Below are 72,089 nucleotides of genomic sequence, written 5' to 3' on the forward strand. Positions count from 1 at the left end.
TCCTTTAGAGCGTGTAAGCAGTGTGAACTGATGCTGCTTTCAGTGCTGGACTGCAGGGTGTGTGTGAGATTTACACAGGCAGTTTACAGAGCAGCCAGTAACAGAAGAGCTGTTTATAGTAACGAGCAGGGTGCAGCAGTACCAGCACACTATTCACACACATCCACAGGTAAGTGATGGGGATAATCTCTCTACTGTACAGCTAGCTTATAGAGAAGAACAGTACTGTATATTGGATAAGAAGATTTCAGAAACTATGTCCAGAAAGTTGGCAAATACAATGTCACAGTTACTAAATATGTATTTGTGATGCAGTGCGAGTATAAAAGTAAATGTTTATCTTTCTAGTAGCTTACTTTCTGTTAATGTTCTTGGTTTTATATTAAGGGTCCTTGTTAGTTTAATTCAACTTTTCTTTTCCTACAGATCATTTTACTATGGATTCCAGGCCTGTGTGGACCGATGGAACAGATGAACCTGCAATGGTTGTGTTAGCATCTAACAACTTGTCCAAAATGGCCAGAAAAGCCAATCACCTTACAGAAGAAGTAACAAAGATAAGACAGAGAGTGGACAGGGTGAGCCGCAATGTGTGTGTTGTGTGTGTTCGTTCATCAGTGCTGGCACTCATATTACTCAATAATTGCGCCACAGTCTACACAATTCCTATGTAGTAAGTCTACCACCAGATGCTGGGGTCGCTGCAGTGATTTCCAAAAAATGTTACAATGTTCAAATATATCTGCTGCGCTCACCAGACTCTGTACCTGCAATTTTTAGTCCACAGTCCACAAAACTATATTATATCTTACAAAAAGTCCTCAAAGTTCCATTCAGGAAATTTCATCCAGCTTTAGGGTCACTGCTAGAGGTTCACTGAGAAAATGCAGTTGATTTCACCACTCCGGGTTCAGACCACCTCAATAAATGGTGGATCTTTAGGCAGTGCTCATATCCATATGTACCTAATAGAGGTTCTGTAAGAAAGCAATTCTCGACATAGGGTAATACTGTTCATATAAAAGTATATACTCCTCATTAGTGTCACTGTGTAAAACGTGCTCTCATTCCATGCCGTGAAGGTCCCACTCCCTGCACAACAATATGCTCACCAGATGGAGCCCACCTCTACAGACATGTGGAAACTGCGCTCAGTAATGCCTTGCGAACAAAGTTTTCTCACTCTTGTTCATAAAATCTTAACCTCCCCTGAGGTCTTTTATTCCAGTAAGTCTCAAATAAAACAGATAAAAGAAAACATAGCGTAAAACTGTAAATGTTTGCCTCTGGGCGCACATAGAGCTGCACTTACGCGTCCAGGGCAAATTCAAGCATATCACAAGTCGCTTCCACCAATGCCCATCTGCTGAAGTATTGAAGGATCTCCCGTCCCGCTCTACTCCTTCCTCCAGCCAGGTACTTTGGTGTGAATCGCGCTTGTAATGGTGAACGGCCGGTCCACTCGCTTCCGGGTGCGTGCGTGACGTCAAGACGTTAAGCTCCTTATACAACATTACATAAGTACTATTAAAAGTGTACTCTGCTTTAATGTACTTTATGTCCAATATTGCTGCAGAGATCGTTTAGACAAGAAGTCCAGCTGATGCCCTCCTGCAACTGCCAATACCATTCTCGACCCTCACCCAATCCCCATTGCAGTGATTGGTTCACAGAAGAGTCAGTAATTGGTCCTTTGCCTTATCTGGGCTTTCCTTCTCAATGTCATTTACATGGGGACATGCTTGTAGTTGTTATGGGAATATGGTATGATATAGGAAGGACATAGATTGAACACTTTTTTTGAAAGAGGAAGTTGACTGCACATATTATAGGGGGCATAAGGAGACATGGCTGCACTTATCTGGGGATGGGGCACATGATGGTTGTACTTTAAGGTTATAAGAAATAAATTAAGGCTGTTTGGCCATAGAGGCGGCTAGCTTGCTGTGTTCACTAAACAGATACTCCTATACTCATGTTTGCCTGAAGATGCTGGTGAGACCTGCAAAACGTGTTGCAATAGAATTGGTCTTTTGTTATAATAAAGCTGCTTTGTGAAAGAGACCATTGTGTCTTCTGTTGGGAGGCAAGTCTGCTGCTACCCTCCCTTTTTTCAACTATTTTTAATTAATTTGATACCACTGACACCTCTGTTTTACCTACTACTACATTATGGTCATTTGGTTATAGTTAGGATATGACAATGCTTGAAGCCACTATATAGCATAGCTAACTTTCAATCACCAAAAAGATCACTTCTGATTTTCCTGTACTGAAAAAAAATCGAACATCAAAACCATCAGCTTCTGGTTCCTGTCCTCACAAATGTTATCCTTTTTACAGTAGACAACATATTTTTAAGATCCACTTTGTATGCATGTTGACTGAAGACGATTCTCAGTAGGGCATTTTGCAGACTAAAGATTATCCCATGGGAATTGTTACTAGTGGAACTGGAAATGAGCCAGCAAATACAAAGTAACATCTGAATGGTTTTGTGATTATGAATGCAAGGCATATAAACAAAGCTCTGGCAATACATAGTAACGGGAGGCATTCAAGACAAATAAGCAAACATACCAAGGAAAAATCAGGAATAAACATGCTACATATTGTCTGTAAAGATTTATACTAGTGGAAAGGTCACAAAATCCTTCACTCTAAATATAGCCGTAATGCTACTGGCAATCATATGTCTCTTTAGTGTACTTTTACTTCACAATAAAAATATGCTACAGAGATTACTGATATATGTATAACTACAGCATGCTTAAAGGGATACTGTAGGGGGGTCAGGGGAAAATGAGTTGAACTTACCCGGGGCTTCTAATGGTCCCCCACAGACATCCTGTACCCGCGCCGCCACTCACCAATGCTCCAGCCCCGCCTCTGGTCCACCTCTGGAATTTCAGACTTTAAAGTCTGAAAACCACTGCACTTGTGTTGCCGTGTCCTCGCTCCCGCTGATGTCACCAGGAGTGTATTGCACAAGCCCAGTATGGTCTGTGCCTGCGCCGTGCGCTCCTGGTGACATCAGCGGGAGCGAGGACACGGCAACGCAGGCGCAGTGGTTTTCAGACTTTAAAGTCTGAAATTCCAGAGGTGGACCAGAGGCGGGGCCGGAGCATCGGTGACTGGCTGCGCGGGCACAGGACTTCTGTGGGGGACCATTAGAAGCCCGGGTAAGTTCAACTCATTTTCCCCTGACCCCCCTACAGTATTCCTTTAAAGGCAGATTGCAGAGACTGCTACAATTCTGGCTGGATTCACAGCGGTCAGTTGCACGTGTTATGATGAGTGTGAACTGCAATACACTTTAATGCAAGACATACAGTTTAATACAAAGCCTGCATGCAGTGAGTTAGAATAACGCCATCCGTTACAAGGCAGTACTGTGAACAGGCCCTATAGGATTGTATGGGAGTGAGTTGACATGCAGGATTATTCTGCAATGCAACTGACCACTGTGAACTAGCCCTTATAAGCAGTTGGTAGCTAGCTGCAGAGCTATCACTCCAGGTAGCCACAAAACACATCTCTGGCCCTGAATCAATAAACCTTTCATCACCAGCTCTGTACAGTAGCCCGGAGCACCTTATGCATGACTTTTGACTCAAGGTTTGCCATGAGTACACTTTAAGTTGTTCCAGACAATTTTCGCTTTGGGGGGGGGGGGGGGGGAGGAGAGTTTCTGCTTCCCGTAGGATGTAACCTTTTTGAGCCCTGGAAGTTTTACCCTGAGAGTGATAGAAAGAAGAAAGGAACACAGTCCAGTTATACGCATGCTTGGCACTGTACATACACATGTCTGTCTCATCATGTGACATGTCAGTCCAGAAACCCATGGTTAATCAGATGATTATCCATGGAGACAGCAGTAAGTTGTGTTAAGAAGAGGGTGGAGGTATGCATTAAGCACAGGGCAGGAGGTGAGGTTAGAGAAGATAAAATGTACTTGAGGGGGAGACAAGCATAATTTAACTTACCTGAGGCTTCTTTCAGCGCATTTTGGTTTGTTAGCCATCTCGGTGTCCTCCCTCCAATCTGCTGTGCTGTCAGCCCTGTTAGAGTCCACGACCCGGCTGAGTCACAGGCTACATGCACATGCACTGTCCTGGTCTTGCGCCTAGTCGATTGTGCTCCTGAGGCCGGGAAAGTTCTTTGCATGTGCAGTTCATAAAGACTTGTTATAGGAATGATGGACCAGAAATGCAAAGGTGGTATATGAGGAAAAATACTAAACGGGGTCCAGGGGATGCTTGATGTACTGTAAACTATCCTTATATCAACAGGTATAATTTATTATCCAGACAGACCCCTACTTACAAATGACTCAATACAATTTAGAAACAACATGATAAAATGAACAACATTTTATCCATCCAAAGTTGTCTTTGTGAACAGAATGTACTGGACCGTTTTTGTTACAATACATTACATTTTTTTGTTGTTACATGTTACAGTATTGTATAAACTGTTGTAAGTAGTTGTTTACACTATACAATATGTCAATATCCAGAGTTGTCTGAAAGAAAATCATTTATCTTCATTATGTATCAGGCTGTGTTTCCACAAGGTTATTACATTTCACAGGCACTTTTCCGTATGCAAAATTCGTGATTGACAATTACTACATGGGAAACGGATCCATGGTGCAAAAAATCTGCAGTAAGCTGGGAGGTTTTTGAGATCAGAAAAGACTATAAAAACTGCATTCAATAGAAACTATTCCATTGAAATTGCATTGCTTTCAGTTCTAATGTAATTTTTCACAATGGAAATTTGCACTCAGTGGGAATGTACCCTAATAACTCGACTTACAAATTCACCTTACAAACTACCTCCTGGAACTGAACCTGTTTGTAAGTAGTCTGTAATCAATATCCTCATTGGAATCTCCCTACATATTGAAAGGAGAAATGTAATCTTAGTTTGATTTCAACTTCCCTGACCACTTTACCATAAAAATATTAATGTTTCTCTAAAAAAAACATGACTACTCTACCAAAAGCCTTGGTTGGGGTTACGGGCTTTAACCTGGCTGCAACTGGTTTGGTGGCCATGTTCTTTTGACAGTCCTCGCATCTCTGTTATGTGTAACGCATACATTTTCAATTAACCTTTACCGGGACACCCTACACCAGGTGTAGGGAAACTATGGCTTGAGTCGGGAGCCAGATGTGGCTCTTTTGATGGCTACATCTGGCTCATATACAAATCAGTAGGGGTTTATTCACTAAGCTACACTGCTCTAGCAGCGCAGCTTAGTGTGGCAGCGCAAGTAAAATTTTCAAAGTAGGCACGCTACTGCTGTAGCATGCACGACTAACTTACTGGCACTACCCCAAAATGAACAGCTGCTCCAATTGTCTCACTCTGGACTCTGTCAGGTCCAGTGACTTTGTAGGAAAAGATGGGATCTCATCCTAAAAATTAAATCAACCCCCCGTCAGCTAATTTTACAACCTGTCAGTTGGTATTTACCTTGTCTGGCTCCCGGGGAAATTGCAGATGTTACTGAAACCCAAGAGAAGCTGAAGACGTGTCTGACACTTCCGCTACCCGGTGGATCAACTGTATATACATCACCATGGCAACAGGAACGTGAGCCCTACTGTCCCAGTTTGAAACACATTGTATGGCTCTCATGGAGTTACATTTTAAAATATGTGGCGTTTCTGGCTCTCTCAGTCAAAAAGGTTCCTGACCCCTGATCTACACTGATTACATTCATTACAGTGGTTGATAGATTGTCATACAGTATATGATATAATCATATTCTGAAAGATCTAGAAAGTATGTAACAAGCCTTTGAGTTTTTTCATTTTCTTACATGTTGTATATGTGTTTTTTATTAATTACATTCATAATATTTGTTTGAAAAATGAACTTTTCCTCCAGATGATACAAACTTTTGAAAGGACACAGGGAGTGCTGGGTATTGGACAAGGTCCTGACATGGAAATATTGGAAGATGTGGTAAGTAGGATCTGGTTATCATGATAAATCTGTCATAGTCTTCTTAACTTTGTGTTAAAGGGTTTCATAGTAAGATCTATATAATGCTTCTGACCCCCAGCCTCTAAATTAACATAAACTTCATTGAATAAAAAATATAACTATCACTGTTGCTGAATTATAGCGAAAAGTACAAGCCTTGAGTCTATAATCTTATTTTAGTATTATTTAGGAAAGAAAACGGCAAACCAAGAATTGTTGTACTCACCATTTGATGCCCATTTTCTGGGGTACCTGTGTGTATGTGCAGAGGCTTTCTGGGTTATTCCCTCCCCCCCTCCCCCCCCCCCCCCCGTCCAGCACAAATGCTGTGTGAGCTGAGGGTAGTTGCAGCCTACTATTCAGCAGAAGCGGGGGTCTCAATTAGTTGCCGTGGCCTAGCCGCGGGTGAAGGTTAGAGTGGAGCAAAGTTTTTTCAGCTTGACCGGCTGATAGGGTGTGATGTCACACTGTCCCCTGAGATGAGAGCCGGATCAAGAATTTGTGCTGTGGAGGAGGATTGGGGATCGCGTCATGGGTTTCTCACGTACTTTGCAGTAGCACTGTGATAGTTAGAGACTCTTGCCCATTGGTTGCTGCAGGAACCTCCCTCCAATAAGAATAAGCCTGATTCCTATTGTAGGGTGGTTTCTGCAGCAACCAATGGATGAGAGTCTCTAACTATCACAGCGCTACTGTGGAGAATGCGACTACGCTGTGTAAACCTATGACATAGTATGACACAATCCCCGATCCTCCTCCTCAGGACACTTCCACGGGCCACAAAAGTTGGCTTCGTGGGCCGCAAATGGCCCGCGGGCCTTAGGTTGGGCACAGCTGGCTTACTGCATCGGATCTGTTTCAGCGTGACAAGTGTGATCGGCTCCTATTTGTAAAATAGAAGCCGTTCACTGAGGAGCGGAGAACAGACCAAAAATGTCAGTTCCTTCACTCAAGTGGGAACACAGCCTTATCCAAGCAGCTTCTTGAGTTCAAGTGAAATAAGAGAAGCCCTGCAGTAGTTTGGTATGGTTAGATCAGTCATACCACTTCATCCTTTCCAATATAAATGCTGCAAGTTTCTCTTACCTCTAAAATAATGAGCTTATTGGACTGCAGGTTAATAAAGCGTATTGGACTGCAGGTTGCCTTCTGGTATATTTGTAAAAAGTCCAGCCTAATTTGACTGATCTCCCCCAGATATATATACTGTCTGTACTTGTGGCAGGTTAGGGACTCGCTAGGTCTTGAATAATCTGGGATACCAATGGTAATCTTGCAACCTGCACATTTAAACACAATTTGGCAACAACAGCATCAAGTTTCTGTCCTCACAGGTTCAGTATAAGTAATCCCTTTACTGGGACTCCTGCCATGTGGCGACATTAACTAACAATGCAGCACAATAACTGTATTCATTGCAATATAACTTGGTTATCTGAACTCTGTGCCTTTGTTAATTTGTATCCCAGATTGTTTGACAGATGATAATGCTTTTTTATTAAAGTATTAAGCAGCCAGTGAAAACTGGGACCCACAGCAGTGACATGGTCTGCCATGGCTTGATCTACTATCTTGCTGTTTATCTGTGTGTTACATATTTATGCATTATCAGATGTTCAACATCCTGTCCAACTGTTTGAGTTCAGACTTACTAATGATCCGCTTACATTACCCAAGTCTTTTTCCCTTTCCCCTCCTTGCTCCATTGAAAAAAATCAGCTGAGTGTACATGTACATACAAAGATCTTACTTGGGAATTACTGTTGTAAAGTTCCTGCTTGGCTAGGTTATTTATTGATTTGCAATAGGCTGTAATAGATACAACCAAGCTTTTCACTATCATCTTCATATAGGATGAGCTGGAGAATGTCCTACATGACAATGCTCAAAAGAGGAGATACCAGCAGAAGCTCACTGTCTTCATTGTGGGGTATGAGGAGACCTGTGGACAAAGGAAGCATCTCCTTACACAACTACAGGAGGTCTGTGTGAGATATTATTATCATTATTATTTATTTACTAGTGACCTTAGCCCTTTTAAAAACAGGCTAGGTCTGTCACCACTCCGCCGTGCGCGCACACTCGCCCGCCCCTTCTGGCCCCGTACTCCCTCAGCTCTCCTCAGTGTCACTGTTTCCCTCCCTGCACATGCGCAGTGCAAAAACGCACTGACACAGGGACATAGCGGACGCAGAGACAAAGGGATATTATATAAAGAGATGTAGCACTGATCTCTTCCACATTGTTTTAAACATCAGCAGCAACTGTCCCTCTAAGGAAGCTACAATCTAATCTCTACCATAGTCATAGTCTTAAAGCGGATCCGAGATAAAAAACTAACTATAACAAGTAACTTGTCTATATATGTTACCTAAAGTTTAGATAGTTTACACAGCATATCTATCTGCAAACGTCTTTAACAGAATATGATTATTTTTTCCTGTGCACTTGTTACTGTCTGAAAATGCCAAGGCACTGTGAAAAATGTGGGCGAGACTTGTTTAGTTTATAGGGAATTAGAGTATTAAAACAAAACAAAGAAAGTATTTGGCTTGAGGAATGCCCTATAAACAATAGAAAATGAACACAATTATGCAATTATTAAATGTTTATCTCGGATCCACTTTAAGGCCCGTACACACAACAGGTGAAAATCGGTTGAGGTGGCCAATAATGACTGCCTCTGCCAAGAATCCAGCATGTGTACAGCAGCCCAGATGCAACCTAATTTCTCAGCCAGCGATCCATCGTGGCGGCTCACCTCTGCCAAGTGACGGGCTATAGCATTGTTGTCCCCCACTTACCTGATGGCCGTGCAATGTCACTCCCATGCTGCTACACACACACACACACCCACACACCACACACCGCACATGCACACACATACCGCATAGAGCAGAACATGTTGTTCGCTTTCAAGCACAGCTCCGACCCTGCAATGTCGCCTTGTGAGCTCAGCTCCCGATCCCTGCGACATTCTCTGAGACATTAACATACACTTGCATGAAATGTAAACAGAGAAAAGAAAAAAATAAAGATGTCATAGCATTTTGTAGGCAACAGACTAAAGGGAAGCCCTTTATCTACCGAGATCTAAGCTGTGTTGCTTGTCATCATTACAGCTCTGGCCAAACACTACACTACTAGTAAGATTCATTGAACACTGCCCTCTGACATTACTTGTATCCAGTTTTTCAGTTTATACTCCAACATAAATGAAGAAGGAGACCAGAGGACAGAGAATCCTCCCATGGATTTGGATGTGATAGCTCATCAGGTATTACAGTGATTATCCTGCAGCATCTTTCCTTTAGTAAAATATAACTATCTCCCCTCCATGTATCCATAACAGGTATTATACTTTATCACTTCTGCCAGAGATGTATGATGCTCAGCCTAGCTGGTGGCTTTGTATCACTCACACAAACGTCTCTTCCAGGGCCTCTGACTTGGAAGTACAGGTGCGAGGTCATTACACCAGGTGCCAGGGCTATGCACAAAATAGCTGCATGCATACTTGGGAGGAACCTATAGAGGCGCACTTGGAAATGAAAAGCGGTACCCAGTCACCAGCTATTCCCACCACCCTAAATAGCTGGCCGGCAGTGGGAGAAGTTAACTACCTTTTCTGGATGCAGTATGGTGGGGGAGGGGCTTGGTTCCTTGCGATATTTCTTGAAGGAGATTATCTCACTTTAAAATTCTCAAAATACCAGAACAAAGAATATCTGAAATATGAATTCAGTCCACTCTGCTAACTGTAAATATAGACTACAATGCAATCTTTTAGTGCAAAAAATATTGAAAACTTTGACTCATATTGCAGAAAAAATACCTTAAAAATGGTTCTTCAAATTGAAAAAGTCAGTCTTTAAGCAAACAACCGCAAGACAAAAGCTTGTATCAGAAACTGACAAATATTGTAGTTTGGCTTGACTTGATGAAAGGTTATAACCTTTACAGGCATACGTTTAGAGGCAACGACACGTTTGTTTCAGCCTTTTTAGTATAAACGCCCTTCATCAGGCCGAGTTACAGAGTTCTAGGGAACAAGCAATAAAGGGTACATTAAAATCACCAATTGAATCAAACATAATAAAAACTTCCAAGCCGAAATAGAAAAAAGGTGGAAGAGCCATCAAGAGTGATAAGATTGTGGTATGTACAAAACCAGGTTCAATAATTTTTAGAACCTACATACCATTGGAATGAACATGTGTCGTTGTCTCTAAACGTATGCCTGCAAAGGTTACAACCATTCATCAAGTCAAGCCAAATCACAATATTTGTCAGTTCCTGATACCAGCTTTTGTCTTGCGGTTGTTTGTATAAAGATTGACTTTTTCAATTTGAAAAACAGTTTTTAAGGTATTTTTTTCTGCAATGTGTCAATAAAGTTTTCAATATTTTTTGTACTACAAGATTGCATTATAGTCTTTTAATATTAGTCCTTATCTAGAGCAATATATGTCTAAGTGGGTGAGGTGGATTGCCCAATAAAAGGACTGTGTTTTGGTCCTTCACTGTTTAAAGGACCCTACCCGATTATATATCGATATATAGTTCAGAATATAGTTCAGAATGTGACATGAGCCATGTATTTACAGGTGACTGGTGCAGTGAGGTCTGCGGAAGCAGCAATGTCTCGCCTTGCTGAAATTCATACAGGAATCATGAGCTGGGTCAGTCAGACAGTGTCTGCAGGAGCCCAGGGTAGAAGGTAAGAACAAGGGATAAACTGTACAACAGCAAACAATAAGGACTCTTTTCCACTAGCAATTGCTAGCGTTCACGCTAAATGCTAGCGATTGCGATTCAGCAAAGTACAAAATTTCCAGGCGATTGCGATCCCGAATTTGCTATGCAATGCACTGCATAGCAAAATCGTGCCAAAAAGCGCTCCGCAGCGCGATCGCGCTTGAGTAAAAAAACGAATCGCAGGGGTGGAAATTACCTACCGCGATTCCTACTTTAAAAAGCATACTGTAGCGATTTTAAAATCACTAGCGTTTTGGGATTTTGCAATTCAGCATTGCAATCGCCGCTAGTGGAAAAGGGCCCTTTATCCACAGCAACAACTCTGGGAATCACTTAGGCTATGGTCACAGTGGCTGTTGCATTGCATTCCCTGTAACAGCAGGAATGCACTGAACGCTATCCACACATTGCGCTACATACAGGAAAGCATACTGTCAATGAAAAGTATGCTTCACTGTCACTGTAACGCACTGCATGCAGTGCATTGGGATGACGCATGTCGGTACACCGCAGACATCGGCCACACTGTGAACATTGCATAACACACAATACCAGACAATATTTTTTAAAAATCCAGTTCATGTTAGCTGGGATAGTTACACTCTGCAGGGTTCTGCTTATTTCCCATGCTTAGTAACTTCATCCCATTGTCTTCCCTAGACTGAGCTGGCAAAGGTGGCTTAGGATAGATAATTAGCTTCAGAAATGTTCACTGCAAGCAGTATTTATTCATTGCATTATAGATACATTTCATATATTGAAAGGAGTCTTAACATATGTTATTTATTACTGAAAATTGTAGAAATACTTTGTGTAATACGTGTTTAACAACTATTGTGACAAATATGAAATACTAGAAAGGGACATTTATAGTGATTGTACTGTTGGCACATGGCTCATTGTAATAGTGATAATTACATGTTCATTAAAGCATTAAAATGGATCTAAAATGTTTTTTATAAGTGTGTCTCTCATTATATCAATGATTTTACAGCTCTACCTCTTTGTCTGTGTTTTACAGGAAGACTACAGATGACAGGTATGTTTAGTTACAGAAAAAAGTATGAAATCTATAAAACCATTGCTTAAAAAAAATGAATATATATATATATATATATATATATATTTATTTATTTATTTTTAATTCAAATTTTGCTACAGTAAACGCTGATGTATTAGACCCTTGGTTATTATAGATAAACTCTGTCCCCGGCCAGTTTAGCTCAGGTGCTGACCATGTGCCTGTATAAATATGCAAAGTATGACCCATCCTGAGTAAACTTCTGATACAGTCAAACACTTGGCCAGGTCCTTTAAAGTTTACGGTACTATTAGGGAAATATATATATATATATATATATATATATATATATATATATATATATATATATAATTCTTAACAATAACTATGTTCTGTACATGTATAATGTGTGGCAGAGCTTCAAGCTTTCTTTGTGTAGCCTACACATTACACATATAGTCTACTTTTCAGAGGGGCCTAACCTGGTGCCTTAATTAATTACTGATTCATTTATTACAGTAATAATCACTTTAAACTGAGAGTGTAATAGAAAATTATTGATATGGTGATATGTCACTTGATTTAGAGGCCATATTGCAATTTTCTGGTACTTCAGTATTCAACCAAATACCAATTAATTCAAAGTACGTAACCATGACAACAATAAAGATAACTAACATCTCTGAAATGTGTTGGAGGAGCATTTTTTTTGGTAATTAAGCCACTGAAAATGCAAAAACATGTTTAATAGTAATACAGTATCATAGGTCATCATGACAACAATAATGTACTGTGTATTTGTTGAAATAGAACACAAAACTTGAATAACTAATACATGTTTACATTTAAACAATAAAAACTATGTTAACAGGCAATTTCAATTACAGGGGTCGGAAAAGGGTGGAGAAAGCATTGGAACAAGCCAGGCAAGATATAGCACAACTCACGACTCAGTTACTGCAGGCTCAGGAAGGTGAGACCCAGAGCAGGGACAAGGTCCTCCAGCACCCAAGGCTGAGACACCAAAGTGCGCCCCCCATCCCTCCCACCCCAGCCGTCACACACTGATTGCTATTAGACTAAGAGGGCCACAGGGCCCACAACCTCCCCAACACCTTAATATCTAGTCATCTGGCTTGCAGTCACTGCTATGTATCCCCTTTTCTTATTTCTTTCTGCTTCAAACACAATTAGGAATGACAGCTGAATGAATTGTGCGCCCCCTCCTACACTGCGCCCTGAGGCTGGAGCCTCTCCAGCCTATGCCTCAGCCCAGCCCTGGTGAGACCCTTCACACTGGCTTTCACCTAGGCTCTTTTATTTAGATTGCATCAGTTGAAATTGAATTCACTTTCTTTCTTTTCAACTTTTTGCTTATTTAACATTGTGCATTTTTAACATCAGCAGGAAAAAAAAAAGGAAAAAAACAAAGTCCCATAGTAAATCTAAGAGTAAAAAAGAACAATCACCTAATTTTCATGCAGGGGTTCATTATTGGTTGTCTTGTATAACATGCTGCTGTATATTGGTTAGCCAATATGGCCAAGTCCTTAGGGCTCTTTCACATTAGACAACGCGTGCAGGAGGAGCCGTTCTCCTGCATGCGTTGAATAGCCTGCGGCGTGTCGTCGGGATGTTGAGGTGCGACGCATTCGGCAGAGGTAGCTATTAATTCAGCAGACGGTAAAGCGCCGGTTCCCAACGATAAAAAGCTCCCGGGAGCGTCGTACCGCAACGCATCGAAATGCAGCGTTGGGTGTGAGAGGTAAAATGAAAGTCTATGGACTTTCATTTTACCTTGGTTAACGCAAAGTTTCGACTTTGCATCAAAAACACAGGAAATGGGCTCTAGTGTGAAAGAGTCCTTAGCCTTCCCCTCCTAAAATATATCTGAGATGAGCTGAAAACCCCTCTTACCACAAATCCCATCCCAAACCAGCACAGCCACGGGGGTGTTCCTGATTATGAACAAATGGAATTCACTTTCTAATGTCACATGCAGTGAATGCCAAATTACAATATTGCCAAGTAAGGCATTTCATGCTACTATTTTTAGTAAGTAATATAGCTTTCCGGGGCTCCTTACCATATAAGATCTGTATCTTTATTATAATTCAGTGAATACATACTGTATGCAGTCTGCAATGACAATTCCTGAAGCTTATTACCTATCCTTTCTAAGTTACCTTTATCACTTCTGTCTTTTCTTACAGAGGAGACAATTGGGATAAATCACTGTAGCATGGAGAACAGTATAGAACCCCGCAGTGCATAACTGTCCCAGAAAACCTAAACTGGGTTTTTACAAAATTGTCTGGTATTAGGGGTCAAATGTCTGCATCCCCAACAGGGTTATATCAGATTATAGCAAGGATTTCTGAAAAGTTAGTGAATTACAGTTTGTGCTGTTGCACCTGCATGTATTCACTAACAACAAGGATAATGGAGGAGATGAGGGGTGCCTAAACCAGTAGGAGATGTGCATAGGTCAGATCCAGTAGCAATCAATGCAGTCCATGTAGGAAGACACTGACACTTTATTCCGTAAATACAGATGGTGCCAGTCTCCAGCTACACACACTGGCAACAAGAACATAACATAACAGATAGGACAGCCTGAGTTTATTGAAAACAAAAACAAAAAATCTTTTTGCGGTGGGTTCTGCAAATGGCTGCAATGACACAACCACTAGTTTACCAACCTTCTAAAAGCCCCACTATAATCAGATATAACCCAGACAAAAGTAGCAAAAGTTTGCCACTTAATAATTCTTCCTTCTCTAGGGGGCATAAGCCCCATACACACGCTCAACAGCGGTCTTTTACTCTTTCACAACTTTTCTTGTGCAACAAGTTGAAACACCTAAATAAACTCGATGGACGTATGTCTTTGTCAACCAAAATAACTATGTAACTATATTTAGCTATTGTTCAAAGAGCTGATAAAACTGATAAGAAGTCAAACCAACAGTTTGAACAATTGAACAATAGCAAAATACTTTTTTTAGGTATTTCAACTTGTTGCACAACAAAAGTTGTGAAAGAGTAAAAGACCGCGGTTTAGCATGTGTATGGGGCCTTAGCCTGTGACCCAAAATGCTTCTTTGGCAAAAATCTTGTGTGTACAAGTAATTGTCATTCACTAGGTCGTTAGTGATCTGTAGTGTAGTGTCAGTATTCAAAACGAAATGCCTCATTCATCATAGTCGACGAAGAATGCCAAAAAGTGTGTGGATGTTCCTAACACTGAGAAAAGTCCTTTCTTTATATTTTATTATTTTATTTTATAATATCTTTAAAGATTTGACCCTGAAAGACCAAGAGATGAGGGTATTGCAGAAACAGAGTGAAAGACGAATGCTTGAAATTCAGCAAGTTAAAAGTCAATTAGAGATTACAAAGGTAGGTAAAATGTACTGAGCAAATAAACATTCTTTTCTCAGATATTGGAATTGGTCTGCAGTAAACCGTTTTTCACAGAATGTATTAAGAAATTTGAAAACTGAAACTATAATTTGAATGAAGTTGTACTGATAATCTGAGCTGATTAGTTGATTGATGTATAATAGATGTTGTTGACAAGCACTGTAGGCCTGATTCTTTATTGTTCTTTTAGTGCCTGCATTTACCTGTATTTAGTTTCTAATGAAATCGTGTTATTATCCAATCTGAAATGATACGATCAGCCAGATAAGCCATTTTATTCTAGTGACATGAGTTATTTATGTAAAATGAGTACTGCAGGTGTATTGAGGATGTCAGAAAGGCACTTTTCTCCATCGACACTGGCACTGGTACCACGTGACCAGATCAGATTCAATCAGAGAGTGATCTATCAGATGGTCGAATCTGCTGGCCATCTGCCAGTGTATGGGCACCTTAAGCTGGTCTACTCATACACTTTTCTTAGATGAACATCCTAGATTAACATGTTTCAATACTAATTACTTTTCAGATAGGTATTTTTTTTGTTGCTTCATACTAATGAGATATTAAAGGGGTGAAAATTTTGGATTAACCATTGTTGCAATTGCCATGATTTTTTTTTACGGTAAAGCAATGCTTACTTTATGCACATCTTAAAGAGACACTGAAGCAAAAAAGAAAATGATAATATAATGAATTGGTTGCGTAGTATGGATAATTACCAGAACATTAGTAGCAAAGAAAATATTCTCATATTTTTATTTTCAGTTATATAGTTTTTTTTATAACATTGCATCATTCTCTAATATTTGCAGTTTACACACTACTCAGTATTGTAAATTATTTTACAGAGCAGGTTAGTGAACTTTTGAACTGTTCTCTGCAGGAAAAAAAAACAATGCAGTGCCAGACACTTGAGATAACAAGCTTCAGAAGACAGAGAGCTCTGCGACTTTGCAAGTCATGGAGCTCAATGGCTTTTTTGCATAGATAACAACTGAAGTTTCTTAACTCTTCCTGTACTGGAAACAATATTAGACTTACGGTATGTCTCTGCTCTTAATGTGTTATTTCTTAGCTGTACTACACATACAAATCATTGTATCATCATTTTTTTCACTTCAGTGTCTCTTTAAGTTACCACTTGAGCCCCTTATAATACAATCCTGGTGTAATTTGGGAAACTCCTGTATTTGCATTGTACAGCCCTTTTCTGCTCTATAACGACAGAGAAAAATGTAGTCCAAGTCACAGAAAGCTGCAATACTTTCCCCTTTCTTGCATGTAATGTCTGTCAGACTGTGATTCTTGTCACTAGGTCAGCCTGCAGACCCTGCAGGATGAGACAGCAGTTCAGAGATCTCTCTTTGAGGCTGAGTTGAGGAAACAAGCAGGGCAACTAGAAGAGCTTGAGAACCAGGAATCTATTAAAAGAGAACTGCTGACAGAGGCCAGTACACAGGTAAATGCCATTATGTAAATAAAGTATATTTTTTACAGCTCGAATAACTGCATACGTTTGTTTTTCTGGATATGAGTTTTAAGTTTAACCTCCTAATGATGGCGTCACTCCAATGGGCGTGAACGCAGTGGCTCCCCCAGGACTGCCTCCCCCAGGACTGCCGGAGATCACGCTCGCACAGGCCCGAATTTACATCACATGACCCTATAGGCACAGCCACAGATGTCCTGGCAGTCTAGACTTTTCCCTCCATGATGAACCTTCAAACACCCGCTGAATCGCACCACACTGCAAGTGTGCTGGCTGGACCAAATGTCACTTCTCCCTTGCTTCCTTTGCCCATCATAGGTAGCTACAGGTGCCCCTTTGTATTAGGTAGCCAGAGGTACCCTCAGAATTAAGTAGCTAGAGGTGTCCCCATGTATTACGTAGCCAGAGGCACCCCCTACTGAAGGGAGATCTGGTCAGTGGAATGCCGAGAGCTGGATGAGTAGTCTCTCATTTACACTCCGCTCAGGACTATGCATAGGTGAGCAAGAGGGAGGCACTTGGGGAGAGAAGGGAGCTGCCTTTGCATCATCAGGCGCCTGTAGGCACATGCCTACAGTGCCTTATGGTAAATCCGGTGCTGCGTGCGCATCTCCGTTGGCCGCTGGGCGACCGTCTAGTTACATGGTACAGTGCTGCGATCTATGGCAGAGCAGTACTGGGGACAGCCGTGTGACACGGCTGTCCCCCTGGCAGGCTTAGGAGTGATCCACTGGCATAGGCTGAAGCCTATGACAGTCGATCGCTGTCATTGGCTAGCGCAGGGAGGATGGGAGGGGTTAATATAAAATAAATTAAAAATTGTAACATTTATTTAAAAAAAACCATAAAAAAATAAATAAATAAAAACAAAAATCCCAGCAGGGATCAGAGCCCACCAACAGAGAGCTATGTTGGTGGGCAGAAAAGGGGGGGGGGGGAATCACTTGTGTACTGAGTTGTATGGCCCTGCAGTTGCAGTGGCCTAATTCATGAAAAATAGCCTGGTCACTAGGGGGGTGTAAGCCTATGGTCCTCAAGTGGTTAATTTCAGATTTCCTAACACTGGAAAATGTAATAAAAACCTAGAATAACTGGTTTGTGTGTTAATATTAATGTTGTTACAAAATTAAAAATGTAAAAGTTTGTAAATTAATTTATGTGACGTGATTATAAGGGCCCCAAATCTGTAATCTTGCTCTTCTGCGGAGACTAATGTGACTTCTCAGGTGTGGGTTCTCTTTAACAGACAGATATACTACCTCCTTCACCATTCAGGAGTCTGTCTTGCAGAACCTTGATCCCCTCTGCACTTGGTACCAACCAACCATACAATCTTAGTAAGGGGGCTTTTAGGACCATTGTAGTCCCTTACACACTCCAATGAGTTCTGGGTCACCATGAGCTTGCTGGTTAGTCTGTACCTCTCGGTGTTACAAGCCCTACTCCATAGAGCCAAATTTATCCATGCCATGCACTGATGAGGATCAAACAATCCGAAACAGTCTGTATGCATGTTGGATTATTATGGCTCTGTACAAATTAACAAGCTGACACATCATTGCATTCCAGCGGTTCTGGAGGTGTGTTTAGCTTCTAAGGGTACAATGGTTAATTTGCATATATTCAGCAGTGATGCTCTGGGGGACATCTCAAGCTCACTCCAACCTGAATTATCGCAAATTCTTTCTGTTTTAAGAAAGCAAACTTTTGTTAATCTAATAGAAGGGAGGCTGAGCAGCAAGGTGGTCACACCGAAAGGAAGGAACCTGTGATAGAGGGAGTACAACTGGCAACTCAGCCATGCCCCATTTAGAAGGCAATGTAGGAAGGAGAGAGCCTGTGCCTCATCCCTTCTTTATGAATTACAATGGGAGGAAGGGGGAGCAGCAGTTTGGCCTTGTCCTCTCATTGAAGCTAATACTGGGCCACTCGAGAGGTTTTGGGTAGTGAGTGGCCAGCACAAGCACAAATGACGTGGCCAGTGCCCACATTGCTGAAAAGCAAACCTACGCAATGATTTAAGACCATGGGCTTGATTCATTAAACCGCATTAAATCTACCGCGCCCACACCGCGCAGGTTAATATCAGCGCGCGTCAGCGTAGCATGTGCTCTTAACTTACCTGCAATGCTCCTAACTGCCGTGTGATGTGCCCGTAGCTCGTGACTGCTATGAGACTGGCCTTTATTTTATGTATAGCAAAAGAAAGTTGCCTATCAAGTTAAACGTCATTTCTTATCTTGGTTATTGCCTGCTAGCCCACATGTCTGATGTAGTTATCTATGTCAAGCAACAAGTCAACAACATTTGTTTTAAACACACATTTTTTGATTATTCAAAGTGTAGAGGAAGCTGAATCCCATGCACGGTAAGAAACAAAACAGAACTTGCTTAAACAAGGCAAATCAGGAAGGGTGACGATATTTTCTCACTGTTGCATAGATATTACTTGAATTGATTTGTTGACTGCTTTTACTTAGTGGGAAATGTTACTTTCTGGCTGTGAAGATGATGAAGCCGTTGCAGTTACCACTGAAAATGAGGACATAAACGAGGCTATGGACACATCTGAGCAAATTATCCTTACTGTAAGTGAAAAGTTCTTCACAATCTTTTCAGTGTGATAAACAATAACAGCCACAAATAAACAATGAAGAGGAGGTTATAATCAAGTGCCTAACAGGTGTTAATGAGAAGGTTGAAGCTCATTATAAAGATTCTTACAGGGTAAATGAAAAATAAAATTTGTATTTCTTCTAATAGGGCGATCTCATCCAATATTATAGCTGAACCGTTATAAAGGGAACCTAAACTGAGAAGAATATGGATTTTTCCTTTTATAATAATACCAATTGCCTGACTCTCCTGCTGATCCGGTGTCTCTAATAGTTTTAGCCACAGCCCCCCAACAAGCATGCAGATCAGGTGCTCTGATTGAAGTCAGACTGGATCAGCTGCATGCTTGTTTCAGGTGAGTGATTCAGCCACTACTGCAGCCCAAGAGATCAGCAGGGCTGCCAAGCAACTGGTATTGTTTAAAAGGAAACACCCATATCCCTCTCAGTTAAGGTTCCCTTTAAGTTTCTTCAAGGCCCACTTCCACCATGGCCTCTATTCATAAAACTTTCCCGCATGCTTACTGCTGAAACAGCTGACTTTACCAACCATTTAGCAAAGTGTTCATTCATAAAAGCTGTTTCGGCATGAAAATCTGACATTCCTGAGCAGTGCGGGAAATTACCGCCTTGTGCGGAGATTATCACAACACATGTCACTGAAGGTTAATTCACAAAGATTAGAGCAGGCGGAATACTGTCGGAGAACAACTGCTGTTTAGATAAGGCGATAAGCTAGCGGTAACAGCCAAGATAACAGCTAGGTGAATGAGAAAGACCTCCCAGGCAGCTGCAGCAGTGAGAGCAGAGCAGACAAGGCATTCCGGAATACCAAGGCTGTGTTTTTTTAACCCCTTGGGTACCTGTTTCCAGATATATGTCACATCAGACAGCCTGCATGTGTAACATTTATTGAAGTTATTCTAAGCTGCAGCAAGTAAATAGATTGTTTAGGAAGACTAATAGACAGATTCAGTGCAGATTCAGGAGAAGGAGAGGCAGAAAATGCACATGTAAAGGGATGTTGGGGCTGCCTCCTTTATACTAACTCTGTCTCTGCAGGAGAAAATGTATCAACTCAGCCCTGCAAATGTAACAACTCAGCAGCACCGCCAGTTTAGTGCGGGAATTCCCCGACCTTTTGTCGCAAGTGTAAACTTTTTTATGAATTAGCATACAAAAGTCTAAAATACCGATGCAGTGTTTTCCCTCCAAGATTTTTTTTTACCGCAAATGTTTTATGAATAGAGTCCCATGTGTTTGCAAGTGACAAAGACGTGCTGTGTTTGTGTCCACTGTTCTCCCTCATTAGTGAGCAGTTTTCTGTTTACAAGTATGTCAGCCTCCATATCCCTCCTTTATGTGTGCTTTAAATGCTATAGTACTGACATTGAGTGCAGGGGCCTGACTATAAAGCATGGGGCTCCCCAGCAAAAATGTGATGGGGCTCCTCAATGTTCATACCCTTTCCCACCCCTGGTGACCCTCACTGTCTGGGGACCTACATTGCACGGGTCATAAAACAAGTGTGTCCAGCAAAATCCTCCCACTCATAACAAGTCTAGCCATAAAAACACCTGATCTGAAGGATGGACAGCTTTATTGGAGGAAGTGAAGAAATAGTTGGGGCCCATTACAGCTCTGGGCCCTCTCTGCTGTTCCCCTGTAGTTACACCTCTGAGTGAACGCATGTGATTAGCGCAAATGATGTAAGCAGCAGTGTGTATTCAAATCGCACCGGTTGGAATGCAACAACAAGCCTTCTGTGTGAAAAGGAAAGTGCTCACGATACAAAATATTTTTCCCCAAACCTTGCTATAAAATCTGTGCCCCCAAAAACGTAGTCCAGATCACGTTGACTGTGATTTGATGGTGTTGACAGTAGCATCACAAACCAAAACCGATCCAATGCGAAAAAAATGGTGAAGTTGATCACTTAATAGCTATAGTATATTGTGTATCTTTTACTTTTGAAGGCCTCACAAAATGCTACTCAGTTTGGGAAGGTTATTTATTAATAATATCATAATACAATAACAGGACTTTTCTCCCTTAGAACTCAAAGCATATAGATATGACTCAGATCAATTCATAGTTGCATGGTGGACTGTGTAACAGAGAAAATAGTCAAGTGTTCATAAATTCCTGGATTACTGATACCTGTCACCCTGATTGATCAGCTGTCAAGTTATTAACCATTAGCTTCATAAACAGCTCACATTGTGGGCATCGTTGCAGAACCCTGATGTAACGATTGCGGAATAATCTCTGTGATCAGCGCACAAGGCGTGCACTGACACGGCGGAAATCCTCCACAAGCGTATGAATGGGGGAACCCAGCTTTGGTGCAAGCACCAGTAGAGGGCAATTCCCACCGGCAGATGGCGCTGTGGAGTGCAGACGAGTACAACCGCTGCACGGCCACAGATGCCAGATGGGGATTGTACAGATCAAGACAATGCGGGGCTGAACAGCCCTTAAAGAGAAAGAGCACAGGTACAGGATGAATGTGTGTTCACCAATCTAGTCGCGACCCAGCGACGGTGAACACACATCAGCAGAAACAAAGTAGGAACGCAATCGCGAGAGAGGCGATTGCCAGAGGTGACACAAGGCTTAAGCAAGGCAGGGGACGAGAGAAGCAAAGGCACAGCAAATCATACAATGAGAATGATAAAGAAAATAACAAACGCTAACTAAACGCGAACACCGCACTCATTCGCAGCAGCGAACGCGTTTACTGCGCGGTCTCCACGTGTTACGCACAACAGAGACAAGCACGCCTAACTAACCAAAGACAGACAAACACGAAACAGAACGTGAACTCTTGCTTAACGGTTACCTCACCGAGCCTACAGCAAGCGCCCGTATCAGACAAGACAGACAAACAAGAAACAGGAACTAGGCAGACAGGATCCACCGCTCTTCCGCCAGAGCAAGTGTGATCCAAGCAGGAACACAGATCAGAAAGATCCACAGCCGCTAACGCTAGCGGCTAGTGCGATCTAAACTCAGGAACAAGAAAACAGATCAGAAGGACCCACAGCGCTAGCGCTAGAGGCTAGTGCGATCCAGGAAGACAGAACAGAAGGATCCACAGCACTAGCGCAAGGCGAGTGCGATCCAGGAAGACAGAACAGAAGGATCCACAGCACTAGCGCAAGGTGAGTGCGACCCAGGCAAGACAGATCAGATGAGATAGCTGGTAGCAACCGCTGCTCCAGCTATGCTCCAAGAACAAAGATCAGAAGGATCCACAGCCGCTACCGCTAGAGGCTTGTGCGATCCAAACACGACAGATAGATGAGGTAGCCGGTAGCAACCGCTGCTCCAGCTTATACTCCAAGAACAAAGATCAGAACGATTTCCTGTCGACCACCGCTGGGACAGGACAATCGCAACAGACAAACAAAACAGATATGCAATCCTAACTGCACTAGGGAACCTGCCTAGTGCAGTCCCAAGAATTACTCTAAGATAACTTTAACAAGAAGTAGCATGGCTGACACTCTAGGAGTGTTTAATACAAACCCTGGAGGAATGACCAGCAAAGGACTCTGGGAAACATAGCTTCTTATACTGCCAGCCCTCAAAGGAGACAGCTGGGCAATTTGCATGTATGCAAATCCCTCAGCAAAGCAACTCTGAAAGTTGCAAGATGAAGCCAGGTCTCCTTTCCAGAGACCTGCATTCCTCAGACATAAGGAATGGTCAAACAGCTGTCTGCCTGTGCAGCCAGCTGAGCGGATCCTTACACCTGAAAAGCCAACCTGAACATTCAGACTCTTCATCCTCCCATCACACACAGTTGAACTTTTAGTTTTGTAATATACTGGATAGCGCATTTGCCTTTGATGAAGGGTTTAAGCCTTTCACCAGGGTTTCGAATCCTGGCTCAAGCTGGTACATAACACAGTAAGGAGTCTTTGTGCAAGGTTCCCTAAAGATCCTGGTTGCCTGTAGAGCATGCCCTAAGTGGCTGCAGCCCTAAAACAATATAAATGTTATGTGTCTTGTCTACTGTACATTATTTGGTGGGGTAGGCTGGAATCTGCTGCTCTGCTGTGATAGGATAGAAGCTATACACACCCTCCCCAGGCCCCCTGCAGGCTCTGTATGAGTCACAGACTGAGATTATCTGAGCCTATCACAAGCTAGTTAGAAGCCATGTCTTTTGTTTGTAAACACTGCCTAAAGCTCCATCTACACGATACGATTCTCTATGCGATTCGATTAATATTCTATTTATGATCCGATTAAATCCGAGAAGTCCGATCGGGATTCGATTCAATTCGTTTTGCCATTGTTTTGCAATGGCAAATCGAATTGAATCGAATCCCAGTCGGACATGTCGGATTTAATCGGATCGTAAATAGAATCTTAATCGAATCGCACAAAGAATCATATTGTGTAGATTGGGCTTTAAACTGGCAATTACAAGCCAGGATTGCAGCAGGGAGTGGCAGAAACAGCACAGAGGGGCCCAGGAGAACTTATGACAACAAATAAAATCTTATATGAACTCATCATACACCTAACGGAATACCATGGGGTGTCTTCTTTCTAAAATGGGGTCACTTGTGGGGTTCCTGTATTGCCCTGGCATTTTAGGGGCCCTAAACCGTGAGGAGTAATCTAGAAACCAAATGCCTCAAAACTACCTGTGAAATCCTAAAGGTACTCATAGGACGTTGGGCCCCTTAGCGCACCTAGGCTGCAAAAAAGTGTCATACATGTGGTATTGCCGTACTCAGGAGAAGTAGTATAATGTGTTTTGGGGTGTATTTTTATACATACCCATGCTGGGTGGGAGAAATATCTCTGTAAATTAGAATTTTTTGATTTTTTTTAACACACAATTGTCCATTTACTAAGATATTTCTCCCACCCAGCATGGGTATGTGTAAAAATACACCCCAAAACACATTATACTACTTCTCCTGAGTACGGCGATACCACATGTGTGACACTTTTTTGGCAACCTAGTTGCGCAAAGGGGCCAATGAGTACCTTTAGGCTTTACAGGGGTGCTTACAATTTAGCACCCCACCCACTTGCCAGGACAGTTAACAAACCCCATAAATGACCCCATTTTGGAAAGAAGACACCCCAAGGTATTCCATGAGGGGCATGGTGAGTTCATAGAAAATTAAATTTTTTGTCATAAGTTAGCGGAAAATGACACTTTGTGAAAAAAACAAACAAACAATAATTTCTGCTAACTTGTGACAAAAAATAAAATCTTCTATGAACTCACCATGCACCTCACGGAATACTTTGGGGTGGCTTCTTTCCAAAATGGCATCATTCGTGGGGTCTGTCCTGGCATTTTAGGGTCTCCGCAATCATTACATGTATTAGGATTTTCTGCTATACTCCTTATATTGGGCATACGGGTAATGCACAATAGTACAACGATTAGAGGCGCCCCAAAAGGACACAATATCCTCTTCCTTTCCTTTAAGCCAAACAACCTTTGCAGCTGTGTCAGGGATAGAACCCTCTTTCCTCCACAAGTATAGTGTCACATGATGTCACAGCGCCAGGGATTACGTTGCCATACAGATGTTCCAATCCACCTCCAGAGTCCCCTCCTATATCTTGGGTGCTTAGGTATCAACTCCATGCAGCCCAGAGAAGAAAAAAGAAAGAAAGGGAGAGGGGTTCTCTCAGTGGATAACGTTCAGGCAAAATTTATTCAAGGATGATGCATAAAATAGCATAGGTAAAATGTCACTCACATAGTGAGGGTCCCAAACCACTTAGGACCCATTCCGGCTAGTTCACTTCCCACCCTTGTGGTACTCAGCAAACAGTAGGCAGTAACGATCAAAGATTCATAGCCCGCTCTCGTCCCGACTAGTTTCGGCCTCTCGCCGTCATCAGGGGATTCGGGTAATGCACTCTGGGCTGAAAGGAAAAATGAACTTCAAACAATCAATCAATCAATCAATCAATCAATCAATGTGTATGAAAAAATATCTGCCAAAAAATTTGAAGAAAAAGAGGGGAAGGCGTCTGCCAGGACATAGGAGCTGCCACCCAAAAATGTCCAAACCCACTCAGCTCGTACGCCCTGGCAAACCTGATTTCTCCATTCACATCGATCGATGTGGATGAACAAATCATTGCCAAAGTTCTTTTTTGATACAAAGTGCTTGCCAAAGCATATGAACTCCAACACTGCCCCTCAGCTCATATGCCTCGGCAAGTGTATCTTTTTTACTGCGGAGGAGAAATCTCGTCCTGCTGCGCTGCATGCACTGACTTGTGTGTAATATGACAGACGCACAATGCTTCTGTCAGGATGCACCATCAGTGCTGCAGCTGGTTGGTTGGTCGGTCGGTCGGTCGACCTGGAAGGGTAAAGGATTGAAAAAAGAGAGAAGAAAAAAAACACAAAAAAAAAACAAACAAGCAAACAGCAAAGCAATAACTTCATTAACATTAACATCAACTTTTATAAACTTTATTGAAAAATTGTAAACCAAACATTAACATTGGGAACCAAACATTAACTTTTTTGCTTACCTGTGTTTTTTTCTTCTTACCTTTCCGAGGACAAACCTCTCCTCCCCCATGGTACAATCTGCAAAGTGCAAATCGCACAGAGATGTGGCAAAGTACATATTGCACTTTGTCCAAAGTGAAAGGAGAGGTTTCTGGCAGCACTGTGTATTAGGGTCTCTGTAAACCTGATGTCTGGGTTCACACTGCATAGCGGCGTATCCGGTGGGTCGCACGCACTGCATCGCCCAAAACAGACCTTCAGTAGCATTCGACTTAGTAATCGCATTCGGCCTAGTAATCAACTGCGTCGCCGTAGACTAACATGACTTCCGGGCCGACCCAAATTGCCGCAGAAGCCACGCAGTAACGTAGGCATGCACTAGCGTTAAGTCAAGCACTTCCGGCGTAGGGGGGACCGCAAAGTGTGACTTTCGCTAGGTGATTTTCCCTAACGCATCGCGCCAGTGTGAAATAGTGCAGAGACCCCTGTGTGCCTTCTGCTATGTCTGGAGTTCCCTACTCTCTAAAAGTGTATCTGCTCATGATACCTCTGGAAACACTCCCCTAGGCATAGGCCAGGCTGGTAAGGACAGGTGGGAGAGTAAACAGTGGTGTCACGCCTTATTCCAGCCATGCTACAGACACAACAACGTTTTCTTGAGGTGCGTTGATTTGGGGTACTCGGAATGGGAAAGGCGTAGTGCCATTCATGTAGCCGCCTAACTACATTTTGGGGTTGGGCCACAGCACCTCCTGTATACAGGAGTTTCGTAACGATGTCTTCCTGGAATTTAAGGAAAGATCCAGTTCTCCCAGCCTTACTGTAGAGAACAAAGCTGTTGTAAATAGCCAACTGAATTAGATAAACAGACACTTTTTTATACCAGTGTCTGGTTTTGCGGGAAACTAAATAGGGCCCTACCATCTGGTCATTGAAGTCCACCCCTCCCATGTTAGCATTATAGTCGTGGACGGCGAGGGGTTTTTCAGTGACCTCAGTTGCCCATTGAAGTTGCACTGTCGTGTCTGTGTGAATTGTGGACAGAAGGTAAAGGTAAAGGTATTGTCCTTCCATTTCACCGCGAGCAGGTCATCGGTACACAAGGCAGCGCTCTCCCCCCGTGCAAGCCGGGTACTAACGAGCCGTTGGGGGAAGCCCCGGCAACTAGGCCGCGCGGTGCCACAGCAGCGGATTCCTTCTATCCACATAAAGATGGTACCCCTTCTGGAACAAAGGTGACACCAATTCCCACACAACCTTGCCACTGCTCCCCAGGTAGTCAGGGCATTCGACCGGCTCCAATTTTGAGTCTTTTCCCTCATAGACCCTAAAATGAGATGTATAGCCTGTGGCCCTTTCACAGAGCTTATACAGTTTCACCCCATACCGGGCGCGCTTACTTGGGATGTACTGTTTGATGCCAAGGCACCCGGTAAAATGTATGAGTGACTCGTCTACGCAGATGTTCTGTTCAGGGGTATAAGCATCTGCAAATTTTGATGACAGGTGGTCTATGAGGGGCCGAATTTTGTGGAGCCGGTCATAAGCAGGGTGGTCACTTTGATGACAGGTTGTGTTGTCATTAAAGTGCAGGAAGCGCAGGATGTTCTCAAATCGTGTCCTGGACATGGCAGCAGACAACATGGGCATGTGATGTATTGGGTACGTAGACCAATAAGTTTTAAGTTCGGAAACTTGGAGTGGTTTCCACCGGAAAGGTTGGGCATAGTAGCTATCCGGGTTGTCGGTGATGTATTGTGTGGCATAACGGTTGGTCTCAGCCACAATTAAGTCGTAGAGATCCTCAGTGAAGAAAAGATGAAAAAAGTCTAGGGCCAATCCTAGATTATCTGTCACCACGTGGACTCCAGACTGGACGGTGAAAGGGGGCAGTACGGGTGTGGCAGAACCAGGGGATTGCCAATTGTGATTTACCAGCACCTCTGGAAGACTATGGGTAGTACTGACCCGTTTTCTTGGTGGCTGCGACTCGGGTCTTAATGCACGTGCCACTGAACCACTTTCAACTTCCATTCTGGTGCTCACAACTTCACCAGGGTCTACGGAAGTACTGGTGCTAGGTCCAGGAGATGCTGCGCTGCTGGTGTATGCCTCACCATGAAACCTCAGACCAGCGCTAGCACCACTCTGCTGCCCTTGAGGCAGATCCTGCGCCACCTGCGGTCCAGTGACATGGGGTGTGGTACGCCTGGCTCTAGCCGGGAACTCAACCTCGTCATCGCTATCAGTCAGTGAGCCACTGCTCTCTACAGGTTCGAACTCTGACCCAGAAGATTAGTTGAATGAGTCGTCCCAATCATCCTCATCCAAATGGGCCATGTACCTTTACACCTCATCATCGGAATACCCCTTTCTTGCCATGGTGGACTGCTAAATTTATGGGGTATTCCTCTGAGACTACCCAGGAAAAAGAGCACCTACCTAGCAAAAGGGAGTACTTGTGGAGTAGAAAGCTGTGGTCACTGAGTTTTGATTAAAAAAACATAAAAATCAAAACTGATCTTTACAGTGCCACAGCTATTGTACAGTGTTTTTTGCAGTGATGAGAAAAAAAATTCTGTCACTGCAGTGGGCCGGGCTGAACGTAAGTGCAGGCGAACGATCAGGGACAATCGAAAACCAATCAGGGGACAATCAGTCAATCACGGGGCAATTGAAGCCAATCACGGGACAATCGAAAACCAATCACGGTACAATCGAAAACCAATTCGAAAACCAATCACGGGACAATCAAAGTCAATCACAGGGCAATTGGAGCCAATCAAAGCACAATCAAGCGTTACAGACAGGCGATTAGAGGTACACAATGGCAGGGGGGGGGGGGGTGATCTAAGGGCAGAGTGGAGTGATCAGAGGGGGATCTAAGGGCAGTGACAGGTGGTGACGGGGTGAATATATGCAAGCAATGCACTGGCGAGGTGTTTTCGGGAGTCTGTGGGTGATCTGAGGGTGTGGGCGGGTGATTGGGTGCCTGCAAGGGGCAGATTAGGATCTGATCTGATGGGTAGCAGTGACAGGTGGTGACAGGGGGTGATTGATGGGTGATCAGTGGGTGATTAGAGGGGAGAACAGATGTAAATAATGCACTGGCGAGTTGATCGGAGGGGGTCTGAGGGCGATCTGAGGGTGTGGGCGGGTGTTTGGGTGCCCGCAAGGGGCAGATTAGGGTCTGATCTGATGGGTAGCAGTGACAGGGGGTGATGGGGTGATTGATAGGTGATCAGTAGGTGATTAGATGGGAGAATATATGCAAGCAATGCACTTTTGAGTTGATCAGAGGGGGTCTGAGGGCGATCTGAGGGTGTGGGTGGGTGATCAGATGCTCGCAAGGGGCAGGTTAGGGTCTGATCTGATGGGTAGCAGTGACAGGGGGTGATTGATGGGTGATAAGTGGGTTTTTAGAGGGGAGAACAGATGTAAACAATGCACTTGGGAGGTGATCTGAGGGCAGGTCTGCGGGCGATCTGAGGGTGTGGGTGGGTGATCAGATGCTCGCAAGGGGCAGGTTAGGGTCTGATCTGATGGGTAGCAGTGACAGGGGGTGATTGATGGGTGATTGACAGGTGATCAGCGGATGATTACAGGGGATAATAGATGTACACAGGGGGGGGGGGGGGGGATCTGAGGGTGTGGGGGTGGGGTGATCAGGAGCATAGGAGGCAGTTTAGGACTGTGTGTGTGTGTGTGTGTGTGTGTGTGCGTGCGTGCGTGCGTGCGTGCGTGTGTGTGTGTACTCACAGTGCTGCCGTCCTCTCTGGTGGTCGATCGATCACTGTGACCACCAGGGGAGGGGGCAGCCTTTATAATACACTTTGTTTACCTAACAAAGTGTATTATACACTTTCTATTGGCCCATTTAAAAATGTACAACCCGCCAGCGCTGCTAATTGGCCGGCGGGTTGACGTCGCCCGCAACCCCCTCCCCCAGATGCCGCCACCAATCGGCGTTACGCGGTCCTGGGGGTGCCACCTTGCCGTCGGCAAGTGGTTAAAAATGCCATTGATTGCAGCCTCTTCCTCCTCTGAAAGCATTTATTCCTATTTCTGTGAAATGGCATTCATGCCTGCAAGAACTCGTACAATGTGCAGCTGGGACATGCCACATGCCAGAGCACCGAGCTATTGCGGTGATCAGTTCACAAAAAAGACACAAACACAGCACCCTGCATATCCCAGAAACAGCCCTATGGTTGGGGGAGAGCTGGCTTAAGGTATGTTTGTAGGTTACCATAAAAGTTGCCCCAGGCCAGAGTGATTGAGCTTATACAGCTCTTTGTCAGATAATTTCAGATAGCTGATCAAGGTATATGTTCTGCTCCTTCTCTGTAGATGCACACAGAGGTGCAATTGGCTCCATAGTGACTATTTAGACTTAGAATAGGTACAAAAAATATATATTGCCTGGTTTACTTATTATTATTACTGTAATTGTGGCATTATTAATCTCCACTTGCAACTTTTCTAATGCTCCTATATTATTCTTAACACTTGCAAATGATTGCACATTTCAGTCTTTCAATTATATCATGTGTTTAAAAGGTCACATGCTTTAGCAGCTCTCTGATCTTTATTGCAAGCAATAGTCCCGGTTGAATCAAGCCCTTAATGTTTATTTATTTATTTTAATCACAAAGGTTCAATTAGTGTTGATGGAAACTTCCATAAATTTTTGCCCCTCGTCTTTATTCAGGAACCATTTTTTTTCTCTGTAATTTAATGTATTTCTTTAATTTTTTAGGATGTGGTTACAGAACAGAGTGAGGCCCTGGCTTCTGAAATGAAGTTCCAATTCATGGATACTGACAACAGTGCCACTGAAAATGACACTCCGCCTCCAGGACAGGATGTTCCCTCCTCTCCAGAGTTTTTACAGGCCAGTCTGACTTATGCAATTGGCTCTCACCCTGCACGACTAGAGGTTATCTCTTCTACAGAATTTGAGAAGTCCTTTCCCATTGAAAATGGCTCAGGCCTTCAACAACAAAATGTTCCCTCTTCAGCAGAGCTTGAGAAGTCCAGTGCCAATGAAAATGGCTCACATCCTACACAACAACATGTTCCGTCTTTTGCAGAGCTTGAGAAGTCCAGTCCCAATGAAAATGGTGCACACATTGTAGAAAAATGTGTTACCTCTTCTCCTGTGTTTGAGCTTGATATTCCATCTGAAAATAGCTCTCACCTTCCAGAACAAGGTGTTCCTTCATCTCCAGAGTTTGAAAAGACCAATCAGACATTATCAGCACTATACGATCACAATTCTGTTACTGTGTCAGGTAATGAAAAGGATAGTGGCACAGTTCTTCCAATCTATTCTCCATCTGAAAACAGCCAACCAAGTGAGGCACAATTGCCAATACATGATGCCGTTATGCCAGCTGTAGAACCAAGTGATATATATGAACTAAAAGGTAGTGTGGGCAATAATGTACCTGAAGAAAACTCAGTGAAAAGCAGTGCTGTTTCTGAAGGGAGCACAGAGATTTGCTCTAAGTCTTATGCTTTTGAAGGAAACCTAACATCAAATAAATACAAAGAGAACAGGGAGGACAGAGTAAAAGAGGACATGGCGCAGGCCACTGTGTCACAGAGAGCTGAGGAAATGTCTCTACCTAATAATGGGTCTCATATTATTGAATCATGTGAGGAGCCTGATGGAAGCAACCAGCTTCTTCTGTCATTACCTATGAATGAAAAGCAAACTAGTCCCAGTATAGAGCCTGAAGAGTTAGAACAATCATCCCAATCTAATAACAGTCCCAGTCCATTATTGATGCCTATTGTGGATGCAGACCTTCCCTCATTGATTCATAACATGGATTCATTTTTATTGACATCATGTGCAGCTGTCAAGACTGTGGATACTAAACCATCTCCAAGACAGGAAGAGGATGTTCCCTTATTGCCCCCTGCACTTCAGGCTACTGCATCTGTGTCAGACAAGAGTGTATATCATAGCATTTCGGTATCAACGCCAAGCACGATAGTACAGCCTGCAGGTTTATCTGTATACAGTGACAACACTGAACTTGCTACCTCAACTTCCATATCAAGTGGCAGTGTACTGTCATTACCAAAGTTACAAGGTGGGAGTGCCAGCATGGAAGAGACTGTTCCTACACAACCACTTGCTACTCCTGCTGATTTAATCTATCAAACTGAATTTGATACTGTGGAAGATACAGGTACTGTTTTAAGTTTATTATAACGAGTGAAAAAAGGGATATGCACCTACAATAAAGCACTAGATGTATATATTTATTTTGTCAATTGTATTCATAAATTATCTTCATTATTATTGCAACAGAGGATGCTGGCGCTATATAAACCAATAATAATAATCTTAGTAAATAATCTAAGGGTCTCCTGGCCCAACCACTTTTTTTCTGGACGGTTATTTTGCCTGGCTCATCCAGTTACCGTGTACTGACATTCCAACAAACATCACCAGAGATTTCAAAATCCCCACTAATACTAACTACTCTGCTCACATATTAGTTTTGTTCCTTTTGTGACTGATCCAATTTAACAAACTCCTTTCCCCACTTATGCTATACAATTTTAAGTGATGTTTGTTAAAATCCACTTTCCTGTCTGACCACAACTCCGGTCCAGAATCACACACAGAAATATCTGCAACCTTTATCTCCAAATTCTCAAAGACTCCCTGCAATGCTTGCTTATTTCAGTTTTAATCAACAAAATCCGCAACATCAGAAACAGCTTCCCAGCAGCCTAGTTTGCACATACACACCAATCGTCCTCATTCTTAACTGCGTACAGAACACACCTTCTGCTCTCATGGCTTCAGATGTTGTCTCTCAATCTTCCCGCTTAATCCTGTTCCCTCCCTTCTCATTCCTTGTCTGCCCGAACCTCTGTCTTCAACTTCTCCCTCTCGACAGGGATTTTCCAATCCATAGTCAAGCAAGCCCTCATGACACCAATACTAAAAAAAACCTTCTCTGTATCCTACTGCTCTGCCTAAATACAGCCTGGCTCTTTTCTTTCCTTATATTCCAAACTACCGTAGTTAAGTGACATGTTCACTCAAAATTGGTGTGTCACCTCGATACTGATTTCCTGTTTGATGATCACCAGTAGTTTGGTTTCCAGCCTAGTTACTACATGGAAATAGCCCTCATCAAAGTGACTAATTTATTTTCTGCTAAATCTTAAAGTTTCTACATTATACATATTCTTCTTGTTTCCTTTTCAGATTTTGGAACAGTAGGCCATCCTCTGCTTCTCCATATACTTTCCTCTCTGGGTATTCAGGGTTTCACTTTCTCCTACTTTTATTCTTACCTCACTGATGGGACCCTCAGGTTGACACATTCCAGTACCACCTCCTCTCCACCTTCCCTCTCTGATGGGTCCCACAAGGCTCAGTCTTTGGGCACCTTCTCTTCTCTGTCCGTACTTATGGTCTTGGTCGGCTTATCAGCTCCTTTAGTTTCCAGTATCACCTTTATGCTGACAATACACAGATACATATCACTGCCCTTGCTGGGATGGGGCTACATTAGTAGCTCACTTCTGTTCCTGATTACATCAATAGCTCATGTCCTCATCTGACTAAATGTCCTCTCTTTCTTTCCCTTAACATTCTCAAACTTCATGTGGACAAAATGAAAACGGACATTTTTCCACTTTAGGATCCTGTTTAATGCAACAATCAATGTTGATAACATACCAATAATTCCTACCATTCAGGCTTTGTTGCCTAGGTGTGATAGGTGATATTGTGCTCTTGTTCAAACCTCACATCAATACAGTAAACACTTTCTGTTGTCTCCACATGAGGATCATTTCTCACATTTGCCCTTTCTTACTTGGGATCTACACTACTTGTGCCTACCCTCATCATTTCCAGACTTGGCTACTGTGACAACCTTTTCTGCAATCCACCCGGTAATTGACCAGCTCTGCTTCATTCTACCCTGATCTCTGCTGTACAATTTATTTACCTTTTCTCTTGCTACTCTAATGCCATCCCTCTCTGTTAGCCTCTGCAATTTCTGCCTACCACCAAGGATGCAAACGGAGAAATCTCGCTTACAAAAACCTTAACTGCCCAGTTCTAGTTCAATAAATGAATTTTCTGTATCCTCTTATTATTTAATCACTGTATATACTGTGTATTGTCAATTATACAACGCCACAGAAGAGGCTTGCTCTTTGTAAATCAAAAATGATAAAAATGTTACATTGAACTTTACCATATTTCTGCAGAAATTAAAATAACACCAAATGAAGCAGATGACAAAGACATCATGTCAAAAGAAAATAAAAGATCTGTATCTTCTACATGTGCTGCTCTAGAAACGGAACCTGCCAGGTCCCCAATTCTGTATGACGATCTTCATGGTCAAGGAAAGAAAATGGTACTGGTGCTAACATTATATTTTAGTATCGAGTATACCTGACTGATGGCCAAATGGGAGAAGTTTGCAATGTGAAATGTAACATTTATAACTGCTTGCCAATTAATTGTTGGGCTGCCCTTTCATCCTGTCCAATTATTTTCAGTTCACTATGTACATTAGAGCAGTATGTTTATTAGAGAAGATTTGCACAGTGCATCAAGATTAACAAAGGTTTTAGAAACATCCATTGGTGTCATTGCAGTCAGCAAAGATGCCACACAAGGAACAGACAGATGTGCCAAATGGTAAAATACAAGACAATGCAGATACGCCTTCAGAAATGTGGGAAATTTCACAAAGACTACATGCATGTGTGGAAGGCATAAGAAGCCTGCTTATACATGAAGGTGGGATTGTTCTCTGGTTCCATATTTTTGTGTTCATAATACAAGATATAGACGATTATTAACTTTTTTTATTATCTCTTTTATCTGCTATTTGCTGGTTTAGGCTTTTACTCATTAGTTGATGGTTTAACAGAGGATGTCAAAAACTGTAATGAAAATGAAGTATCCAGGAGTCTTTCACAACTTGAGCAATTTCCATCAGGTACATGTTTTATCTTCATATACATCAAAGCAACCAAGGCAAAGTAGACTTTGATAAAGTGGGCAGGAGCCACTGCTGGCCTTGGCATATCAGAACAAGGGGGTAGCCATAAGCCATAGCAATCAGAATGTGTGTCTAACTTTATGACTCATTCATCCCCCACAAGAATGGTCATCCATCTTTTAATCATGATCATTGCTTAAACTGAAAAAGGACATAAAAGCAGGCTATCATTTCATGTCTATAGATGGCAATACTGAGCTGCACTGTGCCTGTGCTACAAGGCAAAAAGCACCGTCTATTTATACCCGTGTTAAGACGCAAATTCCAACTTAAGGGGCCCATACACTGGTCGATTTCAGCCATCGATCGATCGATAGATTCTATAGAATCGATCTATCAGAAATTGATTATTTCAAATCTATCGATCGATTTATTTGTGGCCGATTTCGATCGATTTCGATGGGTTTGATCTATCTGACTGGATTGACGATCTAGGTCGATCTGCTGCGGGCAGCAGATCCATGGCCCATAGAGTTGCATTGGATCTAATGGTCCAGTAATGCATTTAGATAGATTTCCAATAGATTTCATTCTGAAAACTATTGGAAATCTGTTCCTAGTGTGTAGCACACATCAGATAGATTCCTGTCAGATTTGACTTGACAGGCATTTGACAGAAATCTATCCGATGGTCGAATCTGCTGCAAATCTATAAGTGTATTGCCACCTTTAGTATATCTTTTGCAGGCAAACAGTCTGTATAGCTGTAACAAAGGGTTGTATACAATGTACCATATACACCACCACACAGAAAGAATCTACTGGATTCGGCTTAAGTAGCTTCAGTCTCTTCTAGAGTTAAGGGGCCCATACACTCGTTAGATTAGCAGCATATAGATCATCAGATAGATTTCTGATCTATCTGATGTGTTTAGGAACATTTTTTACTAGGAACAGATTTCCAATAGATTTCAGTTTTAAATCTATTGAAAATCGATCTGATTCTGATGGCATTTTTTTGCCATCAGATTTCCATTAGGGCCAATGCAAAATGATAAGCAATCTCAACAGTTCGACCTAGATTTTCCAGCCTGCCAGATCAATTGAAATCGATCGAAATCGATCGAAATCGGCCGCAAATCGGCCAATTGGTCGATCGATTTGCAATCGACCAATCGATCAATTGATTTTGATCGATCGATCGGCCAGAAATCAGCTGAGTATATGGGCCCCTTAAATGTACTCTTAGACTTGATTCTTAAGTGAAATAAATTGCCAAGTATTATCTCTTTTGGACACCATCTTCTGCAAGAACAATCAAGAATGATCATTGCCATACCTGATGAGCAGTCGCTCTTAGCTGAATGCTCAATCTCCAAGAATAGATACTTTCAGCCAAGCATCAAGTAAACATTGTGTATATCTGGAAATGCTGCCCCATGGGCCATACATCATAGATTCTTCTGACATTTGTCTGCCAAAGCAGTGCCTGTGGCTGTATATGATTGCACTTTCTATGATCCCTTCTGCAAAGCTGGCTATTGATGGCTGCTAGTATGCCATATGCAGTGTCATTTATGTATTTATTCATTTTATTTGTTTACCTGCCTGGAGTCTAAATGTGGTAATATACAGGCAGTGCAGAATTATTAGGCACATGAGTATTTTGACCACATCATCCTCTTTATGCATGTTGTCTTCTTTCAAGCTGTATAGGCTTGAAAGCCTACTACCAATTAAGCATATTAGGTGATGTGCATCTCTGTAATGAGAAGGGGTGTGGTCTAATGACATCAACACCCTATATCAGGTGTGCATAATTATTAGGCAACTTCCTTTCCTTTGGCAAAATGGGTCAAAAGAAGGACTTGACAGGCTCAGAAAAGTCAAAAATAGTGAGATATCTTGCAGAGGGATGCAGCACTCTTAAAATTGCAAAGCTTCTGAAGCGTGATCATCGAACAATCAAGTGTTTCATTCAAAATAGTCGACAGGGTCGCAAGAAGCGTGTGGAAAAACCAAGGCGCAAAATAACTGCCCATGAACTGAGAAAAGTCAAGCGTGCAGCTGCCAAGATGCCACTTGCCACCAGTTTGGCCATATTTCAGAGCTGCAACATCACTGGAGTGCCCAAAAGCACAAGGTGTGCAATACTCAGAGACATGGCCAAGGTAAGAAAGGCTGAAAGACGACCACCACTGAACAAGACACACAAGCTGAAACGTCAAGACTGGGCCAATAAATATCTCAAGATTTTTCTAAGGTTTTATGGACTGATGAAATGAAAGTGAGTCTTGATGGGCTAGATGGATGGGCCCGTGGCTGGATTGGTAAAGGACAGAGAGCTCCAGTCCGACTCAGACGCCAGCAAGGTGGAGGTGGAGTACTGGTTTGGGCTGGTATCATCAAAGATGAGCTTGTGGGGCCTTTACGGGTTGAGGATGGAGTCAAGCTCAACTTCCAGTCCTACTGCCAGTTTCTGGAAGACACCTTCTTCAAGCAGTGGTACAGGAAGAAGTCTGCATCCTTCAAGAAAAACATGATTTTCATGCAGGACAATGCTCCATCACACGCGTCCAAGTACTCCACAGCGTGGCTGACAAGAAAGGGTATAAAAGAAGAAAAACTAATGACATGGCCTCCTTGTTCACCAGATCTGAACCCCATTGAGAACCTATGGTCCATCATAAAATGTGAGATTTACAAGGAGGGAAAACAGTACACCTCTCTGAACAGTGTCTGGGAGGTTGTGGTTGCTGCTGCACGCAATGTTGATGGTGAAAAGATCAAAACACTGACAGAATCCATGGATGGCAGGCTTTTGAGTGTCCTTGCAAAGAAAGGTGGCTATATTTGGTCACTGATTTGTTTTTGTTTTGTTTTTGAATGTCAGAAATGTATATTTGTGAATGTTGAGATGTTATATTGGTTTCACTGGTAAAAATAAATAATTGAAATGGGTATATATTTGTTTTTTGTTAAGTTGCCTAATAATTATGCACAGTAATAGTCACCTGCACACACAGATATCCCCCTAAAATAGCTAAAACTAAAAACAAACGAAAAACTACTTTCAAAAATATTCAGCTTTGATATTAATGAGTTTTTTGGATTCATTGAGAACATGGTTGTTGTTCAATAATAAAATTATTCCTCAAAAATACAACTTGCCTAATAATTCTGCACTCCCTGTAATAATGGTAATACATATTTTTGTAAAATAATAATGGTCATAAATATTTTTGTAATATACTCACCAAATGACATGCTGGCTCATAATACCTTTACAATTTACAGTAATGTATCCTTACTTTTTGTTGTATACAATGAATGGGCCATTTTATCTTCTTAGTGCTGCACAGTCTATTGCATTCCCTGACACACAAAAGTAGTGAACAGAAGCCGATATCTAAAGAGCCCTTTCAGGGTGCTGATAGAACTATTGAGAGCAAGGGAACTCAGAAAGGCAGGTGTGTACGTTTGGTAAGACGTGTGTAATATCAGTGTTCATATATGTTCCGTGGTGTACTCTGTTATAAATGTTGACGTTATTATGAAGTTTATGTTTATGAAAAACAGTTTATATACCCTTGCCTAATAAACTCCACCCCTGTCCTCCTTCACCTATACTGTACTTCAGGGATGTACATTTGCCAGTAGTTTATTAGTTTATTTATTTAAAATATTGGCTGGAAACATCAGAATCTTAAAGTGGACCCAAATTAAAAATACAAGATTTCAGAATTTAAAATCTATTTTCTAAATTATAATAATAAATAGCAGCCTTTTTTCAGCTGCATGATGACAAATATAAAATATTTTATGAAGAAAGGATCCGCAAACCAGAATTGGCTTAGTGAAAAATGTCCATTCTTTATTAGAAAAATCCACATGACAGGAAATGTGCAATAAAATCACAGAATCGACTGACGCGTGTCGGGCTTACAATCTGCCCTTAGTCATAGTCAAAGTGAACCTGTCAAGGAAAAATATTTTAATAAAAATAAAATATTTTACATTTATTGGAGGGACCCCTCCCCTTCCTTTCAAATTGCCGGGATTTTTCCGGCAAACTGGTGGAGTAGGTGGTGTCCGGCAATGGAGGAATCGCTAATGGCTGCCCCCAGTATAACCCTAGCTATGAAAAGAGAAGGGTGAAAAGCATGCACTAAAATGATCATAGGTTTGAAGGAGTGTTTATTTATCTTTGTATGTGTCAGAGTGGTGCAACTAAATATTTTTAATTTAAAAAAAATGTTTGGTTTGGGTCCGCTTTAACTTCGGAATAACAAAACCACTTTTACTGTTTTAATTAAAAAATGCTTTGGTATGTCCAAAATGTGAAAATAACTCCATGCTTTTCCAACATTTTAATTTCAGCCCTTTAATGTGGATGAACCAAGAAAACAATGGCCAACACCACTACGGTACTCCAGTAAGCAAAAGACTTCTGAGTTTTGGCATAATGTGTTGGGTGGTGCAATGTTTGGATACTTAGGGGCTGCACACATGAAGTGCTGTACAAACACTTAGCAGTCACAGTATACAAATAAATTGTGATTCTCCCACAGTTGTGCTGTGTTTGTAATGTGGCTGTATGTATTGTATTTTCAACCACAGCTCAACCACATGAAAACTACTTGTGTACACAAGTCCTACGGCCTAAACCTAACCTTCACCCCTTTAATAACTGCCAGTGATAATCGTTGCCTTAAAATGTAGTAGATTACTAAACTACTCAATAAATCTTAACACCCCGAGCCCACCTGATGCTAACATTTTGCAGTAGAGGCAACATTTACTCATCTCGTAGTGACTGCTGAAAGCACCTCTGCCAAGATACACTGCATTGAAAATCAGCTTTTGGCAAAGATGTTGAAAGTGTCTCATTTCATACACAGAAGGTTTTATTTGCTGCATAATCTTTAACTTGTCTGGCTGAGGATCATGAGGTGACTGAAACACTAATCAGCAGTGATAGACAATGCCACAGAATCAGAACAGTACTGCTCTGTCCATAGCATCAGCAACACCTGATTACTTCTACGGTATGATGGTCTAGGCTGGCTAGATCTCTGCCTCAATCACTATCAATATCGATAATGAATGTGGAATCCACAAGGGCACATCCCAAAGGGTGATCACAACACCCCACTTCAATCAATAATCTATATAGGGGAGTACTCAGAAAGAAAGAGAAAGAAAAAGTCTGTCTACTTGCAACAAGATGTATTGTTTCATTAGATAATGTCCAAATAATCCTCATAAAATCTTTAACAAACCGGTAAAAAATATATGTTCCAATATGTTTTGACAATTATGTTTTGACAATTAGTGCCACCAAGTGTCAAAACATATTGGAACATATCTTTTTTACTAGTACATTACAGTTTTCCTGAGGATTTTTGGACATTATCTAATAAAACAATACTTCTTGTTGCAAGTAAAGGGCAGACTTTATTTTTTTCTTTCTTCTTGAGTATTATCAATCACTGAATAGCCAGCTATTGTGTCATATTCTTTGTGTAATCAGATATCACAGATATATCAGAAGTCTAGCCTGTAGCTCAGTTATCTAAAAAATAATTTGGGAATGTGATAGATCTACTTTGGTCCATTGAAGACATGGAAAAGCAATATTAATAAAACAAAAATAATGAAATACTAGATATACATATGTAAAGTTTTTGAAAAAACAAAACCTATTTTCTAATTTTGACTTTAATTTTAATCTACATATTTTTGTCTATAGAGCAATGTCCCCCTTAGCAGTGACTTAGCCAGCTCACATACTTTAATGTTTACCCGTCTTGATGAAGAACACAACAGACGAGTGCTGCAGCGGGCAAGTGACCAGGGCAAGCTTCCAGTTCATGTTTATCAGGCAAGACCCTCATGGTATATGGCTTCTATACAGTACTATATGTTTTTCACTATACTGATCTTTAAAACATTTCTCACAGAATGCCAGCAGAGCTATGTCAGAGTACCGAAATCTGCGACAACAGCAATTATGTTCATTAGCAGCAGGATATGTGCGATATATCTCCTGGAACAGAGCTGAGAACCTCTTACTAAGACAGTGCATAGAAAAACCACACATCCAGCCTTCGCTGACCAAGATGAACACACTGAAACAGCAGGTAGTACCGCCTAACCTGTCCCTGCAGTATAAATATTTTCAGTGAGGTCTGAAAAAAGATGTTGCTGCAAAGTACCATTAAACAGCAATAAAGAGTCCTATGACTGGCATTACTTAATGAGCTCTGAAATATCAATGTAAATGTATCCATTGTGCACTCTAGCAACATCATCTTGTTGTAAGTACCTGTAAATGGACCTATGCTTAGCAAGATTAGAAGATTTTACATTAACAAAGGGATCTTTGGGTGGCAGATGTTTTGTTGAAGCTAACGTACTGTATATCAACCTGCATATTACATGGCTGGGTTTATATGATTTCATACGTACAGGATCTTCTAAAAAAATTAGCATATTGTGATAAAGTTCATTATTTTCTGTAATGTACTGATAAACATTAGACTCTGAAATGTATTTACTACTCTGTACTGTTTTGTGTTCATGTTGAAGGTTTTTCTCCGCTGGAAGGAAAAGAGGGCACACAGTCAACAAAAGCGGATGAGTCTTTCTGTATATCTAAATCAAATGTTCCAAGAAATTCAAGAAGACTGTGGAATTTTTCTGATCAAGCCTGTGCTATCTTGGAATGGCAGGTAATGCCTTAAAGCCTAGAATTTAAAAGCCCTGAGCCCTGCCCCTCCCACCCCTACAATGCAGATAAGCAAACATTTTCATGGTAATTTTTCTATTATCACATGAGCGTGGGCTGGCTGATATCAGTCCAGCATTTTCTCTTTCCTGCATCATCTCTGGGTTGTATGGCTGCCATTCACCCTTTCACCAACTGTTACCTTATTCCTATTAGTACTGAAGAGGTAGCTCTGTAGGAGCGATGAAACATTCTTTAGGGCAGAAAAAAATGTGTAGCTGAAGCTACCTTTTTTCTTTTTTTGATATGTTATGACCCTGATAAATGAAAACCTTCACACAAATTTTAGCTGTACATTTCTCAACAGGACAAAAGCTGCACATACAGTAAGAGTGTGTGGTAAAGCTGCATGTGCCCAAAAATGATGTGCAAACTGAGCAGAAAAAAGGGGTGTGTGCTCTGACCAGGTGTCACCTGACCTATGTACTGGCTGCTTCATGCCCATTGACTAATGAAAATGCCATAGCCAGGGGCGTAGCAATAGGGGGTGCAGAGGTTGCGACCGCATCGGGGCCCCTGGACCAGAGGGGTTAGATCCCTCCCTCAACTTCAGTATTAGCTCTCTATTGGTCCTGCGCTCATAATAATTACTTTTATAGATACTTTGAATAGTGGTAATCATTAACAAAATGCTCCCCATCCCCTTCTTGCACCTCTGACACTGTAGTTGCTAGGTTGGCAGGTTTAGGTGCACCGTATCAATTGTTATGTATCGAGTGCTTGGGGGGGCCCAATGTAAAAATTGCATCGGGCTCCCACAGCTCCTTAGCTACGCCACTGGCCATAGCATTTGTGAATTTGCAGGATTTAAATCTTCCTCACTGCTGTATCCTGCAGGCATTAACCTACGCAAAAAAAACTCTGCATCCCAATAGGGGCGCAGCATGCAGGCCTCCTCATGCACCCAAGAAATGGGGAGCAGTGCAGACACCTCCACAAAGCACTCTCACTGCCCGAGAGCACTGCAACTGCCCCTCAGGGGGGACAGAAACGCAGACAGCACACTCCCCAGATGTAGCCAATTCCAAGGGCAGACCATCCATGTTTTTTCCCCCCCGCCACCAAAGGATAGATTCCTTACCTTTCCAGATTGTATCCAGCTGCAAGATTGTACAAAATGCATGTCCTGGGAGTGAACACAAATGATGCTTTGCTGTCCAAAAATGATGCTTGATACTGGAATTTATGAAATTGATGTAAACAGAGTGGGGGCCACACAGGAGGTAGCTGGGATCTGTATGATGACATTTCTCATTGCTCAGGGACACTTGCTTACACCAGTTTCATTTACACCATCATGCTTTTCTTCAGTGATGACGTGCAAAGATGGATGAAAGATTTCTTTTATAACTCATGTTTACTTTCAGATCATCACTCCAGGAGGGATGCAGGCAAATTCAGTCCCATTATAAAGCTCCTCACAGGCCAAATTTACCACCACTGAACCAGGTAAGAGCAACTTTGTTTATTGCTATATAGATCATGATGCAGATGTTATGCACTCCATTAAAGATCAGTATAGACAACTTGTACAACTATCTGACAGTCTCTTGCTAGAAGTGTTACCTCTTGACTTTATATGTCATTACAGTGTTCTCCCTAGGCTCTTTTATCCGGGTGCTCCACCCGGCTAGTTTTGGTGAGCACCCAGCTGTCATTGGCTCACTTCTTTCTCTGCTGTAAGCAGAGTTGTGCAGAGAAGCACCGGCCCTGCATTCCCTCCCTCATCTTGCCCCACCGGCTACTTTTTCATGCCACCCGGCTGAAAGAAAATTTCTGGGGAGAACACTGCATTACCATGTCTGCATACAAGTCATTCTTTGTTTTCCTTTGGCAGAATGCTATTTTGTGCAGTGGAAAAGCCCCTGTCCATGTGCCTGCAGAGTGGAAGACAACACATACTCATTTAGAGATACGACCACTAGTGGTCACGCCTAGACTGCTAGAGATGGATGTTCACAGATATTTTTACAAAGAGTGCTGGTGAGTTTTGCCATAAAAATGATATCTACATAGCACAACTTAGGGTTGTCATTCAGAATCAGACTGTCTTTAGTTACATATTGTTTATAGGGATGGCATAAGGTGAAATTGGGTTCTAACTAAGGTAGAAGGTTTGGTTCCTTCTGCTTGCCATTTCACTTTTTTAGTAAGGTGAGGTGAGGATTGGGGTCAGAGGAGAAACCAACAAAGCCCTTGATCCCCGACCAAGACTTAGGTACTCACCTAGCTTGTCTTGTGAGTAATCTAGCATTTATTGTTTAGCATGCTAAAACAAATGTGAGTGTTCCATCCTTTCCCCTGAGAAACAGAGAGAGGAACATTCCTTTCACTGACCACTTGTGAAAGAAAATGTATTGTTCACTGTTCAAGGTGTAATTATGACAAAGAAGAAGTGAAACTAATCAAGGAAATACGACACAGGAGCATAGGTGGCGCTACACTAGGACACTGCTCCTTGATTTTTGTTGTTTTTTGCTGAAATGTGGCCCAAATTGCGTTGGTTTTCTGCTGAAATGTGGCCCAAATTGCGTTTATTTTCTGCTGAAATTTTGCCCACATTGTGTTTATTTTCTGCTGAAATGTTGCCAACATTGCGGTTTTTTTTCTGGTGAAATGTTGCCCACATTGCGTTTATTTTCTGGTGTCTGGGGTAACTGTTGCTGCATTTATTATTTAATGGTTATAGTTGGCTATATTTGCTGCTCTGGGGTTACGGTTACGCTCCGCCCATACAATGTCATGGCCACACCCATCTTTTGGAACACGCTCCCTGCCCCCCCCACTGGAAGTTACAGCACCAGTGAAGGCACATGTTCTCCTAGATCTGTGTAGGCACGCAGCTACAGAGCATGCCTATGTAGAATCTACTTGATTAGCTAATGCCAAATAAATTACTTGTTAACCACTTTTTGCAGTATGGCAGTTTATAAGCAACCTATGTGCACATTCCATGCAAATAAGATGTTTACACAAGTCTGGCTATTATGCTGAAGTGGCAAAAATATTCTGAAAAATATTTATTAACACATGTAGAAAAACATCAAAAGAACATGGTTCTTCAGTATCACAGTGATTGGCCTTAGGAATGCATAAAGATAAATTTCGACAAGTGGTTGCAGCTTGGCAGGTATTGAACTTTAAAGGGATACTGTAGGGGGGTCGGGGGAAAATGAGTTGAACTTACCCGGGGCTTCTAATGGTCCCCCGCAGACATCCTGTGTTGGCGCAGCCACTCACCGATGCTCCGGCCCCGCCTCCAGTTCACTTCTGGAATTTCTGACTTTAAAGTCAGAAAACCACTGCCATGTCCTCACTCCCGCTGATGTCACCAGGAGTGTACTGCGCAGACACAGACCATACTGGGCCTGCGCTGTGCGCTCTTGGTGACATCAGTGGGATCGAGGACACGGCAACGCAGGCGCAGTAAGTTCAACTCATTTTCCCCCGACCCCCCTACAGTATCCCTTTAAGGCAACGACACATGTTCGTTTCGGGCTTTTATAGAAAATTGTATGCGCCCTTCATCAGGCCGTAATACCAGATTCTAAAAAATAAAAATATATAGCAACACGTTAAAAACACAAAATACAATTCATCGAGTGCGACAAAGAAACTGTCGCACAAGAGAGACCACCACCAAGAGGGATTTGTGATACCTATCCCAGGTTTAGTTCCAGAGTCTACATACATAGATAAGACCAAAAATCCGTGAAGAAAATTGAAAAGAGATGTGTGGAGATGAAGACAAGGTAACGTAAAAAGAAAGGAGTCAGAGCCTCAGGATAAGGACCTAGGGTGAAGAAAGAGGCCGCAATAAACCCACTTCCTGGGGGCTAGTAAATATCAGTCCCCCTGTGGGAAAAGCAAGAGCCCAAGAGCGAAATGAACCATAGTGGACCGACTTCCTGGGGGCTAGTAAATATCAGTCCCCTTGTTCCTAAGTTGGTCACCAAGGAGATATAGAATGTATAATGTATAGTACATCACCAAAAGCATGTGAAATACATAGTATATAGTACATATATTGTATATATTCCAACCAGACCAAAAGTTTTGATATGAACATGGAGAAGATCAACAAAAAATCTTGAAAAAATTGAGAAATATATCATAGACCTGGAGCTCCATGGACAGACACTTGCTGAATACTATAAAAATAAGAAGATCCCTAGAGGTGTCAGGTCACATATTCGCCCCAATCTTTTCACTGATGACCGTGAGTTCTTGTGTCGGTTTGAGGGCATACTAAATAAATCCTCATTTGACATTCTTTTATTGTATGTAGAGTGGATCTATAAGAAGCTTCCTGGCTTTAAAACAGAGGCAACTGAAATCCGGAAAAAACTTGGTGAGAAGGCAAATAAAGAGGCTTTTGATTTCCAAATAGCACTATTGGAGGACGCCTTGGAAAGATATAAAAAAGAAACCTTACAAAACAAAAAGGAGAAATTCCAGAGAGATTGCCGGGACTATACGTCGGGCTACGTCTACAAATGGCAACAAAAAAACACCCCGTTGACCCCGGGAGGGGGGAGGGGCCAACGGAAACCGAGACGCAGATTTCCCAGACAAGGCCCAGAACCACCAAACTCTCCAGCACCATCTACTGGCTCTTCTGCATCGGAATCATCCTCTTTTTTAGGGGCAACAGGGCCCCCAACATCTCGGCCCCCCAAGAGACGGCAATCGAGACAAACGCCGAGGCGGGAATATTACTTCCGAGACCGCACATGACCCCTGAGTTATCGGGGAAGGGGTTGGATCTCTCACCAGTGATCAATATCTCTACTTATCAGCTGTCGCCTGATGAATTATCTGTATTATCAAAGGGACTTTCGTTCAGCCCAACGGCTACCCCCGACTTTTTTTCTTTGGATATTGAATTTGAGAAATTTTTTAGTCAACTTAGATGGAAAAGTTTTTTCTCTAGACAAACCACTGTCCCTAGGAGCACTCCTAATCTAGCTTTGTATGGTGCAAAGGAACTTAATCTCTTTCTTCCCACAGGTAATAGAGCACCTGAAGGCAATGAACAAGTGGAGGCATACATTAAAGTGGTGAAACGAGATATTGCCAAACTAGAGTTAGAATTTAAAAGAGGGCATACTCCCTATGTGAAACATAACCTCAGTCGAGCTGAGAAGGAGGCGCTTTTCAATCTCAAGAAAAATCGATCTATTATTGTAAAACCAGCCGATAAGGGTGGGGCTGTTGTAGTGATGAATAGAGATGATTATGTGTCAGAAATTTTAAGACAGCTTAATGATGAGAATGTATATCGAAAGTTGGACGTGGACCCGACATGTGTGTTTCTGGAGGAGCTCAAAGTAATCTTGTGTGATGCGTTGGACAGCAATATTATTGACCAGAAACTCTTTGAATATCTTTATAATGACAAACCTGTCACACCGGTCATCTATTGTCTGCCCAAAATCCACAAGAGACTTGACCAACCACCTGGGAGACCCATCGTTGCTGGATGTGACTCAGTGTTCAGTCATACTGCCATCTTTTTAGATAAGGTTCTTAGGAAGTATATGCTCAACCAGAGATCATACATTAGGGACACGTCGGACTTTATCAATCAAATGAGTGAGCTAGTCCTGCCACACGAGAATTGCTTACTCGTTACGCTTGACATTGAGTCACTCTATACATGTATTCCACACACTGAGGGTAAGGCAGCTATACGACAGTCTCTTTTAGGTGACCTTACGGTTGGCGGACTACAGGTTGAATTTATCATGTCCCTTCTAGAGTTGGTACTTGAGAGGAATTTTTTCCTCTTTCAAGATACATTCTATCTCCAACAAAGAGGATCCTCGATGGGTTCTAATGTGGCCCCTGTATACGCCAATCTGTTTGTGGAGAGGTTTGAGGAGGACTGGGTATACCGCAATGATCTTTTTATGAAATACGCCTGTATTTGGCGCAGATATATTGATGATATATTTCTGATCTGGGCGGGGCCTCGGTCCTCTTTTGACCTCTTCTACAATGAGCTCCAGGGAGCTTCTTCTGCATTGAAATTTACCTTCAGTGTGGATACGTCACAGATCTCATTTCTCGATGTGAATGTATGTAAACGGGGTCGGCTACTGTCGTTTGACTTATTTTCGAAACCTACAGATCGCAATACCCTCCTAGATTTCTATAGCTTCCATCCTAAATCCTTAAGAGAGTCATTGCCCAAGTCACAGCTTATGCGGGTACGTCGAATTGTTAGTGATGAAGAACAAACAAAAAGACGCATGTCTGGGATGACATCTAAATTTACAGATAGACATTACCCTAAAAAATTGGTTGAACGCATCAAAAGAGATGTTATGAGATGCGAACGAGTTGAATTGTTAAAAAAATCTCGGAAAAACTTGGGCAATGACAATCAGGAACGTATGATTTTAGCTATGTCATTTAGTACATTGTCCTCGAGGGTTGCGGATGTAGTCAAGCGGCACTGGCCTATCCTGCGGTCTGTTAGCACCGAAATACCGGCATTTAAGCAGATGCCCATGGTGGCTTACAAGAGGGCACAGTCCATAAGAGATCACTTAATCAGGGCGGATGTGGGATCCTGTAAAGACGGGACGCAGAGAACTTTGGCACCCACGCGCAAGGGCACGTTTCCGTGCTTACATTGCTCGTGTTGCCAATTGGTCCTAAAGGGGAAAAGCATTAATCACCCCATGAAAGGGTTTCCAGTCAAATTTTCCCATTATGCCACATGTGATACTAAATATGTGGTATATGGCATCAAGTGCCCATGCGGCAAGATGTATGTAGGGGAAACCACTCGATCAGTTAAGGAGCGCATCATTGAGCACAGGTCTAAAATTAACGTGGCTCTGAGACGCAATCTAGATTTATCCCAGATTGATTCCCCGGTGGCCCAGCACTTCGTTTCTATGGGCCATTCGGCGAACCAGCTGAGATTTTGTATTTTAGATATAGTACCCCCCCCTAGAAGGGGTGGGAATAGAGAATTAATGTTACTACATAAAGAGGCCCGCTGGATTAGATTTTTACAGACACTAACGCCAGCTGGACTCAATGTGGAATACAGACCACTATAGGACACAATCTATTTTTCTGAAACAAACTTTCGAATTGAAAGTTTTTCTGTGTCTCCTTTCTCTTTCAGTACCGACTTGGACTATGGATTATTGATCAACATTGCCACCGTGAGCTCACCTGATGGCTTGAAGTTTTTTGGCCCTTCACTTCCGATGTGGGTTGGATGTTCGGGTATGTGACGCACTGTATGGCCCCCACTCTCGATTTCTTCTAGTGCTCTATATTGGTGGGACTTCTATTTTTGATGGGGCGGCACATTGTTGTGACATTGAAATAATTGATATGCCCCTTTAATAGAGTCACCTTAGTTTATATTATATTAATAAATATATTTATCATGTTGATATATCCTGCTAGCACTGGAGGGTATTTGGGAGCTTTTCTCTATTTTTTTATATATATATATACCTTCCTCTACGTATCTGTTTGGTTAGGAATGGTCTATTGTAATATATCCCTATTAGCACCCTTAATATATACTTACTTCCTCCTGCGCTCCAGCGTGGGTATGAGATGATTCTCCATTGGTGCCTTTGGATTTCGTCATACTTACTTCCTTTTGCGCTCCAGCGTGGTCACTAGCCGCATTAGCCTTCCTCCCATTGGCCTGACAGCCGCTTCCGGTAGGAGGGGGCGGCACTCCCTCTCTACTGCTTTCTATTGGCTGCTCCGTGTGTGTGGATTTCACATCCGGGTCTGAGATGCGCTCCACGGTGGTTCCGCTCTCACGAGCTCCGGATTGGCTGACCCCCAATAGACAGCGTGGCTTGATGGGATATTTAAGAGGCAGGACATGCCGTCTTTAGTTGGGTTCCCACCTTGCAGCGCTTGTCTCCAGCCGTTGGGAAGGTAAAACTTATTCTTACAGCTTTCATCTTTTATTCAGTTTATTGACTAGTTGCTGCTCTTGTCATAGATTTCTAATGCTGATGGTCTTCTGGTGTAGCTCTGTGTGGCCCTGTATATATTATTCATAGGCTTTCTGGTGTAGCTCTGTGTATATAGTTATGTCGGTGCTTACTAGTCAGATTTCCCACTTAATGAACAATATATTTGTGTTGTTTTGGGTGGGATATGTAGGGATATACTGTATAGAAGTGAGCATTTACAGGGAGGCATTGTTGGCATTTGTACATTTATGGTTGTTTGATTTTGGGCCATGCCTCTGTCTGGGCCTCTCTGTGTGCCCATCTATTGAGTATCACATTGAGTTGGCTCAGGTCAGACTATACATATTACAGGGCTCTTTTTCCTTTTTCCTCTTTCTGACATATATAGGGGGCCTGACTGTGTGTTATATACTTGGGCATCTCACCATATTGGGACGAGTTTTTGCTGAGTTCATATATTTTTTATAATCTTTTTTAGACTTTGTGTGTCTGGTAAGTTCAGACACCCCCCAGTACTTGGCCTTCGTTGCTTGATTGGTCCTCCCCTCTGGTTGAGCTGCACAGGTTTGTTGATCTTCTCCATGTTCATATCAAAACTTTTGGTCTGGTTGGAATATATACAATATATGTACTATATACTATGTATTTCACATGCTTTTGGTGATGTACTATACATTATACATTCTATATCTCCTTGGTGACCAACTTAGGAACAAGGGGACTGATATTTACTAGCCCCCAGGAAGTCGGTCCACTATGGTTCATTTCGCTCTTGGGCTCTTGCTTTTCCCACAGGGGGACTGATATTTACTAGCCCCCAGGAAGTGGGTTTATTGCGGCCTCTTTCTTCACCCTAGGTCCTTATCCTGAGGCTCTGACTCCTTTCTTTTTACGTTACCTTGTCTTCATCTCCACACATCTCTTTTCAATTTTCTTCACGGATTTTTGGTCTTATCTATGTATGTAGACTCTGGAACTAAACCTGGGATAGGTATCACAAATCCCTCTTGGTGGTGGTCTCTCTTGTGCGACAGTTTCTTTGTCGCACTCGATGAATTGTATTTTGTGTTTTTAACGTGTTGCTATATATTTTTATTTTTTAGAATCTGGTATTACGGCCTGATGAAGGGCGCATACAATTTTCTATAAAAGCCCGAAACGAACATGTGTCGTTGCCTTAAAGTTCAATACCTGCCAAGCTGCAACCACTTGTCGAAATTTATCTTTATGCATTCCTAAGGCCAATCACTGTGATACTGAAGAACCATGTTCTTTTGATGTTTTTCTACATGTGTTAATAAATATTTTTCAGAATATTTTTGCCGTTTTTTGAGATTGCATTAGTCTATATAGTCCTCTTCTAAAGCTACAAATAAGTGTTGGTGGGTAAAGTGGATTACCCTGAAAAAGGACTGTGTTTTTGATCCTTCACAATACAAAGGACCGTACCTCTAGATTATTTGACAAATATTATGCTGAAGTGCATGCACGCTGTGCGGGCATGAGTGAACATGCGCTCTCCTGCAAGCACACGCATATTTGTTCCCTTTAACCAATGGCACAAAGTGGGTAAAGAACTGAGAAAAAAGTTACATAATTATCTCAGTAGTGGGAAGCCTCTGGATGGTACAGAGGCTATATTGGCTACAACCCACCTTTCCAGTGCAGAGTCTCTCTATACCTATTTGTCTCACTTCAGTCAAACAGGTCTGTTCTGGCTGTGAACAAGCACATCCGGACTAGGCCTGCACATGTAATGTCTGCGCATGCCCAGCTTTTTTTTCCTCCAAGCATGAGTGCAACCTTCTACAGGGCATGGGCAGACCTACTTGCACATGCCCAGATCTGATGTGCTTGTCCACAGGAGGAGGCCACTCATGGCCAGAAGAAACCTAATCCACTGACTCAAGTAAAATAGATGTAGCGGGACCATGCACTGACACTGTGGGCTGCAGGAGGACCAAGGAGCCTTTGGACTCTAGATAGGTTTGCCACCACTGAGGTGAACTAAAGCAAGCAAATACCTGTCAAAGGTGGTTTTAAGCCATTTTTATCTTATAAATAAAATATTATTTTAGTTATATAAAAAGGAATGATGTACTTTAGCAGCCTACCTGAGGGTGGCACAATGGTTCTCTTTATTTTATAGTTGTGCAATAGACACTATTCTATGAACTGCCAGTGGATGTACTGTATATTCCGGCGTATAAGACGACTGGGCGTATAAGACTTTTTATATCCCCAACTTTTCTAGTTAAAATATGGAGTTTGGGATATACTCGCCGTATAAGACTACCCCTCTTCCAACGCACACCAAATTAAAATAAAAAAATCATGTACTGGTGCTGTGTATGAACAGATACTGGTGCTGTACTGTATGTGTTACCCAGTATATAAAGCCCCGTCTCCACGGGGAGATGTTGGGGAGATGTGGCGATCGGCGGCCTCTTGCGCGTCCCCGCTCGTGCCCACCGCGTCCCCGCTTGCCGCGCGTGCGCCGCATTCGATTCCCCGCATTCGATTCCCCGCTCGTCCCCGCCGGCGCCGCTTATCTCCCGCACGATTCCCTGCCATTGTCCCCTCGCGGGGATCGAGCAGGGAATCGGCGGTGCAGAGATCCGTCCTGTCGGATCTTATCAATCGAGCCGCATCAGCGGCTCGATTGATAAGGAGCATCGCGGCCGCATCTACTCGTGTAGATGCGGCTTAACAGTATATAGTCAATTAACTTGTTGCATTGGTCAACTCCTTAAAGGGAAGGTTCAGGGAGGGTGGGTAAAAAATCAAAATCAATTTCCACTTACCTGGGGCTTCCTCCAGCCCGTGGCAGGCAGGAGGTGCCCTCGCCGCCGCTCCGCAGGCTCCCGGTGGTCTCCGGTGGCGCGCCCGACCTGGCCAGGACTTGGAGCGCAGAAAAGCCCGACCTGGCAGCCGGCCTGGCCAGGTCGGGCGCGCCACCGGAGACCACCGGGAGCCTGCGGAGCGGCGGCAGAGGGCACCTCCTGCCTGCCACGGGCTGGAGGAAGCCCCAGGTAAGTGGAAATTGATTTTGATTTTTTACCCACCCTCCCTGAACCTTCCCTTTAAGTAGACTGGTCAGCTCTCCTTGTCTACCTGTTTATCAGAGCGGTATGGAAGAATAGATTGCACTCCCTCAGCAGGGAGATCTGAGAGGCGGTAACAGGATAGGGCATGACACCCGGCGTATAAGACGACCCCCAACTTTTCAGAAGATTTTCAAGGGTTAAAAAGTAGTCTTATACGCAGGAATATACAGTATGTCATGCTATACTGTGCTCCCTCACTGAGGATGTGGAAAAGTTACACCATCACTCAGCACTCGGTCTTATTCCAATATAAAATAATTACAGACAAAGCACATAAGAAAGCAAGAAGACATGTTTTACTAGGAAATAGATGTGGCTTACCAATCTGTAAGTTAATAAAATTCTTTAAAAACATGTGTGTTTTCATTTCATTAAACTTTCTTTGCACTGTGAGGATGTTTTCTTTTGTCTTAACTGTTTATATTAACCACTTCACCACTGAGGGGGTTTACCCCCTGACCACCAGAGCAATTTTCACCTTTCAGCGCTCCTTCCATTCATTCGTCTATAACTTTATCATTACTTATCACAATTAAGCGATCTATATCTTGTTTTTTCCACCACTAATTAGGCTTTCTTTAGGTGGGACATTATGCCAAGAATTATTTTATTCCAAATGTGTTTTAATGGGAAAATAGGAAAAATGTGGGGAAAAAATTAATTATTTTTCAGTTTTCGGCCATTATAATTTTGAATTAATGCATGCTACTGTAATTAAAACCCATGAAATGTATTTGCCCTTTTGTCCCCGTTATAAAACCGTTTAAATTATGTCCCTATCACAATGTTTGGCGCCAATATTTTATTTGGAAATAAAGGTGCATTTTTTTCAGTTTTGCGTCCATCCCTAATTACAAGCCCATAGTTTATAAAGTAACAGTGTTGTACCCTCCTGACATAAATATTTAAAAAGTTCAGTCCCTAAGGTAACTATTTATGTATTTTTTTTATTGTACATTTTGTAATTTTTTTTAATTACAAAAAAAAAAAAAAATTGGGAGTGTGGGAGGTAAAGAGTTAATTTTTTGTGTAAAAGTAATTTATTTGTATGTGAAAAATGTGCAGGGTGTAGTTTTACTATTTGGCCACAAGATGGCCACAGTAACTTTTTGTCTTAATGTGACCTCCAAGCGTCCTTCCGGAAGCTTGGAGGAAGTACTTGGAGGCTGGGTAAGTGTTTACTTTTCACAATGATAGCGCTGCTCATCGGAGAGCAGCGGATCATTGCGGGGATTAGATCCACGAACGGGAATGGATTTTCCCGTTCAATGATCTCCGGGCGAGCGGGCGGCGGCGTGTTTACGAGCGGGAGCGTGGACAGCGGCGGGAACGCGGAAAGTATGGATTTCTCCGTCCCTGGGGGTTAAAGGATGGAAAAAGGGACGGAGAAATTTGTACAGGCGGGGGGAAAGTGGTTAATACAGACTAATGTGCTGCATTGCTATAAAGGTGGCCATTAACGACCATTAACGATGCAATTCAGAGAAAGATCATTTACGGACGATTATTCGTATGAATCATCGGAAATGATCATTTAGGACCACTAACGGCCAAATATCTCCTAACCAATCCGATTAGATTAATGAAATCAATCCATCTGGTCGGATTGGTTAAAAGATTTTTGGCCGTTAGTAGTCCCAAACGATCATTTCCGATTGTTCATATGAATCATAATAATCATAATTATGATAGTTTGGCAAATTGTATCATTAATGGCCACCTTAAAACCCCTCAGAATCAGAACCTGAATCCCTCCACTCAAGAAGGTATATATAGAGTTGAGCCGAAATTTTCGTAATTTCGCATTACTAAAATTACGCGTGCGAAATTTGCGATTACGATGCGAAATTACGGTAGCGTAATTGCCATTAAAATCGTAATTGAAAATACCGTAAGCGTAATTTTCAACGCGTAATTTCGCGTTTCGTTCATGCCGTAATTTCGCATTAAACGCTACCGTAATTTCGCGTTAAACCGTAACGCTCCGTATCATATAAAAAAGCCGCCGACTTTAAGGGTTAACCACCCTGGCGTTCTGATTAAATCGCCAGGGTGGCTGCGGGAGGGTTTTTTTTAAATAAAAAAAAAACTATTTCATGCAGCCAACTGAAAGTTGGCTGCATGAAAGCCCACTAGAGGGCGCTCCGGAGGCGATCTTCCGATCGCCTCCGGCGGCAAGAGATAACACGGAAGGCCGCAATGAGCCATGGCGACGAGCGGAGTGACGTCATGGACGTCAGCCGACGTCCTGACGTCAGCCGCCTCCGATCCAGCCCTTAGCGCTGGCCGGAACTGTTTGTTCCGGCTACGCTGGGCTCGGGCGGCTGGGGGGACCCTCTTTCGCCGCTGCACGCGGCGGATCGCCGCGCTGCAGCGGCGATCAGGCAGCACACGCGGCTGGCAAAGTGCCGGCTGCGTGTGCTGCTTTTTATTTGGTTGAAATCGGCCCAGCAGGGCCTGAGCGGCAGCCTCTGGCGGTGTTGGACGAGCTGAGCTCGTCCAGACCGCTCAGCAGGTTAATAGCAAAGCCCCCTTAAATGCTAAGAGCCTCAAATTTGGAGAATATATTAAGGAGATCAGGAGGAATAAGAGGAAAAATTTTTTTTTCAAAAAGACCTTATAGTTTTTGAGAAAATCGATGTTAAAGTTTCAAAGGAAAAATGTAAACATTTAAAAACCCGCCGACTTTAACGGTTAATAGCAAAGCCTGCTTAAAGTTTAGGAACACCAAATTCCCAGGGTATATTAAGGGGATCAGTGGGAATAAGAGGAAAAAAAATTTTTTTAAAAAGACCTTATAGTTTTTGAGAAAATCGATTTTTAAGTTTCAAGGGCGAAAATGTCTTTTAAATGCGGAAAATGTCAGTTTTTTTTTGCACAGGTAACAATAGTGTATTATTTTCATAGATTCCCCCAAGTGGGAAGAGTTTTACTTACTTCGTTCTGAGTGTGGGAAATATAAAAAAAAAACGACGTGGGGTCCCCCCTCCCAGACCTCTTTAACCCCTTGTCCCCCATGCAGGCTGGGATAGCCAGAATGCGGAGCACCGGCCGCATGGGGCTCCGCACCCTGACTATACCAGCCCGCATGGTCCATGGATTGGGGGGTCTCGGAAGGGGAGGGGCAGCCAAGCTTTCCCCTCCCCCTCCGAGCCCTTGTCCAATCCAAGGACAAGGGGCTCTTCTCCACCTCCGATGGGCGGTGGAGGTGGAGGCCGCGATTTCCTGGGAGGGAGGTTCATGGTGGAATCTGGGAGTCCCCTTTAAAAAGGGGTCCCCCAGATGCCCACCCCCCCTCCCAGGAGAAATTAGTATAGAGGTACTTGTACCCCTTACCCATTTCCTTTAAGAGTTAAAGTAAATAAACACACAGACACTTAGAAAAAGTATTTTAATTGAACAAAAAACATAACCACGAAAAAAGTCCTTTAATATTCTTAATTAACCATTAATACTTACCTGTCCCTTTAAATAAATGATCCCTCGCAATATCCTCGGAAATGTTCTATCAGTTACAATGTAACAAAGTTATTACAATGTAACAACTTTGTTACATTGTAACTACGCCACACCCGACGTCACTCACCACCACCGCGTCTGTGCTGCAGGACCCGACAGAGCTCTGAGCTATAGCTCAGAGCTCTCTAAGCATCTTTGTATTTGGGCTCCAAGGAGCCCCATTGGTCCTTAGCAGACCAATGGGGTTCCTTCTGATTTAAAGGAACCCCATTGGTCTGCTAAGGACCAATGGGGCTCCTTGGAGCCCAAATACAAAGATGCTTAGAGAGCTCTGAGCTATAGCTCAGAGCTCTGTCGGGTCCTGCAGCACAGACGCGGCGGCGGTGAGTGACGTCCGGTGCGGCGTAGTTACAATGTAACAAAGTTGTTACATTGTAATAACTTTGTTACATTGTAACTGATAGAACATTTCCGAGGATATTGCGAGGGATCATTTATTTAAAGGGACAGGTAAGTATTAATGGTTAATTAAGAATATTAAAGGACTTTTTTCGTGGTCATGTTTTTTGTTCAATTAAAATACTTTTTCTAAGTGTCTGTGTGTTTATTTACTTTAACTCTTAAAGGAAATGGGTAAGGGGTACAAGTACCTCTATACTCATTTCTCCTGGGAGGGGGGGTGGGCATCTGGGGGACCCCTTTTTAAAGGGGACTCCCAGATTCCACCATGAACCTCCCCCCCAGGAAATCGCGGCCTCCACCTCCACCGCCCATCGGAGGTGGAGAAGAGCCCCTTGTCCTTGGATTGGACAAGGGCTCGGAGGGGGAGGGGAAAGCTTGGCTGCCCCTCCCCTTCCGAGACCCCCCAATCCATGGACCATGCGGGCTGGTATAGTCAGGGTGCGGAGCCCCACGCGGCCGGTGCTCCACATTCTGGCTATCCCAGCCTGCATGGGGGACAAGGGGTTAAAGAGGTCTGGGAGGGGGGACCCCACGTCGTTTTTTTTTTTATATTTCCCACACTCAGAACGAAGTAAGTAAAACTCTTCCCACTTGGGGGAATCTATGAAAATAATACACTATTGTTACCTGTACAAAAAAACCTGACATTTTCCGCATTTAAAAGACATTTTCGCCCTTGAAACTTAAAAATCGATTTTCTCAAAAACTATAAGGTCTTTTTGAAAAAAAAAAATTTCCTCTTATTCCCACTGATCCCCTTAATATACCCTGGGAATTTGGTGTTCCTAAACTTTAAGCAGGCTTTGCTATTAACCGTTAAAGTCGGCGGGTTTTTAAATGTTTACATTTTTCCTTTGAAACTTTAACATCGATTTTCTCAAAAACTATAAGGTCTTTTTGAAAAAAAATTTTTTCCTCTTATTCCTCCTGATCTCCTTAATATATTCTCCAAACTTGAGGCTCTTAGCATTTAAGGGGGCTTTGCTATTAACCCTTAAAGTCGGCGGCTTTTTTATATTATACGGAGCGTTACGGTTTAACTCGAAATTACGGTAGTGTTTAATGCGAAATTACGGCATGATACGACTGCAATGCGAAAATTACGTGAAAATTACGCTTACGCGAAATTTCGCGAAATCCTTCTTCATTACGATTATGTACTTACGGCCATAATCGTAATTACACTAATTACGCGAAATTTCGCGAAATCGTAATTAGGTCATTACGCTCATCTCTACCGTATATAACCTTATAGAAATAATTAAAAGGAGAAAATGATAATGGTATTGCACTCAACAGGTTCCCTATATTACACAGTCCTTTTATTCATGGTAGTTGCTGCTGGTCTGTAATTGGGTCAGCGAAAAAATCTGATGAGCAAATTGGATATGTATGGTGGTGGAGAATGAAAGCACGACTTCACGCTGGCATCGGGAAGAAGTATGGAAATTGGTATCTTATAAGCAGTATTACGCTATGTAGCTGTTTTTGTGTATTTATTTCTGAGGAAACTTCAGGGAAGATTGCAAGTAGGAAGTTGATACTGAAAAGCAGATTACAACAGACATAGGACTAAAGGACTGTGCAACATTGCATTGGTAAACTATACTACTACCGTTTTTTCTTTTGTTTAAATTATGTTTATGGTCATAAATGACAGCTTTTCCCTGGGTAAGTGTGGCTATTTATTGTAAAGAGCTGAAAAACAAGCAGAAGTATTAACCCTTTGAACTTTCCAGCACTAAAAGAAAGGAGGGAGGACACAGCACACCGAGGGTTGTAATGGCAAGAAGCTGTATTGGAGTAGTTTAGGCAATTTGTCTACTTCTTTGTAAATCCACTTTTCAGCACTTTGCAATTGAAAAAGTACCAAAACAATAGGTGAAAAATTGCTGTAAAAACCGTTTTGTTTTTTTTTAGTATTTTCTTGCTTGCTGGTGGTTTAAAAGGCATTTTATTGACAAATGGTGAAAATGTCACCTAGGAGAAAACTCGGGAGAAAAAGTTAATTGCATATGGACCTTATTCTCCTAATCTTTCTCCTCAGGGACGGATCTAGACCAAGTTGCGCCTGGGGCAAGGTCAGGTTTTGGCACCTAAAGGTAAGGTCTTGGCGCCTAAACTGCCATTCCCCATCCAGTTTTGGCGCCTAAATGTCAGGTTTTGGCGCCTAAACTGCCATTCCCCATACAGTTTTGGCACCTAAAGGTCAGGTTTTGGCGCCTAAAGATCAGGTTTTGGCGCCTAAACTGCCATTCCCCATCCAGTTTTGGCACCTAAAGGTCAGGTTTTGGCGCCTAAAGATCAGGTTTTAGCGCTTAAACTGCCATTCCCCATCCAAATTTTGCCGCCTTTTTAAGAATTCAACAAACTGCTCCTGGGGTAAGATACCCGCCGTTCCCCCCCCCCCCCCCCCCCCCCAGATCCGTCCCTGTTTCTCCTAGGCAATATTTTCACGTTACCAATAACATTTTTGCTATCAAACATCTGTTGAAATTACCAATAACATTTCTGTTAAGCCACCATCAAACAAGAAAATGCAGAGAATAATTTTGACAGTACCTATTCACCTACTTTTTGGTACTTTTCCAATTGCAGAGTGCTTAAAAGTTTTTTTTAAACAAAAAAAAAAATTATCTTGTAGGAGAAAAAGTGAATTGAATAAGGGCCAACATGTTTCGAGCAGAGCTCTTTCTCAGGTTAAGATGCATCAGTTTCTTAGCGAATAGTGTAAAAGAGCCTGTACAGTCTGTAGATCTGGAGTAATCCTATACTGTAGTTTTATGTTATTTTCTGTATGAGAGTTACACAGAGCAGTATGGTATTCACATGACTACAACTGCATTGTGAAACAATGGGTATTTTTTATTTTGCAGCATGGTGTCCCAAAAACATAGTTCTTCCCCTGGATTACTGCTCAGAATCGGAGCCCCTCAAAAACTTGTCACCATGAAGCCATACTCTTCTTCCTCAGCATTGTGACACATGGAAAAACAAACTCAAGTATTCGTCACTTATTGTGAAGTCACCAGACTTTTTCATTTATAAATGTTAATGCGGATATATATATATATATATATATATATATATATATATATATATATATATATATATGTATATATATATATATATATTATATATATATACCAATCCACATGTTTTAACAAAACATATCAGTTGTTCTGATATGTCTTTACACTATTATGTGCACCTACTGTAATACAAAAAGAAAGTATTTTATGTCTCGTAAATGAGCACTTCTTTGACTAATGAACATAACAGATGTTTACTTGAACAGATGATAAATGGTTAATCATTGACTGCCATTTATTGAAATGCTCTAGTTAGCAAGCAAGCCCTCAAAACACATTTCTTTAAAATAGCCTACCCCACATCTACCACACTCTAACTCTCTGTCAATCACCCTTTTCACAGTCCTACCTTATGTGTCCCCCCACCCTTTAGATTGTAAGCCTTGGCAGGGCCTCCCCCTTTCCTTATTGTGTCCTTCTTAATTTTACTACCCCAGCAATTACACCCTTCTCATGGACTAACTCGTACTTGTTTTGCCGGGTCTCTGTAAACCGCATTTTATACCCTGATTGTATGTATAACCTTGTGCTATGTTGTATAACCGTTTGCTACCTCTCTGTCTGTCACCCCTTGTTGCAATGTATGTATCCCTATTTATTGTCCAGCGCTGCGTAATATGCTGGCGCTTTATAAATACAATAAATAATAATAGTTAGTGTAAATGCAGTCACTGAGGCCAGCTGAAATGCACTAGACTAGCCTGTTATAAGGTATAACTACGGTATTTTCATTACATTTTTAATTGGTCTCCAAAAGCATCTATACACATCTAATACAGAGGGATGCAAAAGTTTGTGCAACAGTGTTAATTGTCATGATTTTCCTGTGTAAATCGTTGGTTGTTACGATAAAAAATGTCAGTTAAATATATCATATAGGAGACACACATAGTACTTACAGAGAAAAGATACCCCTATAAACAGCACCACTGCAGACCATATGTATCAATCAAAAAAATATATTTTTATTATAAGCTTTGCAAACACATATCAATGATACACAAAAAATTAAAAACAACTAAAAACAGCATAATATTGTATTTCCAGCCATATTCAACATAATGTGCCTGCTAGATATAATAATCTATTATGTTCAGTCTCAGTAGGTGTACAACCTGTAACCACTGGGGGCTCAGAGAATGAGCCCCCTCGTGGATGAACCCGGGTTCAGTAAGAATTATAAAGTGCAAAAAATTGGAACCATGAAAGTGCATATAGTGCTACACAAACAAACAATCATTCAGCATATGCAATAACAATGCAACTTATCAGACTAAAAGGGCAGTTTAAATACTGTCAGAGTCACTAATGACCAAGTGGAAGCAGCCTATTAGGATCTGCAAAGAAGTGAATAAGTAAAAGATACTTAGCCGGGTATGAAAAGAGAGGCAGGCAGACTGGCTTGGAAAGACGGAAGTATCCCCTCAGGACATAGCCCACATGCTCCGCGGTCGTCACTCCGCTTTGAAAGGTGAGGTGGATAGCCGTCAAGGAGACACACACAGTGATATTTGAGAAGTGAAATGAAGTTTATTGCATTTACAGAAAGTGTGCAATAATTGTTTAAATAAAATTAGGCACTGTTGTCATTTTATTGATTCCAAAACCTTTAGAACTAATTATTGGAACTCATATTGGCTTGGTAAGCTCAGTGACCCCTGACCTACGTACACGGGTGAATCCAATTATAAGAACGATTATTTAAAGGGACACTTAAGTAAAAAAAATGAGTTTTACTCACCTGGGGCTTCCAATAGCCCCCTGTAGCTGTCCGGTGCCCTCGCCGTCTCCTTCCGATCCTCCTGGCCCCGCCGGGAGCCACTTCCTGTTTCGGTGACAGGAGCTGACAGACTGGGGACGCAAGTGATTCTTCGCGTTCCTGGCCACAATAGCGCCATCTATGCTGCTATAGCATATATCAATTACCATATAGCAGCATAGAGGGTGCTAATGTGTCTGGGAACGAGAAGAATCACTCGCGTCCCCAGCCTGTCAGCTCCTGTCACCGAAACAGGAAGTGGCTGCCGGTGGGGCCAGGAGGATCAGAGGGAGACGGTGAGGGCACTGGACAGCTGCAGGGGGCTATTGGAAGCACTAGGTGAGTAAAACTCATTTTTTTTGTTTGACTTAAGTGTCCCTTTAAGCGGGTCAATTGTAAGTTTCCCTCCTCTATTAAATTTCTCTGAAGAGTAGCAGCATTGGGGTCTCACAACAACTCTCAAATGACATGAAGACAAAGATTGTTCACCATCATGGTTTAGGGGAAGGATACAGAAAGCTGTCTCAGAGATTTCAGCTGCCTGTTTCCACAGTTAGGAACATATTGAGGAAATGGAAGACCACAGGCTCAGTTCAAGTTAAGGCTTGAAGTGGCAAACCAAGAAAAATCTCAGATAAACAGAAGTGACGAATGGTGAGAACAGTCAGAGTCAACCCACAGACCAGCACCAAAGACCTACAACATCATCTTGCTGCAGATGGAGTCACTGTGCATCGTTTGACCATTCTGCATACTTTATACCAGGAGATGCTGTATGCAGAGAAAGCTTTTTCTCCGCCCACAGCACAAACAGAGCCGCTTGAGGTATACTAAAGAACATTTGAATAAGCCAGCTTCATTTTGGAATAAGGTGCTGTGTATTGATGAAACTAAAATTGAGTTATTTGAGCATAACAAGAGGAGTTATGCATGGAGGAAAAACAAAACAGCATTACAAGAAAAACACCTGCTACCTACAGTTGTTATGATCGCTTCTGCAGCGTTTACTGCTGACTGCAGTGGTATTGCAAACCAAGCAGTTCTAATGTCATTACATGCATTTGCTTGCATAGTTTGGTTTGCACTTAAACTAGTTGCTGATTCCATCTGCAGTCGCTCTGAAGTTAATGACAGTTTAATATGCTTTTGTGTAAACAAACATTGTCTGCTGCAGTGGAGGGGCGGTCCCTTTCCTGCAGGCTGCATATCATTGTCTGCCTTTTCCTGCTATCAGCCTGTGATTAATTACCATTCACTTGTGTGGGAATCTGCAGGTCTGCTCCCATTGGATGACCTCAGTATATAGAACTGCTTCCTGCAATGCCTCATGGGCTACCATAGTCTCAGATTCTATCTGTTACTCTGCTTGTGCCCCACCTCGTTCCTGGTCCGTGTGGACTGCGCTGACTCCTGCGAAGGGGTCAGCGAGTCCTCCTTGTTCTGCACTTGTTCTAGAAGTTGTTACTTGCTTGTCTTGTGTCATATATTGGTTCATCGCCAATATATACGCATACTTGCGCATTTTGTTATTTTCCTTGTATTCGTGTTACGTTGATACATCAGTGTCGCTGATATATACGTACACGAACTGTTTATATCCTGTGTTCCGTTAGTCAGCGTTCCAGCACGCTGAGCTAGTTATCCTGTTCCTGGTCCCGTTTGTGGATTGCGTTCATCTCTGCGAAGAGATAGCGAATCCTTCTGAGTCCTGTTCCCTGTATTACTCCAGTCCTAGTCAGCGTTCCTGCTTATGTCATATATCGGTTCATTGCCGATATATACATATGTTAGTCAGACGTTACGAATAGTTTCATTGATAGCTGTAATTGTAATACGCTAGGAAATCATACTTATTGTATATTTATCTGTGTTACGTTCATCTATCTCGATCCTGCTATTTTCTGACTATCCTGTCCTGTCTTTGTGAGGCACGCCATCGCCGCAACGCATTGGCTGCCTCATTCCAGTCTGTCTGGTTTTGGACGCTTGCTGTCGCTAAGTAGCCGCTAGCTAGCAAGCGTTCATTCTGTCTACTTGTTCTGATCTCCTCAGTCCTGGTTTATGCGCTCAGCGCTACTTTGCGCTGAGACGTTATTACGAAAGTGTTGTTTGTGGCTGTTCGGATCTGCACCGGCTCTGTGCACCACAATCTCCTATTGGAGTCAGTCCTCTCCTCCACTAAACTGGGGATATCCTGATCCCTTGTGCTGGTGTGTGTACCTCCTTCACGTCAGCTTATGTGTTGTATGCTGACTGTGGAGATTACACCTCCAAGCTTAACATTATGGTAGCCCCATTACCAATTCCCATTGTGGGGGGGGGTTCCCAGCAAAAATTACACTGTTTGTTATGGTTCCTGTTCCTTTAAGAAATTTGAAAAACTCAATTCTGAAACAGAAAATGAGTTTTTTTCTGAATGTACCAGGTTCCTGGCCAATCCCGAGCTCCAGGCTACTCCTGTTTCAACGTGGGCCCCCCAGCTAGTTTATGTTTTATTTAAGGGAAGATTGTTTCAGTGGGCCTACGATGTCTTGGATCATACCAATTTAAAAGAGAGACCACTGGAATTTCTAGCGTTTGTGATCCATAACTGGCTGCGCAAAACCGATTTGCCTAGCCCTTTTGATAAGCTCCTGGCAGCTTGTCAATCAGCTGCTCCTTCTACTGCCTACAAAAATAATCAGCAAGCAGATAATTGTTCTGATAACTTTTCTTCTGCTAAGGCAGTAGGGTCTAAAGCCAAACGTAAACGCTCCAAAAGAAAAGCGTTACAATCAGCGGAGTCGTTGCCCTTGGCGACTGCGCATCAGATCTGTAATGAGACTCCGCCAGTAGCAGATAATGAAATTCAGTCACCATTCAGGGGAGTCAAATGGACCTATGAAACTACTAATGAACTTTCATTGCTAGCCAGGGAAAATAAAAGTTCTTGTTTAAATGAATTATCTGAATATGATTATGAAGATATATTACAGAGTATTGAACAGATCAATTTATTCGTGCAGCAAGGGAAATTTGCATACACTACAGTTCAACACTTGCTACAGGTACTGGAGATCCTTAGGAATAAGAAATCGGCCAATCACCTGCTAAATAACCCAATGTATGTTTCTGCCACTAACACATTTGCAAACTATGATCAGCCGGAATGCTCAGCTGTTAAATATGCATGGGATCCTCCATTTGAGAAAGGAGATATGGAAGCCCTGGTCTATGAATGGAAGAAAGATGCAAGTTCATTTTGTCAGTTTTACAGTGCAAAAAGTGAATTAGTATTGAATGCATGCATTAAGTCTGCCTATAACCTAATAAAAACTGGTGTGTGTGGGTATGACTTTGTGGCTCCATTGATCGATGTGTGGAGAATGATTTTGGACGATTTTTATGCGATTCAATCAGTTGATACCAGGGAAGACACACTGTCAAGTGGAGATTGTTCCACTTCCTCAGTTCCTGAGGACTCGCCTGCTTCAGCACCTTTGGCTGATTCAGCGAGTGATTCAGAGCTCCTTTTGTGTGAAATTGAAGTTCCTGTAATTCCACCCTGTACCATGGATAACTCAGTGTTACTTCCCAGTAAGACAGAAATTACTAATACTTCCTTAATCTTGCCCTGCACAAATTTCTCAGCAGAGGACCCAGAGGTCCTGCTGACTTCTGAGTCCAGCTTAGCCAGTACTCATGAGTCTTTGTTCAGTGAAACAGACACCAGAAAAATCTTGCCTGTCTCTGCAAACACTTCTGCAGAAATTACCTGTGTTAATAAAGTTCAACTCCTGTCTGATCCAGCACATGCCAATAGATGCACTACATCAGTTTCTGAGTCCCAGCAATCCTGTCCAGAAACCTCAGAACCCCAGCATCTGAATTTTCCAATTTCACAATTGAATGGTGATTTAGATGCGCAAACATTGTGTTTTGATCTTCCTGTTTCTACACCTCACTCTAGTTTCATGAATAACTCAGAGCGTCTGCTATGTGAGTCCGAAATCGCAGAATTATTACCGTGTTCAGAAAATGTTCCAGTGAACTTGCCCTGTACCATGAATTGTGCAGTAGATCTCTCCAATGAAACTCAGGTCACAGAATCATTATGCTGTCCAGCAGGTGCTTCCATGGTTTTGCCCTGCAGTGTGGACTGTTCGGTGATCCTGTCCAGTGAAGCTGTGGTCACAGAGTCTTATGCTTCACCCAGTACTTTGGATACTTCAAACCCTCTAGCAGAGCAGTCTGAGGCACTGCTTACCTCAGTTGGTGTTGCAGTAATATTCACTTGTTTAGCAGCTGTTTTGGAATTACAGTCTGCTCTAATAAAACTTGATGAATTTCTGCCCAGCGAAGCAGAAGCCATTGAAATATTGTCCTCGTCAGCAAGCGTGTTAGATACCTTGCCCTGTACACAGTCTGATTTAACCAATGTTGTTGAGTCCCTCTCCAGTGTTGTAACAGCCGAGGAACTCCAGCCCTGTCCTCTGAATGTTTCAAAAGTCTTGCCCTGTAACATGGATAATTCTGACTCGCTGGAAAAAATAATAGAAATCTCAGAATTTCAGTCCGGGTTAATGAGTGTTTCTGAGACCCAGCCCTGTATCCTGGAAAATTCTGGTTTTCTGCCCGGTGTGGCAGTAGTTCCAGAGTCCCCTTCCTGTCCAGTGAGTTTCTCAGTTTTGCCTAGTTCAGTGGGGATTGCTGCAATATTGACTTGTTTTGCAGCCCTTCATGAGCTCCAGTCCAGTGTATTTGATGAGTCTCTGTCTAGTCCAGAAGAAGCTATGGGAACCCTGTCTAGTTCAGTGCATACATCAGAAGATTTGCCCTGTCTTGTAAATGCCCCTGAACATGATTTGTTAATAACCCTGCTGGAATCAGCGACATCTAAGTCTGATCCTGCAGTTTTTAGTGAGAATCCAGTAACTGTGAAGTCTAGTCATGATGAATTTTTTTTGCCCCGTTCTGGTTTCGGTCCTGTCTTGACTGACTTTGAGGTTCGCAGTTCCTTGACATGCCCAGAGGTTTCTCTTGTGCCGGTGTGCCCAGATGTGTTTCGTATGCCAGAGTGCCCAGATGTGTCTGTGTTAGCGTGCTCACGTGCTTCCCTAGTGGAGACATGTTCTGATGTTGCCGGTTGGCCTGCATGCCCGGAGATGGTTCTGGTCCCTAAAAGCCCTGATCTTGATGTTTGTCCTTGTGACCCTGACTCTGGAGTTGCCCTGGGTTCCATAGGGGTTCTTGATAGTTCTCCATGTGAGCCTAAGGGGCGTTCTGACCTGTGGGGATCTCTTTGGAGCTTCCAAGTGTTCTGGGAGGTCTCTGAGGAAACTTGTCCTGGTACCTTGGACTGGTTCAACAGTGGGTTTTGTGTTGGTAAGGACAGTTCCGGTGGGCATTGCAAAGGCTTTGGCGTTTTTGGACAGTCCTTGGAAGGCGGTGGGTATCGCGCAGAGAGTTTCTTGGGGTTGTTTTCTGGAAGTCGTGGTTCTGATGGGTGTCACACTGAGGCTTGTAGTGCTGACGGGCATGGTTCGGTAGGTTCTGGTTCCAATTGGTCTAGTTTTGGTGAGACTGATTCGGGAATTTGGTTTTGTCGGACGGATCCGACCTTCATGAATTTTCAGTCAGATCAGTTTGCTGGATTTCCCACTTCTGATTTTTTGGTTTGGGTGGTTCAGGAGAAATATGTCAGTTTTCATAGGCGTCCAGAGGCCGCGTTTAAGGGAGGGGGTACTGTTATGATCGCTTCTGCAGCGTTTACTGCTGACTGCAGTGGTATTGCAAACCAAGCAGTTCTAATGTCATTACATGCATTTGCTTGCATAGTTTGGTTTGCACTTAAACTAGTTGCTGATTCCATCTGCAGTCGCTCTGAAGTTAATGACAGTTTAATATGCTTTTGTGTAAACAAACATTGTCTGCTGCAGTGGAGGGGCGGTCCCTTTCCTGCAGGCTGCATATCATTGTCTGCCTTTTCCTGCTATCAGCCTGTGATTAATTACCATTCACTTGTGTGGGAATCTGCAGGTCTGCTCCCATTGGATGACCTCAGTATAAAGAACTGCTTCCTGCAATGCCTCATGGGCTACCATAGTCTCAGATTCTATCTGTTACTCTGCTTGTGCCCCACCTCGTTCCTGGTCCGTGTGGACTGCGCTGACTCCTGCGAAGGGGTCAGCGAGTCCTCCTAGTTCTGCTCTTGTTCTAGAAGTTGTTACTTGCTTGTCTTGTGTCATATATTGGTTCATCGCCAATATATACGCATACTTGCGCATTTTGTTATTTTCCTTGTATTCGTGTTACGTTGATACATCAGTGTCGCTGATATATACGTACACGAACTGTTTATATCCTGTGTTCCGTTAGTCAGCGTTCCAGCACGCTGAGCTAGTTATCCTGTTCCTGGTCCCGTTTGTGGATTGCGTTCATCTCTGCGAAGAGATAGCGAATCCTTCTGAGTCCTGTTCCCTGTGTTACTCCATTCCTAGTCAGCGTTCCTGCTTATGTCATATATCGGTTCATTGCCGATATATACATATGTTAGTCAGACGTTACGAATAGTTTCATTGATAGCTGTAATTGTAATACGCTAGGAAATCATACTTATTGTATATTTATCTGTGTTACGTTCATCTATCTCGATCCTGCTATTTTCTGACTATCCTGTCCTGTCTTTGTGAGGCACGCCATCGCCGCAACGCATTGGCTGCCTCATTCCAGTCTGTCTGGTTTTGGACGCTTGCTGTCGCTAAGTAGCCGCTAGCTAGCAAGCGTTCATTCTGTCTACTTGTTCTGATCTCCTCAGTCCTGGTTTATGCGCTCAGCGCTACTTTGCGCTGAGACGTTATTACGAAAGTGTTGTTTGTGGCTGTTCGGATCTGCACCGGCTCTGTGCACCACAATCTCCTATTGGAGTCAGTCCTCTCCTCCACTAAACTGGGGATATCCTGATCCCTTGTGCTGGTGTGTGTACCTCCTTCACGTCAGCTTATGTGTTGTATGCTGACTGTGGAGATTACACCTCCAAGCTTAACAACAGTAAAATATGGTGGTGGTTCCATCATGCTGTGGGGCTGTGTGGCCAGTGCATGGACTGGGAATCTCGTTGAGGGACGCATGGATTCCACTCAGTATCAGCAGATTCTGGAGACCAATGTCCAGGAATCAGTGACAAAGCTGAAGCTGCGCTGGGGCTGGATATTTCAACCAGACAACAACCCTAAACACTGCTCAAAATCCACTTAGGCATTCATGCAGAGGAACAAGTACAACGTTCTGGAATGGCCATTTCAGTCCCCAGACCTGAATATAATTGAAAATCTGTGGTGTGAGTTAAAGAGGGCTGTCCATGCTCAGAAGCCATCAAACCTGAATGAACTAGAGATGTTTTGTAAAGAGGAATGGTCCAAAATACCTTCAACCAGAATCCAGACTCCCAATGGAACCTACAGGAAGCGTTTAGAGGCTGTAATTTCTGCAAAAGGAAGATCTATTAAATATTAATTTTCATTTATTTTTTGTGGTGCCCAAATGTATGCACCTGCCTAATTTTGTTTAAACAATTATTGCACACTTTCTGTAAATCCAATAAACTTCCTTTCACTTCTCAAATATCACTGTGTGTGTCTACTATATGATAAATTTAACTGATATTTTTTATTGTAACAACCAACGATTTATACAGGAAAATCATGACGATTAACAAGGTTGCCCAAACTTTCGCATCCCTCTGTATATTGTGATGTCTGATGGTGTCTACCTCTACTATTCCTGCTTCTATCCCTATAAAGTAGAATTTCCTTATAGTAAACTCCAAAGTACCTGGCCAAGTAGTTATCTATATCAGAAGTTTTCTATATAAGGATTCGTCATACATTGTATTATATTCATAAAGGTGCAAGGTTGGGACCTGGGGACTAAGTTTACTATATCAGCAGGCCTGGATGTACATAGGCACAGATGTCCTGGCACCTTAGACTGCTTACCATGAACCTACAAACCCCCGTCAAACTGCACCGCAAGTGTGCTGGCTGGCCAAGCTGTCATTTATCCCTTGCCCATCATAGGTAGCTACAGGTGTCCCTTAGCATGAGGTAGCCATATGTACCCTCAGTATTAAGTAGCTAGTGATGCCCCCTAACTGAAGGGTGATCTCGTCAGTGGAATGCTGAGAGCAGGGTGAGTAACCTCTCATTTACACTCTGCTCAGGACTCTGCAAAGGGAAGGATGGAAAGAGGCAGTAGGGGAGGGGAATGAGCCACCTTTCCATCATCAGATACCTGTATGTATGTGCCTATAGGGCCTTATGGTAAAGCTGGACCTGTATATCAAAGTTTACTATAAAGAGATTCTACTGTAATGAAAGAATGATGTTATGTTAATCCTACCACACTTTATATATTTGTATATCAATATTTTTACTAAATCTAGGTGACTAGGATAATAGTATTGGAACCTCTTTAAACACTTCACCTCGAAGGGTTTTTCCCCTTAAAAAAAAGTGAGTTTCACATGTCAGTGCTCCTTCCAATCATTCACCTATAACTTTATTACTACTGATCACAACAAAACAACAATATCTTGTTTTTTTGCCACCAATTAGGCTTTCTTTGGGTACTACATTTTGCAAATAATTTTTTTATTCTAAATGCATTTTAACGGGATAAATAAATCAGGAAAAAGAAGAAAAAATGGAAGAAATTCATTATTTCTCAGTTTTCGGCCTTTATAGTTTTAAAATAATACATACTACCATAATTAAAACCCACACATTTAATTTGCCCATTTGTCCCAGTTATTGCAACGTTTAAACTGTTTCCCTAGTACAATGTATGGCACCAATATTTCATTTGGAATTAAAGGTGCATTTTTTTAGTTTTGCATCCATCCCTGAATACAAACCCTGGAACCCATAATTTATAAAGTAATAGTAGTATAACATCTTGACATACATATTAAAAAAGTTCAGTCCCTAAGGTAACTATTTATATATATATTTTTTTTATTTGTAAAAATTAAAAAAATAAATAATAATAATAATAATAAAAAGGAAAAAATAGGTCCTTTAGTGAAAAAAAAAAAAGCAGATGTAATTTTACTATTTGGCCTTAAGATGTCCTCACAGGTGTCTTCCATATGTGTACTATTACTACACAAACAGGAAGCACTGCGTGGACGGACTTTGTGAATGGCGGCACCGTCTCATTGAATATGCTTATTATATACTTTCTTTTTATCTATGTTGACACCATAATGTTGGCATTTAGCCATACCTCCTAATATTTTGACATAGGAAAGAGGGACACTTTAAAGACATGCCCTACTATACATCGGTTCTTTTCCGTTACCTGGGCGCATCCACTAGGTGGCTATAAAACTCCACCAGAGTTACATCTTTCCCTACTATCCATGCCGGCCTGGAGGGGGAATAGTAATTAACGCCACCTGGTGGTTGCGCCCGGCTAACGGAATAGTACCTACTACACATCTAACCACGCCCTGACCACGCCCCTCATCATGCATATCACAAAGAATTTAGAAGGCAAAGATGTAGTTTTATCATTCAAACCACACTGGTCATTTCTGTCATCATTAGTTTTTCTTCATTTCAACATTTAAAACTGAGAAATATAACAATTTAGAGAATGGGAATAAAGTTTAGAGTGATTTAAACACATTTTCCAGTAGAAAAACAAACAAACAAGAACATATATTTACATGTATCTGTACATCACTCCTGAAAGAGGGACAAATGAAGAAGAAAAAGGGACTGTCCTTCCAAAAAAGGGCAGTTGGGAGGTATGCATTTGGCAGGAAGGGATTTCTGCATTAATATACTAGCACCACCGTCTTCTACATCCCTGCTGGTCTAAGAAAAAAAGGATGTTATTTTACTGGTAAAAAAAAATAAATATTTAATACCAATCAGTTACAAAATGACGTGTATAGTAGTTATCACAGAAGTAACATTGAGTGCAGCGCTTCACACGCACAGCCCTCTACCATCCGCAAGGGGGCGCTGTGGCGCAATTCTTTAGGGCTTTTGTTGGTGACGTCAGATCGGCATCGCCCCCTCGCCGCTACTCTCCGGAGTTCCTGTGTAATCCGCCCGCTTCCGGCAGTGCGAGTGATGGCGGATGAGAGTGGAGCTTCGCAGCGGGACCCCCCGGAACTAGAAGAAGATGAAGAGGCCCCGGCGAGTGACAGCGACACGGAGGGGGAAGACATCTTCACTGGCGCTGTAAGTATGATAGGGAGTGTGCTGAGTGCAGCCCCCCTGACACATAAGGTGTGTCTGTCATATGCTTGCAGGGCTGGGCTCTGTTGCGGACTGTTATTTGTGGCTGTCACACAAGTTCTAGTGCTGCCAGCCAGTAGCAGTGTTATCATGTATCTAGTAGTTATACAGTTATGTGTCTGCTCTCCTCTACTCCAGAAACTACTCGGCACAGCCTCCTCCCTCCTTCTCCACACTTACCTGCGCAAAGTGTTCTGTGCAAAGTATACATTACAGCAAATGATGTGTGTTTCTTTTGCATAAAGACAATGGTGTTTGCATATCCTGCTGGCGACATAATAAAAAGAGTGCAGAACAGCTGATAGAGGCTTATTCACTAAATTGTGCAAGAGAGCAAAGTGC

General features: G+C 42.4%; 1 protein-coding gene across 1 annotated transcript in view; it reads left to right on the forward strand.

Annotated features, from left to right (window-relative positions):
• The first annotated feature begins 71,520 nt into the window (after positions 1-71,520).
• Positions 71,521-72,089, forward strand: part of SNX1 (sorting nexin 1) — a 36,386-nt gene continuing 35,817 nt past the window's right edge. Inside the window, exon 1 of the mRNA XM_068275642.1 lies at positions 71,521-71,690. Coding sequence (XP_068131743.1) covers positions 71,580-71,690 — 111 coding nt within the window. The 5' untranslated portion in view covers positions 71,521-71,579. The remainder of the gene's footprint in view (positions 71,691-72,089) is intronic.

The sequence above is a fragment of the Hyperolius riggenbachi genome, chromosome 3, assembly GCF_040937935.1.
Source record: "Hyperolius riggenbachi isolate aHypRig1 chromosome 3, aHypRig1.pri, whole genome shotgun sequence".
In the NCBI taxonomy this organism is placed as follows: domain Eukaryota; kingdom Metazoa; phylum Chordata; class Amphibia; order Anura; family Hyperoliidae; genus Hyperolius; species Hyperolius riggenbachi.